This window comes from Podarcis cretensis, assembly GCF_951804945.1.
Source record: "Podarcis cretensis genome assembly, chromosome: 5".
Lineage (NCBI taxonomy): Eukaryota > Metazoa > Chordata > Lepidosauria > Squamata > Lacertidae > Podarcis > Podarcis cretensis.
The window spans coordinates 83,566,897-83,638,985 of NC_137174.1; positions in this window are offsets into that span (position 1 = coordinate 83,566,897).

Sequence of the window (72,089 nt, forward strand, 5' to 3'; positions counted from 1 at the left end):
GGTCTCTAGATGTTGATGGGCTACAACTTGCATCGGCCTTGAGCACTGCCCGTGGTGGGTGGGGCTGGTGGGAAATAGAGTCCAATGGCAATTGGTGGACCACAAGTTCTCCATTCCCAGTTTAAGAAGATCCCTGCCTCTTAAGTGATAGTGGAAAACCAGAGGGCATGAAATAAAGTACCAGAATTCACTGACTGAAATTGTGAACAGGAGCACAACATGCCACAATATTTCACTGCAAATCCCACTTGTGTTCGTTTAAAAGCTAGTTTGCAAGATTCCATCATGTTCTAGAATAACCAAGAAACACAATTTGATACAGAGCTCAGAATAGACTAAATTGTTTCCTACCCTGGCATCACAAGAATTGGGGGAACTTCACTCCCACCCTTCGCAGATAATGAATCTGCACCAACTGAATATCCTTATGTGTGAGGCAGAAGACCTGAGATTGTGGAAGAAGACTCCATACCCAACCCATGCACATTTGATAGATCCATAGGCTTGTCTTGTTGATTGCTAGTTACTGATGGCTTCATTCACATCTCATGATCCAAAGTTTGGCTATAAAGCTAAGCAAAACCATGGCTTAGCTCTCTGAGCAGGAGAGGAATGAAGCACCTATGATTGTAGCAGAGTGCACTAGCATGCTGCCATGTTTGCCTGGTGGAACTATAGAGGAAGCTGTGGTATGGGATTGCCTGTCCTATATCACTTAATCCATTTGAAGATGCTGGAAGATGCTGTTCTAACTGAAACTGCTAGTGTTCTCTCCTCCATTCAATGTCCTGACACAAGCCAATGCAGTAATGGAATGCTTCACTGATTTCAGGTTACTCCCAACAAAGTGTTCTTAAGATTTCAGCCTAACATTAAATTAACTGGTTTTCAGGTCCAGTTTGATACAAAAAATAAAAAAAACCCCTCTACCAATGCCATTCTGAACTAGTGCTCTCTCTCTCTCTCTCTCTCTCTCTCTCTCTCTCTCTCTCTTAAAAGAATCCATTTCTCTACTAGAACTTGGCAAGTCCTTGTTTTGTAGGGGAGATTTGTAAATGACAAATCTCTTTAAATTTTGGCTTGATCACATTAGTCAGCCTTGTGGAAATCCTAAAGTATCGCAAAAGAGTTGTACAGCAAGGCATATGTTTTGACAGTATAACAAATGGGGAAACCATGAGATAATCTCATGTGACAAAAACATCCCTTTATGCCTTACAGGCACTGATTTACAATGGGTATTTATGGTTCTTTGGGTACAGTATGCACTGCACAAAACTATTTACAAGAATAGAAAATAGCTGCTAAGCTCAAGTACTTTAAGGTTTTATTTTCAGAAACTGACTTTGGGTTATAAAACCAGCCCAGGAGAAAGCTGTTTAAGGCTTCTGAGTTGTTTCATTAAGCTGCAAATCACAAACTATTTACTAGGGCCAGGTCAGCTGGAGAGAAATGAGAAAGTGTCATGGTAGTGGTGGCAAACCTCTGGATGTAGCTGGAATACAACTTCCATCATCCCCAACCACTGGCCATAATGGCTAGGATGTTGGGAATTAGTCTATCAGTATATTGAAGGCCACTGGTTCTCCACCACTGCGTTAGAGTCTCCATGGAAAAATGCTAGAATGTTAAACAAAAACCTGCTCTGCGTGTTCCCCCAGTTTTGAACCATCACTAGACATTTCACAAAGTGAACCATACATCCTCCTTTCTGCAGTGGGCAAACTCTTAGCAGCTTGCATTAATGTGAAGAAGACAAGACACCCCCTTTTGCCTAAGTTAAGCACCCACTTATAAAGCATGAATTATTTGCCTGTTGTCTTATATGCAGAAGAATTAGAATCCCGCTTCCACGACTTTATAGATTGATTTGATTACACCTTTACAAGGGAAAGCCACTCATCCATAATGAGCATCTGCTATATTTGGAAGTCCTGTGAAAAAGTTTGCTTAGGAAACAATATGCTTATGAAAGAAAATATCACCCTTCTCTCTTTCTTCCTATCTCTCCTTTGAAATTGCTTGCAGGTAAACAAGATTCTGCTTTCTCTGTGGCTCTATTTAGTTATCAAGTCAAACCAAGGTCTGAAAACCATTATTTATGCTAATGATGTTTTGGCATGCTAAGTGCTGGCACACTACCTGAACTGACAAACCGTAGTGATTGCCATCACTTCTCCAGAGACTGCTGCTCTGTGCCGGTGGGCAGGAGTTTATGAAACCAAGCAATGCATACTAACAGGTCCCAGGTTCAGTTCCTGGGATCTTCGCTTAAACAGGATCTCAGGCAATAAGTCTGATAAATACTCTGCCCCACTTCTTTAAAAGTCACAGCCAGCTTCCATAAAAAGTTCTGGGCCAGAATTGGATCAAGGGCCTGGCTCACTATAGCACAGCTTCATAGGCTCCTACATGTGTAATAGGATGAGTCCCACACCATACATTTTAAGCAACTTCAATGCACATTTAAAATACACAAGTTTCCCCAAAGAATATTGGGAACTGTAGTTTCCCCCAAAGAACTATAATTCGCAGGATCCATCACCAATTAGTTCCCACAATTCTTTCAGAGGGACTCATCAGCTTTAAATGTACATTAGATGTACTTTAAATGTATGCTGTGGCTCTATCCTCTATTTCTTTAGGACAAGGGTAGCCAATGAGGTACCATCCAGATGTTTTTGTTGAGCTCCAACTCCCTTCAACATGAGCAATCAAGGGATGATGAGAAGTTTTAGTCCAATAACAAGTCCAATAACATCTGAAGGGAACCACATTGGCTGCCCTTGTTTTAATGTTTTCCCCTAAGTCTCTAAATGTCAAATCTTTGAACAGGTAGGTGCCTCTTGATTTTATCAAACATGCACACACAGTAAATGTATACACATGATTCCAACATATTAGTGTTTGATTCATTTTTAGCCGCTCTGACCTTGCGAAGCTGAAAGTGCTATTCTATAGGGATGCTTAATTGCGGTGCATATAAATTATGGAAATAATGAGGGGGGGAAGCATTTTCCTTGTGTACACTGTGTGGCGAACTGCGTCAAAAAATTTGGAGAAGTGCAAGTTTTGAATGATAGCTGTGTTTCTAAGAAACCCTTTCCTTTTTTTGTATGAGCTGATTTAATTTCTCCCCTGCAGTTCTGGCTTTGCAGAAGATGATGGGGTGGGAACAGCTGGGCACAGGTTATACAGACGACAGACTATACTAGTATCATCCTCCCTTCTCTGCGCTGTCTTACAAGGGATAGAGGGTGAAGTCTACCCCATCCTATGCACATGGATTTTCAGAGAATCAGGGAGATTTACAACATTCCAGTCCTAAAGGCATTTTGTAATGGGACTTAGAGGCCAATGTGTTCAGGGCTGCAGCTTATGTGTGCCACACTCTTTGCATTATTCCTGAGCTTAGAAGAATATTGCCCTTGGGGACAATGTACGCCAAGGAAAGTATTCTCCTCAGAATTGTTGTACTGCATTTGCCAGCGTGGATGGGGCATCCATTAGCACTAATGGGAGGGAGGTGTGTCGCTTCACCCCAACACATGCAGAGAAAGTATTTTCCCCCAAAGGCAAGGAACTTAATTCCTTTCCTGAATGAAGTCCTCATGTATATAAGGAAAGGCTGACCGTGCACCACAGGGAGGGATCGTGGGGATTAACGGCAGGCATTTAAGAGTCTAACACCTAGAAGAGAACGGCAAATGTTATTCAAAACCATTGCAATATTAACAATGCTTGCAGTCAGGTTCCGACGGTGTCTATTACGTGCCAGAACAAGAGAATGGAAAGACCACATATTGCAGCACTATTATAGCAGCATGCTAACAGATTTGCAGCACAATCCAAACCCAAGATTGGCTAATGTGAGAGCATTTGGATTTTGTGGCTCTTGGGCTTCTATGGCTGAGCTGCAGCTCAAGAACCAGTTTCCCGCAGTGCTACTCTCAAGAGGGCTAAGGATAGACTTACAAATAATGGCATGTCTGGAGAGTGCAGGGTCAAAGCAAAGCTCACAGACAGCCTGCATGCAACATCATTTCAGCATATGTGTTGCGTATTGGGTATAGAAGTGTTGAGAAATTTTAATGGAAACGGGAATAGAAATGGCCAGTTTCCCCTTATTTGCCCCAATTCTTGAACATAAATCCTTCCAGCAAACAAGATTGGTATTGAATGTTGTGGCTTTTATTCTGCAAGCACCAAGTAATCCATGACCTACATCCTTAACAGGCCATCATATAATTGTTAGAGAATGTTGAAGTTGGAAGGGGGATCACACCATCCAATCCTTTGCTCAGTGCAGGGATCGTGCAACTTGCAACATCCTTGAGAGATGGTTGTTCATACTATGCTTAATTGCTTCACCAGAGGAGAACCAACCACATCCTTAGGCAGTGTGTTCCATTGCTGAATAGCTCTTACCATTAGGACTTTTCTCCTAAAGTTTCGCTGAAATGTGATTGTTTAAAGTTTCCACACATTGAGTCTAATTCTGTCCTCTGTAGCAACAGGAGAACAGTCTGCTCCATCTTCTGTGTGATAGCCCTTTAGACTGTGATGTTTGAGATCAGAACTCTACTAAGATGATGGCGCTAGCACAATTGAAAATGACTAAGAATTACACACCAGTAATTTGTGAAGAATTTCTCACAAATTTACTGCTGCTTTTGCATCAACCAGGCTTCATAAACATCTCTGTTCAGCAGGCCTTTCACTGCTTCACTGCTTATTATGAAAGGCATGGCTCATTCTCCATTCCTCTAGCTGCAAATAATGATCTTGCATTCTGGGCTGTAGGAAACTACCAAGCAGAGGGGGGAGGGATGGCATCAAATTTCAAATTACTCATCCTTTCCCAATTGATACCTGGATGGATAGATGAGAGTTCCCTTTCAAGCAAACCAAGTTCTCGGGCTAAATTTGGCTGGCATGCTCATCACAGCTCCATTAGGAGAAGGCTATCCAAATATGCCTCTGGGTAAACTGCCAGTATAAGATATTCATTATATGTCTAGAACTCTCTCTGCTGTTGAAATAATATGAGAGCTGCCATGACAGTAATGACATTCCATGCCTGTCTATCGCTACCCAGATTGAAGCAAGATCAGGAAAAGTTTTCAATTCTGCAGTCCAAGAATAGCACAGGTCCAGAAACCAGAACTAGTCTATTTCTCCTCATCCGTACTGCCAAAAATAGCAGTGTGCATGCTCCAGTCATACTTTTGAAAATATGTCAATTAAATATAATTAGTTATCTCATTCAAAACCCACCACCGGTACTAAATCTAGCCTGGGAATTCTAGGTGGGTCACACATCCATGAACACCAGCTTCTTTGTCAATGCTGGGAGACTGTGCCTTGTAGCTCACTAAATGTCAGACTACAGTTCCCTTCATCCCTGACCATTGATCATGCTGGATGATGATGGTGATGATTTTATTATTTATATTCTGCCCATCTGGCTGGGTTTCCCCAGCCACTCCGGGCAGCTTCCAACATATATAAAAACATAATAAAATACCAAACATTTAAAACTTCCCAGTGCAGAGCTGCCTTCAGATGTCTTCTAAAAGTTGTGTACAGTGGTACCTCGGGTGACATACACTTCAGGTTACACACGCTTCAGGTTACACTCCGCTAACCCAAAAATAGTACCTCGGGTTAAGAACTTCAGGATTAGAACAGAAATTATGTTCTGGCGGCGTGGCAGCAGCAGGAGGCCCCATTAGCTAAAGTTGTGCTTCAGGTTAAGCACAGTTTCAGGTTAAGAACAGACCTCTGGAACAAATTAAGTACTTAACCCGAGGTACCACTGTAGTTCTTTATGTCCTTGACATCTGATGGGAGGGTGTTCCACAGGTCGGACACCACTGCTGAGAAGGCCCTCTGCTTGGTTCCCTGTAACCTTCTCTTCTCGCAGTGAGGGAACTGCCAGAAGACCCTTGGAGCTGGACCTTGGTGTCTGGGCAGAACGATGAGGGTGGAGATGCTCCTTCAGGTATACAGGGCCGAAGCCGTTTAGGGCTTTAAAGTTCAGCACTGTTAGGATATAGTTCCATTCCACCTTTAGAACAGATGTGTGGATTGCTGTATGTCACATGTCTGTTTACTTCCAGCACCAACACTTTGAATTGTGTTCAAACCAAACTTCAGCCCTAGGTATGCATTTGCTTGCTTGCTTGCTTGCGTGCGCACATGGGAGACAGAAAATGATAACAGTTGCCGGGATAATTTACCCTTCTAACTTTGGATCCATTTCTATCAGCTGAAAAGTGCTAAGGGAAGACCACCCAAAAACAGTGACATCTTTCATTCCAGATTATTGGCTGCCACCAGCTATATTCCATCATAAAAAAGAGCAGAAATCCAGGTACTATCTTTGAGAAGCTTTTAAAGCTGCCAGTATGTTAATTCTCTCACAAGGAAAGAGGCTCTGAAAATCTCACTCTGGGTGGATGCATGTGTGAGAGGCTGGGTCCGGTGGGACCTCTGAGTCTATTAGAATTTTAAAGTGACGGCATTGTTATTGCCTCAGTAAAGCTTCTGGCTGTGTCCCCAATGAACTTAGTAGATATAAAAAAGAAAATAATAGACTCCTGCTGTCTTGTGGCAGTACGTTGCCTTAAGGACCTTGAAGATCGATTCAAACAAACCTAAAGGGTTATATCACAGTGAAACTTTAATTACGTATTCACAGGTTTATACAGCAGGGACTGCATCAGTACATGGTTAATGGAGGCAAAATCTGACCCATTTTAAAGTAATCAATGAGGGAAAACTTTTAAAAGACTTAAGATAGCAGGAATTAGCCTGTTTGTGGAAACTTTTGGGTTTGCCTGGCTAAACACAATGCTGGATTTGGAGTGAGATGTGAGATTAGAGACGGAGGAATCTGTCAGTTTCAGTTTCTCTCAGTTTCTCATTTTCCCAATGTTAGTTCAGTTTTCCAGATCTCTGTATCACTTTGTAATTTTTGTTTCAATCATTGCAAAAAGTTGTCTGAATTTTAGTGCTCCTAATATACACATTTTTTAATGCTACGTTCACTAATGGATACATTTCACGTACACTTTCCCCAATATTTAGATTTTTGTGCAAATCTTTCAGGGTAGAGAATTGTATCACAAAATTCTGAGAAATGCCAATTTCCAAGGACAGCTGTGTTTTCATTTGCGAATTGCTTTTGTAAGCGCTGGAAAGGTAAGTTTACGTTGACATGCATTCTTTCCAGGGACACCCCTGATTTAAAGAAGCTGTCCCGTTTCTGATTTGATTCTGGAATGTCCCACTTTTCCTTAGGACGTCCCTATTTTCATTAGAGAAATGTTGGAGGGCATGGAGTTATTCGACCCCTGAGCCGTCTGAAGACAATCCTGTATAGGATTATTTTTTTAAAAAAAAATGTTTAATGTTTTATTAGGTTTTTATAAATGTCAGAAGCTGCCCAGAGTGGCTGGGGCAACCTAGTAAGGTGTCTGGGGTATAAATAGTAAAATGATCATTATGGAATGAGACATCCCTATTTTCATCGGGGAAATACTTGCCTTGAAACAGCATATGGGCATTTTATAAAACTTCTGATCTACTTCTGTGTCACTCTGTGCTCTCTCTGCTTTGACCTATCATCTGGGGCTCACGTTCACCTAATATGGAATGTTGGCCAGTCAGTTTCATCATCACTATCATATAATAATTTTATTATTTATAAACCACCCATCTGCTATGAACTGAAAGTGCAACCAACACTCCCCTACTCTATCTGCAATGGAGTAGTTTGGGTGCTATTTTTCTAGGGGGGAAAGTTGCAAGACCAACCTTGTTCTCTAAGAATGGCACCCACCTGAGAGGTGCCAGAACTGAGTTTAAGTAAATTCCAGCTGAAAAAAGCATTTTTTCACTTGCCTGGTGCTCTCTATCTCGTTCTACAGACTTAGAACCTTGCCTTGAACTAGGGCAACACATGCACACAAACCCATCCGGGACTTTGAAATGGCCCCAACTGGGACTGATCTGGGACCACCCTGAACTAGATCTGAGCCCCAAATGATGTGGTCTTTGCAATACGTCACCTAAAAACCCACAAAAGCTTCCACTCTAGCCTCCGTTCCTCAGCAAAGAAATGCAAGAGTATAAGATAACTTAGTAAAATAAGAACTTGGCACACCACGTGGTATTTCATGGATGCTTTAATGTGCTTTCTGGTTTTGTTCTCTGTCGGCTGTCCTGCTTTGATGCATACCTAGGAAAAACTTGAAGAAATTCTTCGCCTCAGATCCCCACAGGTATTACAAGTGCAGAAACTCTTATCCTACTCCTTGTAATTAGTATAATTAATTGTGCGGTCATTACTCACCTGAAAAGAATAATGCAAATTGGAGTGGGGGGGGAGCAAAATTTTTATTACTAACCCCCCCACACACATACTTTTTGGGGGTAATGTTATCTTGGGTAGCAATCTGTTATCTTAATTATTTCTTTGTTGCCAGCATGGATGAGAAGATTGTTAATACCTAATTGTTAATCTGTTCTCTCTCTCTTTTAAAAAAATCCACCATTGTAACTTTTTTAAAAATATGGTTTATCTTACTTACCATATGCTTTATCCAGAGATTCAAATATAAAGACAATGGATTTTGGTTCAGCTGCCCATTAGGCACTAGAGAGCTTTAGATGCATTTAGAATAAAAGGATTATACATTAAAATGAGTTCATTATTATGGGGGGGGGGGAATGGCAGAATCATCTTTTTAATGTATTAAGTCTCAGATGGTGGTTGGGAGTGTGTGTGAGAGGGAGGGAGGGAGGGAGGGAAAGAGAAAGAAATCTGTTCCATTGGATACTTTGTCTTCTAGCTTCAGATAAATGGTAACATTGTGAGAGCATGATTTATTCCAACTAAAACTATGACAATATTTGCCAACTCTAGCCATTAGAGTTCTTGAACTCAAAAGATGCCTCTTGACAGTCTGGAGGATGGAGGTGTGTGTGAAATAAATAAATAAATAAATAAATAAATAAATAAATAAATAAATAAATTTTATTATTTATACCCAGCCCATCTGGCTGGGTCTCCCCACAGGCGGCTTCCAACAAAAGATTTAAAATACATTTAAACACCAGTCATTAAAAACTACCCTAAACAGGGCTGCCTTCAGATGTCTTCTAAACATCAGATGGTTGTTTATTACTTTGACATTTGATGTGAGGGCGTTCCACAGGGCAGGCGCCACTACCAAGAAGGCCTTCTGCCTGGTTCCCTGTAACCTCACTTCTCGCAATGAGGGAACCGCCAGAAGGCCCTCGGTGCTGGACTTCAGGGTCAGGGCTGAATGGTGGGGGTGGAGACACATCGCCTACTGTACAATGCAGCCTACTCCACAAAGATAAGTGTCACATCCATTGTGCTGATCATTTTTTCCTTCTGTTCCCACCCACCTATGTTTCTGCCCTTCTTCTACCAGGGGCACAAAGCCCTTCTCCCAAATATTTCCCCCCAGAGAACACAGGTATTGGGCTGAAAAAATGTTTCCCACCGCTGGCTTAAGTCATGCCAGGATTTGTCAGTCAGCTATACACCAAGTTGTGCCATAGACGCTCTGGGAATACAAGTGACATAAATCACCTTCCATGTCCCCCCCCCCCCAAGAAGCACACATTATGCATGTGATTATTATGTCTTGCCTTAGCTGATAGCAAGAGATAATTTATTTGACTTTCCCAAGTGGATTAAGCCCACAGTGTTCAAAAGTAAATATCATAATGCCCTATTTACCATGGATCTTAACAGTTCGTGCATAAGTCTTTGTTTATTCCAGAAAAGAGTTGACATGTCTGAAGTTTGTTCTTTGGATAAGAATATTATAATTCTACTTGAAGCTCAAATACAATCATAGCTACATTTTGTATTGTTTTCACTGGTGGAAAAATAATTAACTAGATGATTATAGATTTTTCCTATTCACAGATGCTTAAAAATATTTTTAAGAATAAAAAAGTAAAGTATTTTTCTCTCTCTCCCTTTCTAACTCCTGAGTGAAATCCATCAAAGTAGGTCATTGCAGCAAATTGCACATGCAAATTCAGCCAAATGTCCAACAAGCCACAGTTTATCTGGGGCCTTGTCCTATTAGCCACAGATAGGGAAAATGGACCTTGACAATAAAGCCCATTTCACATGGGATGCTATAATGTTTCTGTAATTCTTCATTTATTTACTTTTCTTTATCATTTTTTTAAATAAACCTGCTTCTCCAAAAATATATTGAAGGTGTACAACAATATGTATATGATAAAATATTGAATGCATTTTTAAACAATCAGATCAAATGATTCTTTAAAATAACTGGCTAGTCAAAAGTTTCTAAACAGCTGCATAGGTCTGTTTGCACAAAGAAGGCTGCCTATACACTATAGATTTAAAGCACATTCAAAACACATACTTTCCCTAAAGAATTCTGGGCACTGTAGTCTACTCCTCACAAGGTTACCATTCCTGGCAGTCCTTAACAAATCTATTGTCCTTCAGATGTTGTTGGACTTCCATTTTCCATGACCAAAGACCACACTAGTTGGGGCTGATTGGAATAGGAGTCCAACAACATCTAGAGGAGAACAAGTTCTCTCCCCCTGTATACAACAAATAATTCAAGAAGAAACCATTATTAGCACCCATAAGATGCTATATTATTATGAATTTAATAGCTACTGAAGATTTAAAAATGTTCATACATCTACACACACACTTCAGATACACTCTTGCGTTTGTCAATTAAGACAAGAATTTTTATTTTAAAAATGTTAATTGCAAAGTCCTTCAGGGCTCCTGCTGGCTACATTTTAATATTGCATTATATAAATTGTGTATCATCATCTATACCCACACACTTCCTCTATTTTTTAATGAGTGATGGCTCAATATGTCTAGGTCAGTCTTGCAAGTAAATCCACAGGGACTAGCAGCCCACAGCACTTCTGACAGCATACCAAGTGTCAGTTGACAGCAACTCCAGTTTAAAAAGAATCTTAGGTAGGAAGGCTGGAAAACTCTTTTTCTGCCACAGACCTTGAGAGCACTGCCAGGCATGATCTGAACCAAAGATCTTGGTCAGTATATGGTAGCTTCATTATTGTTGGCATCCATCTGTCTCAGGCAATGTTGGAAGAATGCATCTTTGGCGGTGAAGTAAAACTTACAGCACTTGCTGTGGCTGTTCAGACCAATACGGGAGAGACATGTTTTGTTGCAGCTGGGTCAGATGAAGATATTCCGTTGTGCTCCTGCAGATGCACCATGACATTTCTTCTTTCTGCACTCCTCGCAGAAGTCATTCCTTCTCTGATCACTTCTGTGGACACATAACCTGACTGGCTGCCTCCAGGCACTGCGGTTGCCTGCAAGGGATTCCCATATGGCAGGGTTAACGTTACCAGTCTTCATGTCACATTCGCAAACATCTTTGTAATGCAGAGTTGGTCTGCCAATGGGCCTGTAGAGCATGTCCTTGATTATCCTTCCATCTTCTATTCTGTGGACATGGCCAGAATGTCACAGATGTCACTGAGACAGGAGCGTAAACATCTTTGTTTGAGACACTGTTCTGTCATGTGATGTCCAAAATCGTCCTGACACAGTGCATTTGGAAGGCATTGATCCTGGCAGCTGTAAGTTGTCCACAATGCACTTACATATAGCAGCCTGGTACACTTTCATCTTGGTACTGGACATTAGCATCACATTCTCTGATACCCTTTTGGAGAGGCAAGCCATTGCCTTAGCTGCCTTGCCAGTATGCTTCTCCAGCTCAGTGTCTCCATTGAGGTTGCTGGTTATGGTGGAAACCAGGTAGACAAAATTGTCTACCACCTCAAGCCTGTGGTCACCAATGCTGACGAGTGGAGTGCTGGTGATATCCTGACCCAGGATCTTGATCTTCATCAGGGTGTTGGTAAGGCCAATCCGGGCAAAATGGTTAATGAGTCTCTGCAGAGCAGGGGTGCCCAAACTTTTTTCAAAGAGGGCCAGATTTGATGAAGTGAACATGGGTGAGGGCCGATCAAAGTTGTTGGGCTTTGTTTAGGATTTTACCCCAGGACATATACTGCAACGGAGGCCAGATCAGGCCCCCAAAGCGTGCATCAACATATCTTGGATAAGGATCCACCACACTTTTGTCTTGGCATAGAGACATGCCAGGTTGAACAGACTCCCATCACTCCTTAAGTGAAAGTCCACATCACCTTCAGTTGAGCTGAAGGCATATGAGAACACCAGGGAGAAAAATATGTCAAAGATTGTTGGGACAAGAAGACAGCTGTGTTTCACACTACTCTTTATAGGGAAGGCACCCAAGGATGGACAGTCATACTGGACATGTTCTTGTGGAATTCAGTGGAATTCAAGGAGATCGTGTACATGTTCAGAGTAGACACGTACAGGATTCTGCTGTAAGCTTCTATCTCATGTGGACATAACTCAGTGGTAGAGCTACTGTTTTGCACCCAGAAATTCCCAGGTAAAATCCCTGGCATCTCCAAGTAGGGAAAGTCTCCTAGACAGTGTAAACAATATCAAGCCAGATGGACCACTCAGCTTAAGACAGCTTCCTATGTGCTAGTTTCCTTTATAAAACAGAGACTTTTAAAAATGAGAAGCATTCAAAAATGTGATTCCTCACTGTCAGAGCTGCCCAAGTTCCCAGCTCACAAAGGACCAACGCCAGTCCGTTGTTATATATAAAAGTGTTTATTGAAGTGCAGTTTCGATTTCAAAGCCGTGGTGCGCAGCTCTACGTCTTAAACTCTAGACTGCTGAAGCTCCATCTGAATCTCCTCCCCCCAGACACCAGTTTAAGACTCTAGCCTTGCTCCACCTCTTCCTTTGCTCTTTCCTCCTCTGGGTCCGCCTGTCCGCTGGAGTCTTGTCCTTTCTAGACTCTTCTGACGCTGAGTTCCCTGAGTCTTCCCCCTGCCTCCGGCGGGCTTTGGGACCTGCTTCCCAATCCGGGTTATCTGCTGTGCCGCGCGCCTGTACATTTGAACTTGGCGCGCGCGCCCAGCCGGCAACCTTCCTCCTGACCGTTACACTGCTCCTGTCACTACTTCCCCCTTCGGAGAGGCTAGCTGGACCCGACTCCCCCTCCATTCCCTCACTCTGCGATGGAGGCGTGGCCAGCCCTGATTCATCTTCTCTCCCTGCTGGAGGAGAAGCTGGCCCTGATACATGGGACTCTTCCCCCCCCCCCACTACGCTCTGGTGGAGGAGCTGGTCCTGATCTCCCGCTGCTGCTTTGGGAGTCCCCGCTGGCCCCTTGCTTCTGGTGTGTCTCCCCTGGGACCCCCCTTGCCCTGGCCATTGGCGCCCCCTTCTGGGAATCTTCTGATTCGCTGGAGAAGCTCATGGAATCTCTCGTGCCACTGTTTTGCACCCCTACACTCCACTCCCCTACACTGCCACTCCCCTACACTGCCCTCAGATTCTTCCTCTTCGCTCCCCATCTCCTCTCTCCCCTGTGCCTCTGCTCCTGAGCCCCTGACACTCACAATCCAAGATATGACCACGAAAGGCTACTACCTCATTCTACATAGAACAGCTTTTTAGTAGCACAACTAATTACGATTGCAATCACATTATAACATACAGCTTTGTTGTGAGGTTACAGCTTGTCACATCAGTCCCCCCTCCCTGTTAACACTTCCCCATCTAGTGAATGCAACAGCAACAGTGTGTGAACCATGAAAAAAAGGGCTAAAGGTGATCAGTAAAAAGCATGGATCTTGTCCGTGACAAACTGTGTGGTTTGGATGATTTTCACTCAGCCACCTCAAAACAAGCATGCACACAGGCACACACATCGTGCAAGTGAAAACACTGCAGCCACATGACAAGGTACTTTACACTTGCCCCTTTCAAGTAACCATCACTACATGGCTTTTCCTTGAATGTGTGAACCAGTTGCTTTTTCAACTGCATTTATTACATTCTACTTCACACTTTAGCCAGTTGACAGATATAGAGCACTTCGTAAAAGCAATAATTGGACTGGGAATAGAGCTGGCATGGTTCCTTGGGCAGAAACTAGAATTAGATTGGCTTGGATCTTTTGTTAACTGTTAGACTCAAGACACATTGTATTGTGACTGTCCTGTAATTTCATTTGGATCTCTGTGAATCTGATGTAGCTCTTATGAAGAACTTCTAGAAGCTGTAGTAGGGGAGATCTTAAGACCAGCCGAAAACCAGCCCACTCAACAACAACAAAATGTAAACACACATCCATAACTAGAAATTCTCTTACTGGTCATCTAAGAAAAAGCTTAGTACCTAGACCTATAGATTTCTTTTCTGGATTTTCTTTTGATCTCATGCTTCATATAACCTTCCAGGGTGAGGCCACTGTTCAACACAGCCTTAGTAAACATAAGTCACTTAATTTCAAAGGGCTTAAGCATGTTTAAAGCTCTGTTGGATTTTGTGGTGGCCAATGAGGTGCTTTCATAAAATCATAGCATTGATTTTAGAGATGGAAGAGACATTTGAGTCATCTTACCCTGTCTCTGGCAGAATGCAAGAAGCTACCTGAAAGTATACCTGACAGATGGTCATCCAGCCACTGCTTAAATATTTCCAACCCACCAACTCCTCCTACTGTTTCACTATTGAGCAGCTTTTGCTGTGTGGAAGCTTGCCCTCATGCATAGTCAAAATCTAATTCCTTGCACTTTCTACCCACTGATTCTAGTTCTGTCCTCTGCTCCATCTTCTGTGCGACAGCCTTTCTGATATTTGAAAACCACTGTAATCTCTCTCTTTAGCCTTGTCCTCTCCAGGCTCTGCATCTTCAACACTTAGAACCATTCCACCTTTGATCAAACTTGCCTTCAATATTCCCCATCATCCCGGCTGCTTTCTTTCTAGTAAGCAATGGGCTAGTGCGGTCAAGTGGCAGCAGAGGAGCATTTCAAGACTGCCCTGGAGGCAAGGAGACCATTCAACCTTTTGATACCCACTAGTAAGTTCTGATGGCTCCCACTCTGTCTCAGATGCTGGTTGAATTGTGCTGTTTGTTGGATTGTGGTAATCAAATTCTTTTTTTAAAACTGTTGTCATTTATTACAGTGGAATATGTTCTGTAACAGTGTTACGGTCAGACATGCATCCCACCACCAATTTCTGTGAGAGACTTGAAAATTAAAGTAGTAGAAATTTGCAAGGATCAACCTCTGAATATTCACTGATACCCCACCCACCAAGAAATATATGCCTAAAATACCTTCTTGGCTATTTTAAATGCCCAGGTTCTCTGATTCCCCTTTTCCACTTCTACCGTAACCCGTACTTCCATTTCCAATCTGGTCCTTTTCAAAGATTTATTCTTCTACCGTCAGAAGAACAAAATCTCTTTTGCTCAAAGATGTTTAAGGAATTTAATATACTGGGATAATAGAGAGGTCCATCCAAGCAGTTTAATGTATTAATGCCATCATTGCAGAAACATTAAAGGACAAATTGAGAAACTTTTCATTTCTCCCTGAATTCCTATCAACAATAGTTTTAAAAAGCATTCCTTGAGACAAGTACGGTGGGCGGGAGGGGGAAGGGGGAATACATATCAAAGAAGCATACCTGAAATATACTTCTGAAATATGGATGAGTTTGTAAGATGCATTGTTAATAATTATTGAAAGTGGCTCCTAAGGAGTGAAAGTATATTAACTTTGCCATTTTTTTCTAACGAAACTAAATTAAGACCCAAAATTCTACAAGGCATTGGAATGAAAAGGAATGCAGGTTCAGTAGGGAGAAATTACCAGCCATGCAATGTCTGTCTATCGCATTCTATATTTCACTGCAGTTAGATTATTCCCCTCCTCACACAGCTAGAATAACTTCTCTCTTCCTACATTGAAGATAATTTCAATCATGACTTGGTTTTGTGTGGGTTTTTTTTTAAAAAAAAGAACATGACTTGATAGAGAGATTCAAGAGGGAGAAGTTCATTTTGGTAATTTAACTAAGGAAGGGGAAAAGGGCCATCCCAAACTGCCAAGACACTTCACTGAAAAATTCATGGAGAGTTTAATTTTTAATCTTCTTAGAGAGACTTTCCGTTAGGAGAAAAATCCTGATTTACCACCAGGACCTACAGCATGATTCAGGAAAGCATGCCTTGTCATGAAAAAAAGAAAAGGAAAAAGCATTTATGAACTACAATGGTGAACCTGTGGCTCTCCAGGTATGTTTGGACTACAATTCCCAACATCCTAAGGGAAGAAAAATTCACTACAGCTGAACCAAATGATTCGTAATTTTTTTTTAAAAAAAGCATGAAAGTTCATCAGCTAAATGCAGCAAAGAAACTTTTATATGAGGCTATCCAATAAATCCGCTCTTATCTACAAGACATTAAAAAGCAAAGAACGAGAGTCAAGTGTGTAACATTAAGGATATTTATAAATAATGAGACTGGGGAGCCGAGAAAAGTAGGAGACATGTTTATGTGATTCATAAAATATGAGCTAATGGTCCGAGCAATTTCTAAGCATTTAATTTCTCAAAACAGATGTGCCAGGCTGCCTGGCATCCTATGACCTGGAAGTTGTTTCTCCACTCACAAATGAGTGAGGGGGCTGGTTTGCATGGATCCATGGAGGGGAAAAAATGACATTTTCATGTAGAATGCATGAAACATCCAGTGGGAAATAAGAATATAAGAATAACTCAATTGGATTTGGCCAGTGGCCTAGTGTCCTGTTCTCACAGTGCGTAACTAGATGCCTATGACAAGCCTGCACTAAGGACCTGGGTGCAACAACACATTTCCCTACTGCTGTTTCCAGCAATAGGGTTGTGCATGGACCCTTTGACCCTACCTGATCTCCATTCACTATCTACCATATCAACATTCACCAGTAACTGTATAATGAAGGTGCTTCAGGAAACTATGTCGTTGCAAAGTTGTGGGTATGTTAAGGATAGTAGGAGAGGATATATTGATTAAATATTATCCTTCCTTCACTCACGCTATTGAGTAATGTAGCAGAGCAGATTCCCTTCAATACAGCAGGAAGCTAGTTTGCAGATTCGTTTGAATCTCTTTAGTTAAGCAATCCAGTCTGGCTTGATCAGGCTGGATTATTCCTGGTGACCCCTTTTATCCCCTCTTAAAAGAATAAAGATACAAGAGTCTTTCCTTAAAAGTAATAAGAAGTTTACTCACATTCAGTTCACAGTATGATCCCTGAAGGCAGGCTTTAGCTAGTAGTTACAGAACATATTGTGAGTTGATCCCATATGGGGATGGAGCCCATGTGCTGCTGGCTGAGAGCCAGCAGACAGCAAAATCCATTAAGAGAACGGCATCAAGAGAACAAAATGGCTGCAGGAGAACAGCATGGAATCAAGAGAGAGAGATGGCTGCATGACTCGGCTCTTTTATGGAGTCAGCCAGGGTCATGCCCTTCTCCCTGGTCATATGAAGGGGGAAGACACTCCAGGCCAGTGGAACAGGAAGTTATACTGACTGGAATAACACCTCCCTGCCTGTGTCCACTCTAGGGAAACAAGGAATGTTGTATTTGACTGCTCCAATAGATTACATCCCACAAAAGTTTCCTTGGTCTGTTAGGGTGTGAGGGAGAGATCTGCAGTTTTGATAGCTTCATTTCTTGAATTTTATGTTTGGGGAAGCTGTTATTGTTATCATCCAATAATGCTCCTTCTTGAAGCCCTAGCTTGAGTGCTACTTGTTGATAGTTTTTAAAACCCTCTCTGTTTATGCTGCAATGTATCCCAAGGGTGGTATTTCATGAAAATTGATGGTAAGAGGTTTCCTCTCAACAGATCATCAAATTCTCATTGCATGATTAAAAATGCACTTTTAGGCATGCTCAGTGATAAATCAGGCCTCTCACCTTTATGAATGAAAACATTATGCAGCATGTAAATTTCTAGAAATATAACAGATTCATATTTCATCCAACATTTATTTACCTCCCACCTCCAATGCTAGGTTGGACATGAGAAACATTTCCTCCTCTCAGTACTTTGATTTTTTCTCTCCTAAAGGGTAGAGCCTTTTTATAGGTCACTATTCCAAATAACAGAGGGACGCGGGTGGCGCTGTGGGTTAAACCACAGAGCTTAGGACTTGCCGATCAGAAGGTTGGCAATTCGAATCCCCGTGACGGGGTGAGCTCCTGTTGCTCGATCCCTGCTCCTGCCAACCTAACAGTTCGAAAGCACATCAAAGTGCAAGTAGATAAATAGGTACCACTCCGGCAGGAAGGTAAACGGCATTTCCGTGCTCTGCTCTGGTTCGCCAGAAGCGGCTTAGTCATGCCGGCTCCCTCGGCCAATAAAGCGAGATGAGCGCCGCAACCCCAGAGTCGGCCACGACTGGACCTAATGGTCAGGGGTCCCTTTACCTTTACCTTTATTCCAAATAACATCATCCCATTTGCATCCCATCCTTCCTCTGAGGAGTTCAGAGGGGTTAGGCTACATTATCCTCAAAACTGTGCAGTAGGCTCCCCTAGTCATGTTACCTTCTCTAAATGCTGCCCTGGCAGCCATTCTCTTTCCCTAGTATTTTCTCTGTAACAGCCGGCTCCATACATCTCAGAGGAGACTAAAAATCCTGTTAGAAACAATAATTGGAATGGCTTGAGGGGGTAAAATTATTTACACTTTCTTTCCAGTCTCAGTTAGCTTATGGCCAGAAACATGAGGATTCGTGCCTTTGATAGGATTATTTTTCATTTGAGGTAATGAAGAAGTCTGCAACTTCTAAAAGTTAAAGAAGGACAGACACTCTTGAATTTGCTCCCCCAGTTAAAAGAGAGGGAGAGAGAGAGATGAAGATGCAACCTATTTTTCCCCCTCATTCAGGTCTTCTTCAAGAGCTTCGTATTACAAAGAGCTGGAGGAAGTGAGAGAGAGAGAGAAAGTGTGTGTGTGTGTGTGTGTGTGTGTGTGTGAGAGAGAGAGAGAGAGAGAGAGAGAGAGAGAGACTTGGGAAAGGTCATTTCACCCAATCTATTTGAACCCAGGTTAAAATGAATGACGACAGTCCCATTGTAATAGTGTGCAAGATGGTTTCAGGGTTTTCATTTGAACTCCTCTGGGGGACTTCCTGATGGGCACCCACTTTTAGAACTCTTTCTGTTTGCACCACATAAAGCAGCATTTTAGGATAACTCAGAAAATTCATTATTTCCTCCTATTAGTTCATTATGAAGTTGGGCAGTTGTCGCAACTTGGCTTGGTGGACAAAGTGCACATAGTTTTGAAGTTTCTAAGTTATTTTTTAAACAACAACACAAAGCTGGAGAATGCAGTCACTTAATTAAAATGGGACCTAAGCATCTTATGCTTATCCCCAGATAAACTTTATAAAGTTTATAAAGATGATGTTTATAAAGATGATCAGCAACCAAGCATGATAATCCTGATTTTCAGGCTCACTTTAAGAATTTGCAAACACTTTTGCAGATGAACACAGCTTTTGCCTGCCTCACCCACACTTTCCAGAGACCACTTTGAATCACTCTGCAACCAAATTTTGCAACTGAAGATGCTCTTGAAGTTCCCATGTGCTTCAGCCATACAGAAAAATGCATAAAGCTTCATTTGGAGCCAGTTTGTATGCAACCTTTAACCGAAAGTTCTGACTTCATAAGACTCAGTATGCACAAACTGCTTGTAGGACCCAACAGCCCCCCCCCTTTTAGGCCAATTCACACATCCCTGGCAAAACAAGTTTGAGAAGGAGGTTAGCTTAGTGATAGAACATCTGCTTTGCATGCAGAAGTCCTCAGGTTCAATCTCCAGCATCTCCAGGTCTGAAACCTTGGAAACCTAGACTGAAACCCTCAGTCTAGACTGAGCTAATTGTACTCAGGTAGCTCCCTATGTTCTTAAGTCTGGATTCAGCACTTAACCATAGTTTCCTGTTGCATGCAAACCTGGAAACAAGGGCCAATGGCTGCAAAACAAGCTGGGGTTTTAACTGTGTTTTAAAGAATCCTGGAAGACAGTATGGGTGTCTGGCTGAACAGGGACACCCGATGCAGCAACATTTCATTATTACCATCCAAATAACTGCACATTATGTACAATATATTGTTGTACATAGAATAATAGAACTGTGGAGTTGGAAGGGACCCTGAGGATCATCCAGTCCAACTCCTTGTAATGCAGGAATATGCAGTAATTCCACAGGAATAATTTAAAATTACAATAAGGTATAGTGTGTTTGTTCACATAAAACACACTGTGGACTGAAATAAAGAAGAGAATAACCAGGCAACCTGGTGTGACCTTTCTGATGGTTGTGGCTAGACTGGTAATAGCTGGAAATGGGAAAGCACTTGACTGCTTTTACCTTTGAGAGGGGGCTACAACAGGTGTAGTACATCACACTTGTTGTTGTTTAGTCGTTTAGTCGTGTCCGACTCTTCGTGACCCCATGGACCAGAGAACGCCAGGCACTCCTGTCCTCCACTGCCCCCCGCAGCTTGGTCAGACTCATGCTGGTAACCTCGAAAACACTATCCAACCATCTCGTCCTCTGTTGCCCCCTTCTCCTTGTGCCCTCCATCTTTCCCAACATCAGGGTCTTCTCCAGGGAGTCTTCTCTTCTCATGAGGTGGCCAAAGTACTGGAGCCTCAGCTTCACAATCTGTCCTTCCAGTGAGCTGGAAGGGAAAGGCTCACCATGCTGCTAGCTGAAAGCTTTAAAGGGACACTCAGAGGAACAGGCTTTTATTAACACAGGTGTTATGTGCTAAGCTTGGATCCTAGAACAATAGGCAAGTAGGATCCTAGAATGCAACAACTGATTGGCCTGCAGGAAAATACCAATCAGGCTCTAGGAGGAAGTTAATTAGCCTATTAGGCTGGTAGGATCGTAGAATGCAACAACTGATTGGCATGCAGGAAAAGACCAATCAGGCTCCAGGAGGGAAGCAGAATCAGCCAATCAGATGGGACTCATTGTGTAAATAATGTATATAAAAGCCTGAGGTTTGGGAGGCAATTCAACCACTGTTTTACCAGCTGCAATAAAGAGCATGAAATCACTGCAGGACTCTGAGTATATATTAAACAAAACAAATATGGAATAAACCTGCACATATCCCTCTGCTGGAATGTCTTGGGATAATGGTACTTTTTTCTTTTTCTTTTTTGTCCATCACAGACTCTCCAAGAATGTCATTTTTGTATTCATGATTGGCCATAACAGTAACTCAAGAAGTTGTTGCTATTTGTTGGCTGTAAATTTCTTGAGCTCTAAAAGAAAGAACGAACGAACGAATGAACGAACGAAAGAAAGAAAGAAACCTGATATTTAAAACAAACAACCATAGCACTCGAAAGTTAGCAAATGTCTACCCAAATGATTAGAAAGTTGAAGTAATTTTAATGCAAGTTTTATGAAATCAGTCAGTCAATCAATCAATCAATCAATAAATCAGGTTTGACCGTATAATTGTATTCAGTGACATGTATTGATAAGTGGACCCTGATTATCTAATATTTCAGGATTGCTTATATCAGCAGACTTTGAAAGACCAGAAAGATAGGCAGAGGATGTAATGTGACTGGATACTCCAGTGTCTTACAGTGGGTGCTTGGACATCTTAATCATTTTTTCATCCTTAAAACCTGAAGTCTGGTGATTGGATGGATTTTCTGATGCTATTTTCATTTTATACAAGCATGACCCCTGATACAAACAAGCCATCAGGTTGTTTTGCGACGATGCATTTTATTTTAATGTTCAAGGACCCTCTACATTTTATTGTAACCTTAAATGATTCAGTTACAGCGATATGTTGAATACAAATTGCAGCTCCTTTGATCATCCTGTGCTTCTGTCTCAGAAACTGTTCCCTGCCCCTGTTTCCTGCATTCTGCCCCACTCATTTTTACTGCAGGTGGAGGGGGAGAAACTATTAGTGCAACTTAACAGGCCTTATGTGAAACATGAGGCACACTTTGAAATAGGCATAAATACACATAATTATTATTAACAGTCCCTGTTTTCTGAACTTAGACAAAAGACATCGGGGAGACTTTGGTATTGTATTTAATACCAGATAATTGGCTTTCTATTTTTCAAGAGATTAATGAAATTGCAAATTGCAATGTAACACCCACCCCACAACTGGCTCTTCTAAAACATCTTTGAAGAGAATGATAAAGGATTAAGCTTCAAGGAGTCGATTATCTATATGCTAACTGCGGCCAAAGCCACAATAAGTCTGATTTTGGAGCGATCTAGCCAGAGCAGACATTTCTGACTGATACACCAAGTTATAGGAATCAGCCCGACCAGAAAAAAAAAAAAATTGGCATATCAATTTGACCTCTAGAAGTCAAAAAAGTAAGGACAACTTCCTTTCTGTTTGGTATGATTTTATTGTCTTAATAAAATAGAACATAGACAATGTCCCCAGCCTATAAATGGCTGTGGATAATGCAATAAAACAGGAACATGTGCAGAACTTCACAAACTAAGATTTGCTGGAAATGCAGCTCATCCCACTGGAAAATAATATTTGTTATAATGTATATTATACCGAAAATTTGGAATGTATTACTGATGGCTCCCTTTTTTGTTTTTGCTTCAGCATTTCACACCTGTCTTCTGTGGTTATTTTTTCTGTGCTTGATTTTGCATTGTAAAAAATTTAGAAAGGGGGAGGAAACCAAAAGCACAAACCCTGGGTGCTCTGGAGCTGTGAAATCAGTCACTTTCCAGCTTTGTGAAATGCTTGCAGTGCTATTCATCTGGAAACCTGAAGGGGGCACTCACCTTCTACCATGCTGTAACTTGGGACTGTTAACACACGATTCCCTGGCCCCTTTATTTGTGGAGCAAAAACCTCTGCTTTTGCTGGAATTAGAAATTTTGATTATTTCACAAGCCATGACTTCTGGGCCTGAAGCACATGGCCGTGTTACTAGGTCAATGCTGATGCCATCTATTCATGTTTATTTTGTAACAGAGCTAGTGAGGTCACTCCATCTGATGCAGTACTGGCTATTTATCTCTGCGGAGACACTGACAGACATAGACAAAAGGGTTGCTCTGCTATCTGCAGTTGTGTAGCAGATATTAAAACGCGGCAGGATTTTGTCATTATTTCATTGCTTCATTTATTGATGTGTGTGGTTGTTGTTGTTTTTATAAGGTATCTTGGGGAAATGTTACCTTGACCTGTCAAAAATGCTGTTCTTCAATGTATAATGTATAATAATGTATAATATCTACTATACATTTTGGAAAATTGCCTGTCTGTTTGCTAAGCATGCAGACACCTCTTAAGGTATCTCTACCAAATCTTCCTTGATGGTTTCTGAGATCAAATAGCAGGGAATTTTGGGGGGGTCTGTGTTTGGATACAACTGGGTACCATTTTGTCGATGGAGGTAGTGGCAAGACCACTCCTTAAGAAGCCCTCCCTGGATTTGGAAAATCACCTTCTTTCTTCTTCTTTGGCGATCACTTGTAGCCGAGTAAGATTGTCTTCCATAAACACGGTTTTAACAATGAGTCCGTAAGTGACTGTGGAGGCCAATTCTGGATCCATACATCCTACCACAGTGGGGACATTGGTTTCTGGGTGGGAGTTGATCACGGTGTGGATCTGCCAAGTGTGCTTTCAGCTTAGCATGTTTTTCCCTTGCATCCTGAGTTCAAGTGTCTTCAAAGTCCATGACACTTTTAGTAAAGGCTGTTCTCCAATTGGAGCACTCGCAGGCAAGTGTTTCCCAATTTTTGGTGTTTATACTACATTTTTTTAACATTTACCTTGAGACAGTCTTTAAACCTCTTTTGTTGACCACCAGCATTGTGCTTTCCATTTTTAAGTTCAGAATAGAGTAGTTGCTTTGGAAGGTGATAATCAGGCATATGCACAACATGACCAGTCCAACAAAGTTGATGTTGAAGGATCATTGCTTCAACACTGGTGATCTTTGCTTCTTCCAGTACACTAAGTAAGTATTGGCCAGTTGCCAATCTCCCCTTCTTGGGCAAAGTTCTTGAGTGGGTGATCACAGACTCTTGGAGGAAACCAATTTTCCAAATCCATTTCAATCGGGGTTTACAGCCGGTTTTGGCACACACAAAAACTGCTTTGGTAACCCTGCATGATGACCTCTGTTGGGAGAGAGAGGGGGGGAATGTGACCCTGTTAATTCTCCTCAACCTCAGCAGCTTTAAATACCACCAACTATTGCATCCTTCTGTAGCAGCTGTCTGAGTTGAGGATGGGCACCACTGCTTTGCTGTGGGCCTTCTCGGTAGTGGTGCCCGCCCTGTGGAATGCCCTCCCATCAGATATCAAGGAAATAAACAACTATCTGACTTTTAGAAGACATCTGAAGGCAGCCCTGTTTCGGGAAGTTTTTAATGTTTGATGTTTTATCATGTTTTTAATATTCTGTTGGGCGCCGCCCAGAGTGGCTGGGGAAACTCAACCAAGTAGGCGGGTGTCAGGGAACTGACATCGGATCAAGAGGAGGAGGCAAGGCTCCAAAGCGATGCAGGAGAGGGGACCAGCAGGGGGGAAGGAATTCAGCGTAACATTGGTAGAGAAGGGAGGGAGATGGAGGATTCGGAGAGAGGTCTCCAAGACCCTTCACCTGAGACCAGTGGGGAGAGCGCGGACACGCCTCTGCCTTCCCCTTACTTGCGCAGACGAGTTCCTCGCAGGGAAAGTAGGAGGAGACTTGGTGTCAAACAGCTCTTATGCTGGATGAGGTTCAAGAAACGCCCACTGACGGATTCTGCAAGTGACTGACCGGCCACGGAGTGTGGGCTGTCAGCCAAGGCACGGTTAGCCAGGCATCCTAACCAAAACTGAAGGGAACTTATGCACAAGTAACCTCTTACAACCATTACAGTGGGGTAATAATAATAATAATAATAATCATCATCATCATCATCCTTTTGGGGTGGTCATTTCCAGAGAGTGATGCTTGGGGAGTGCTTTTCAGCCCTGAGGAGACTTCAATGTGGAGTATCTGGAGTTTTCGAGTGTGTTGTTAGCAATATGCTGATGACACACATCTCTACTTCTTCTTTACATCTGAAGTTGTGGCAGTGGAGGTGCTGGACCCTGGTCTTGCCCTGGTAATGTACTGGATGAGAGCCAACAAACTGAAGCTCAATCCAGATAAGACTGTTAGTGGGTGGTTTCCTAGAGCAGATGGCTGAGAGGCTGCCTGCTCTTGATGGGGGTTACACTTCCTCTGAGGGAGTTGGTACGTAGCTTGGAGACACTCCTGGAGCCATTGATGTTGCTTGAGGCTCTGTTGGCTTAGACTCAAGTGCCCAGGTATTATTTTGATTCAGCTAGTTAATTTGATTTGTTGGTTGGCAGATCCTGTTTTTTGGGTTATATTTTAAATACATATAATCAGTTTTAACCACAGTTTGTCCCACAAGGGAAGAAGAAGAAGAAGAAGAAGAAGAAGAAGAAGAAGAAGAAGAGTAGTAGTAGTAGTTTGGATTTGATATCCAGCTTTATCACTACCCGAAGGAGTCTCAAAGCGGCTCACATTCTCCTTTCCCTTCCTCCCCCACAACAAACACTCTGTGAGGTGAGTGGGGCTGAGAGACTTCAAAGAAGTGTGACTGGCCCAAGGTCACCCAGCAGCTGCATGTGGAGGAGCGAAGACGCGAACCCGGTTCTCCAGATTACAAGACTACCACTCTTAACCACTACACCACACTGGCTCCCATTTTCTTTTCCCTATTCCTCACTCCACACATTCATTCTCTGTGAAATTGTTGAGTTAGAATCCAGCAGTGACTCCCATATCCCAAAGAGATTTCATGTGGGCTGATCACATGCAACAAAAGCAAAATCATATCTCATCAAATTGAAAATAGATAATAGATATGATGGGAATGAAGTCAAACTAATCTTTCAGAGGCAACCTTAACATCTAGACCGCCTTTAATATTCCTGTCCTTGACATTACCGCCCTAAATCATATCCCACCAGTGTGCTTGTGGGATGTTGGTTTTTTATTTGTTTGATGGGTACAACTGATATCGGCATGCAAAATGTCACACAATGTCACAAATGCAGACTTCTTTAAAGTCTGAGCATTACTGGCGTGCAGCTGTAGGAGGTTGTGTTGATGTTTCTTCTTAGAAAAGCTTCTTAAATGCCAGTGCCCACAGTCACAACAACAAATACGTTGTGTGTGTGTGTTTCTAAGAATATGTGCAATCAGAACGCATGAAATCATTACTAAAAAGCCATCTGGTGGGCGACAGAGCTCCTCTTTTCAGCTTTGTAAAGTTGGTAACCTTGGCGGAGTTGCCAAAATAAGAGATGCTGTTTAAAGAGATAGTAGTACTGAGCCCTGCTCCTGCCCGTTTAACAGCACCTGCCATTTTTTAAAAGGGAGAGGAGGGGCTCAGTTGAAATGGGTGTTTTGGTCATTTTGCATAGTGTAGTGGTTAAGAGTGGTAGATTCGTAATCTGGGGAACTGGGTTCACATCTCCGCTCCTCCACAAGCAGCTGCTGGGTGACCTTGGGCTAGTCACACTTCTCTGAAGTCTCTCAGCCCCACTCACCTCACAGAGTGTTTGTTGTGGGGGAGGAAGGGAAAGGAGAATGTTAGCCGCTTTGAGACTCCTTCGGGTCGTGATAAAGCGGGATATAAAATCCAAACTACTACTACTACTACTACTACTACTCTTCTTCTTCTTCTTCTTCTTCTTCTTCTTCTTCTTCTTCTTCTTCTTCTTCACCAATGGACAAGTTTTCTGACAGGAAGGGTGCTCCTAGCATCTTCCCTCAAGGAGCTCTTTGTGAGTACATCAGTACATGCATAATGCCTCTTATCCAGGTCGAGCCCACCCATGAGGCAAGGTGAGGTGACTGCCTCAGGCGGCAGAATTCACCAGGACAACAGATCCCAATATCAATCTTTCTCCCTTCCTCATCCATTCTTCCCTGGCAGGGAGTGAGGCTACTATTTGGGGATCTACCTCAGGTGCCAAAATGTCTTGAGATGGCCCTGTTCTTATCACAGGGCAAGCTGGAGAACATGGGCAACTGGCACAACAATGGTGAGAGGTGGGCTGACCTGCATGGACCCCACCCCTCATGTTTTTTAACCTCCCCATTTTTTATCCCTATTTGATGATGAACAGCTTCATTTATAATCAAATCTGTACATACGTAGCTGAGATAGGTAATGACTAAGGAAACAATATAAGCCTGTTTTTTGCAACCCAGTTGCCTGGTGCTGATTCTGACATCTATTGCTAAGCCAACTCCAGTGCTTCACTTTGCCTGCATCTTTTAATATAAATGTTTAGATCTCTGTTTATGATGGAGTATAATTTGTCTGTTTATTGAGATTGCCTGGTTGCCGCTGTTCTGAGTTATGTTGACATTATTTACGCTTAACAATGCTTTTAAAAGGTAACGCACGCACACCCCACTCAAAAAAAGCATTTGCAATGAAGAGCCAGAGTGAGTGGAAGAATATCTGTAATAAGTAAATAAATTATCGTAAGTTATCTTCAAGTGTGGTCTAATATGGGGCAGCACACACTTCCGCAGGCTGCTCTCTGAAAATGGTATCTATGTTTGTTCCTCATGATGGCTCTGCCTCAACAGCTTCTGAAGACCAGTGGATGGAAACCACAGGAGGACTAAGTGTTCTTGTGCTCGAATCCTGCTTGCTGCTTTCCCACAGGAATCTGATTTGCCTCTGTGAGAACAATATGCTGGACTACATGGTCCATTGGCCTGATCCAGCAGACCCATATTATGTTCTTATGCTATGCTTTTACCTGAAAGGACCTACTTTAGGTTTGAAGTGTTTTTTGTTTACTAATATATTTACTTATTAGCTGACTCTTTATAGGTAAAGGTAAAAAAGGTAAAGGACCCCTGGATGGTTAAGTCCAGTCAAAGGAGACTATGGCGTTGCGGCACTCATCTCACTTTCAGGCCGAGGGAGCTGCCGTTTGTCCACAGAAAGCTTTTCAGGTCATGTTGGCAGCATGACTAAATCGCTACTGGCGCATGGAGGACCGTGACGAGTGCCAGAGCGCACGGAAACACCATTTACCTTCCTGCTGCAGCAGTACCTATTTATCTACTTGCACTGGTGTGCTTTCGAACTGCTAGGTTTGAACTGCTGACCTTCCGATCAGCAAGCCCAAGAGGCTAAGTGGTTTAGACCACAGCGCCACCCACGTCCCTAGCTGACTCTTTATATTCTGCCTTTGGGGCAATAAAAAGATGATCAAAATTAAAACTATCAGATTACACACACACACACACACACACACACACACACAGCACCCAATCTACATAATGATTCAGCCAGAGCTAGGGATGGACAGCTTACTTCATTTCTGGTCCTTGGTAGTTTTGCAAGTATGGGACGCAGGTGGCGCTGTGGGTTAAAGCCTCAGCGCCTAGGACTTGCCGATTGAAAGGTCGGCGGTTCGAATCCCTGCGGCGGGGTGCGCTCCCGCTGCTCGGTCCCAGCGCCTGCCAACCTAGCAGTTCGAAAGCACCTCCGGGTGCAAGTAGATAAATAGGGACCGCTTACCAGCGGGAAGGTAAACGGCGTTTCCGTGTGCGGCTCTGGCTCTGGCTCTGGCCAGAGCAGCGATGTCACGCTGGCCACGTGACCCGGAAGTGTCTCCGGACAGCGCTGGCCCCTGGCCTCTTAAGTGAGATGGGCGCACAACCCCAGAGTCTGTCAAGACTGGCCCGTATGGGCAGGGGTACCTTTACCTTTACCTTTAGTTTTGCAAGTATCCATTCATACTTTTTCCAAGTATATTCTGCCTTACTCTACTAAAAACAAAAGAATCTGTTCAAAGATTAATTTTTAAACATGTATTTAAATATTTTAATACTATTTTACCACAAATTACACGTTTCAAAACATACATTATCCTAAGGCGGGCACTTCTATATGCATTTTGGTACGTTGTGGTGTTTGTTTGTTTGTTTGTTTTTGTGTGTTTTTGAGCAAAGAATTGCACTGCAAAATTTATAGTGCTGAAAAATCTGAATTACAACTTCATGCTGATCCACACATTAGTGAGGGAGGTATGGATCTGATCAGTTCATATCAGAATTTGCAATAAATAAATAAATATATAAATCCTCATTTATCAAGACATAGGGAAGAAATGAAAATAGTACAAAAAGTTGTTCCTTGTCTTGTTTAATTCTGTGCAACAGGAACTCCCATAATGCCCTATGCCTATACCATAAGTCTGTTTTATGGAAAGCACATGCAATGTTTTTCTCAGTGTTAGCCGGTAATATTTACAATTACTGACAGTATGCCTTTTAGAACTGGAAGTTTCCATGTGCCTCGGTGAAAGCATGTTGTAATTTGCCTGTCACTTCTCTCAAAAGTTCATTGGCATTGTCAAGTCATGTTTAACTCAGTGGGAAAATTGAGATTTCATACTTTAGTGATTTTGCAAGGCGCTCTTCCCACCTCGAGCTTTCCTGAGCAAATTGCAACCATTTCCCCTTTAGAAATTAGCATCGGCATTCATTAAAAATGTCCAAATGCTAATGACAGCGAAAATCGCTACCTGCTCTTCTGGAGCAATGGTTATTTTAAATATCACTCCCCAAGGTATAATTCTGCTGAAGGCTGGAGGTGCGGCTGTGGACTCATCTACAAGGCTGCCACAATGGTGGGACAAGGTACAGGCAAATGTCCCATACAATGTCCTCTGATAATGTACCCAGACAGAAAACAACCTGTGGCATTTTGTACTGGGGCTGAAGCAGGTGAAAGGAAGTGTGTGTGTCAAAAACGGAGGCAAAGTCTTCTGGCTGTTGTGTGACATTTCAACATCAACGTGTCAAAAGAAAAGAATCTGACACTGCTTCTATAATAGAGGTTACCTTATTGTCCCTATTTTAATCTTCATGCATCACAAAGCATTAGGTCTGCCTGGAGTCTTTGTTAGGGAACACCCCAGAGAAGGGCTGATCCCAGATAGGAAAATAGAAGAAAATAAACCTTGCCACTGGGTCAGATTAAGGTAGTCAACTGTGCAAGGAAGAAAAACTTGATGGAAATAAATGAATAAGGGAGAAGCATCATGGTACCGGATGTCTGTGTTGGACTATCTTGCCAGGATTCGGCAACTAGAACAGTGGTTTGTGGTCTAGTGGGAATAGTGGGACTAGGCTAGTCTCCTAAATGTTTCTGGTAAAGATAAAGGGACCCCTGACCATTAGGTCCAGTTGTGACCGACTCTGGGGTTGCAGTACTCATCTCGCTTTATTGGCCAAGGGAGCCGGCGTACAGCTTCCGGGTCATGTGGCCAGCATGACTAAGCCGCTTCTGGTGAACCAGAGCAGCGCACGGAAACACTGTTTACCTTCCCGCCAGAGCAGTACCTCTTTATCTACTTGCACTTTGATGTGCTTTCGAACTGCTAGGTTGGCAGGAGCAGGGACCGAACAATGAGAGCTCACCCTGTCACGGTGATTCGAACTGGTGGCCTTCTGATCAGCAAGTCCTAGGCTCTGTGGTTTAACCCACAGCGTCACCCGTGTCCCTATAATGTTTCTGGTAAATTGGTATATTTAAGTATTAAAGCCTGGTGCCTCCTTCCCAAAGACCAGGAAGCTTCTGTCCGGCTTAGGGACAGAGTTGTGATGCTCCAACAGGGCTAAGAGCCCTTCCGCCACCTTCCCAAAGCCCGCTTTACATGGAAAACAGGTCCTCAACTACGAAGCTTCTTAAAGGTAAAGGTAAAGGTACCCCTGCCCATATGGGCCAGTCTTGACAGACTCTGGGGTTGTGCGCCCATCTCACTTAAGAGGCCAGGGGCCAGCGCTGTCCGGAGACACTTCCAGGTCACGTGGCCAGCGTGACATCGCTGCTCTGGCGAGCCAGAGCCGCACACGGAAACGCCGTTTACCTTCCCGCTGGTAAGCGGTCCCTATTTATCTACTTGCACCCGGAGGTGCTTTCGAACTGCTAGGTTGGCAGGCGCTGGGACAGAGCAGCGGGAGCGCACCCCGCCGCAGGGATTCGAACCGCCGACCTTTCGATCGGCAAGTCCTAGGCGCTGAGGCTTTAACCCACAGCGCCACCTGCGTCCCTACGAAGCTTCTTACAATAAGATAAATGCACAAAACTTTCATGTGCCCATTTGGGCTGATAGTTGCAGACAACGAGTGCTGCTTTCTTTAGTGTAATTCTTTTCTTTTCTTTTTTTAAAAATCGCCATTGAACTTTGAAATTTCTACAGCAAGGAGAAAAGCTTCCTCTGCCAGGATTCTGAACATAATGCCAATTACATGTTGCTGTTAAATATGCAAGCCCTCCAGCTCTCGAATGAGCCTGAGTCCTGAATGCGTCACTCAGCTCCATCCTCGATGCCTGACAATTGCCCAAGTATGTACCAGTTCCAGTTGGGAGTGCATTTTTATCTCTTTTCCTGATGCCTATTGGCTATTTAGGGAACTTAAATGACTTCCCGTTTATGCTTGGATGTATCATAAGGCTGCTATACTGGGATTCCAAAGGCGGAATTGACATCTGGGGGGAAAATTGGCAACCCTAATATCAAACAGCTGAAGAAATGTCCTCTGCCTATTCCTGCTCATCCCCCAAGGACCTCTGAGTTAAGCTGCCTGTCAAGGTTTAATTAATTTATACTTTGTATCCTACAGAGCAAAAGCAGCAGGTCTCCCCTGTTCCTTCCTTTAATATTTCCATACAGTAGGTAGGATCTTATTTGTAATTGTTGAGATATGTATAATAAACAAATGCATATACTCTGACCTTCAGCTTCCTACTTGAGTGTAATAAATCAAACAAACACTGGGAAGTAATCATATTATGTTTACCCATTATTATGGTAATGCATGCTAATAAAGGGTCTGATCTCTCTTCAGTTGAAGTCAATGGAAAAGAAAATGCTCACGCGTGGTCTTGAATGTAAGCTGGGTCTTGTTTTTTTGTTATTGTTGTTTTTTGTTTGTTTTTGAGAATAGGAACCACAAATAGATATTATTATTATTATTATTATTATTATTATTATTATTATCCAAAAACCAGATGATGAACTAATTAAGCAAAGTATAAAAATTTTACAGATGCAATTCTCCATGATAATAAATGAAGAGATAGAATGGACGATAAAATGGTTGAGACATAGAAATTTTGAGTTTGCAAATAAACCTGGTAAACTTCTGGCCTGGCAATTAAAGAAGAAAAAGGAAGATAGAATTATCAATAAAATTAAAATTGAAGACAAATGGATTCAAGAACTGAAGGAAATTAGTAAAAACTTTGCTAGTTTTTTTTGAAAACTATATAAAGAAGGTCCAGAGACTCTAGAAAAAATAATTGATTATTTGGGCAAAAATAAACTACCAATAATACCTAAGGAAAAAACTGAAATCTTGAACTCACCAATAGCAGCTATGGAGGTGCAACAAGCAGAGATCAAAATTAGGAAAGACACCGGGCCCAGATGGTCTTCCAGCTAATTACTATAAAAAGTTAGAACAAGCATTATTTCTTCCCATGAAAGACCTAATGAATAATATTCTGGCAAATGGAAAACGTCCGAAAACCTGGAAGGACAGCTTTATTACTCTTATCCATAAACAGGGAACAGATGCCTCAAACATGGCCAATTACAGACCCATTGCACTGCTAAATAACAATTACAAGATATTCGCAGACATTCTTGCAAATAGATTAAAAATGGTGCTGAAAGAGATAATTCATAAAGATCAAACCGGATTTCTTCCCGGACGATTTATGCAATCCAATATTAGATGTGTGATTAATGTATTAGAATATTTGGATATTAAAATTGATAAACCAGCAGCTATTATGTTGGTAGACGCTGAAAAAGCTTTTGATAACGTGTCCTGGAAGTTTATGAAAAAATTTATGGAAGAAATCGGACTGGGGGAAAATATTTGTAAAGGAATAAATGCCATCTATTTGGAACAATATGCAAAATTGATCATCAACGGAAGAATTACTGAGGAGTACAAAATAAACAAGGGAACCAGACAGCGCTGCCCACTGTCTCCGCTGATATTTATCTTGGTGATGGAAGTCTTGAACAATCAGATAAGAAGGGATCAGCTTGTTAAAGGCATCACTCTGGGAAACAAAACATATAAAATTAAAGCTTTCGCGGATGATCTACTTGTTATGACTGAAAACCCTAAAGAAAGCCTGAAAAGAGTGCTGGAACTGATAAAAGAATTTGGAGAAGTGGCAGGCTTTAAGCTGAATATAACAAAAACAAAAATGCTTGTTAAAAATGTAACCACAGAAGAAAAGGACGACTTAGAAAAAATATTGGGCCTGAAAATCTCTTCAAAAGCGAAATACTTGGGTATTTGGATCACCCCCAAGAACATGAACTTATTTCAGGATAATTACACCAAAACTTGGTTAGAGATTAGAAAAAACTTGGTAACCTGGAGTAAACTAAAATTAACATTTCTGGGTAGGATTTCCATTATAAAGATGAATGTGCTTCCAAAATTAATCTTTTTATTTCAAATGATTCCGATACTGAGTGAAGCAGGTTATCTCAAGATATGGCAAAGAGAAATTTCCAAATTTCTGTGGGAAGGGAAGAAACCTAGGATTAAACACCTGATCTTAATAGACATAAAAGAGAGAGGAGGCTTTTCCCTACCCGACCTAAAACTCTATTACGAGGCAGCCTGTTTCACCTGGCTAAAAGATTAGTGCACATTGCAGGATCCGGACCTCCTGGACCTGGAAAGTTTTGACAACCGTTGGGGATGGCACGCCTACCTAATATATGGAAAAGCGAAAATTCATAAAAAATTTACCAACCATATAATAAGAAAGTCACTCTTTGCTGTATGGGAAAAATATAAAGACCTGATGGAGCCTAAAGTCCCGCGGTGGAATTCTCCAGTATAAGCCATAGCAGTAAAATGGAAAAATACTCAGGAAAACTGGCCAACATATAAAATACTTCTAAAGAATGAAGATAACCAAATAAATTTTTTTAAAAAATGAGGAAATAAGAGAACACATTTCAGACTGGTTCCAATACCATCAGTTATTTGAAAAATTTAAATCTGACAAACAAAAGGGGTTCTCAGTAGAAATTTCCCGATTTGAATCTGATCTTGTAAATTCTAAAAGAAAAACTCTTTCCAAAACTTACCGACTCCTCCTTGACTGGACAGTCAAGGAGGAGGAGGTAACAGTGGCAATGGTGAGGTGGTCCCAGGATTTTGGCTATTCAATAACCATGGCCCAATGGGAAAATTTATGGAAGATCAATTGGAAATTCACAAACTGTTACACGATTAGAGAGAACTTTCAAAAAATGCAACATCGATGGTATCTAACACCATGGAAACTTTCAAAAATGTATAAAAATGTGTCAAGTAATTGTTGGAGATGCGGAGACCCAGGAACATTCTACCATATGTGGTGGACATGTAGGAAAATACAGGTATTCTGGGAGAGTATACATGCAGAACTGCAAAAAATGCTAAAGATCTCTTTCAATAAAAAACCAGAGGCCTACCTCCTGGGAATAATAGATTTGGATATTCCACAAAAGAGGAAGGGTATCTTTTTATATGTGACAGCAGCAGCAAGAGTTTTGATCGCAGCAAAATGGAAGAGTAATGAAATCCCCTCTATACAAGATTGGATCCAAAAGATGACAGAATATGCCAAATTAGATGGTTTATCAGAAAAAATAAAGAATAAATCAAAACAGGAATTTGTTTCTAAATGGGAGGTTTTCAAAGAATATCTGAAAAATAAATATAGTAGTTTAAATTCTGTTGCAGCATTCGAGGAACTTCAGTAATAGTTGCTAGGTAGATAGAAGAAATTAGATTTATTGAGAATAAGTTTAATTATGAAAAAAATGTGTATTGGCAATAAGTAATATGAATTTGAAATATGGAATAGACGGGAAGTTGGGTCTTTAGTGTTAAGACCAATAGATGTTTTATTGTTTGCCAAGAAAATTATGTGTCTATGGTTATTTTTGTAATTTGTGTGTAATTTGGTATTTGTGTTTTTTTGTGTGATTTTTTTTCTTGTTGTATAAATAAAAATAAATAAATTTAAAAAAGGGTCTGATCTCTCTTTAGTTGAAGTCAATGGAAAAGAAAATGCTCATGCGTGGTCTTGAATGTAAGCTGGGTCTTGGTTTTTTGCTGTTGTTGTTTTTTGTTTGTTTTTGAGAATAGGAACCACAAATAGATAATATAATAATAATAATAATTTTTATTTATACCCCGCCCTCCCCAGCCAAGGCTGGGCTCAGGGCGGCTAACAAGCAATAATAAAAACAAGTTGAATGAATACAACTTAAAAACAAGATTAAAAGACAACATTAAAATATTGAAACATTAAAATATTAAAATGCAGCCTCATCACAGGAGGAGAAAGGAAAAAGGAAGAGGGGGAGGGAATCAAATGAGCGTTCAGGAAGGAGCAGAACACACAGTACACTGTGTTTCAAATATCTTACATTTTCTATCAGTTTGCATTAACTTTCACATCTCAATTAATGTTACTATATTTGTTTGAGGCCCAGCTGGCCCTGCCATTAGGTAGGGTGAAGACACTGCTCCAGGCGGCAGAATCCCCTGAGGTGGAATGCTCCCAGATGCCCAGCCTGTCCCACCGTCTTTGCCAGTGGCAAGATTGTGTCCCTTTTGGGTGCAATCTTATTTGAAATCAGGGATAGCGCGTCCAAAGTTGGCGCTGATGGCGGTGCAATGGGGCATGTGGTGCTGGTGGCAAGAGCAGGGAGGTGGTGGTAGGAGTGGCAGCAGCGGCAGGGCCAAGCGGCACTTCCTGTTTCTCCTCAGGTGGCAAAATGGGATGCGCCACCCCAGTTTAAGGGCTCCATTTTAGATATTGAAGCTGTACAGTTGCTTATACTTCTTATCACAGAAGGCAGACTATCTGTTGCACAAAAATGGAAATCCTCAGGAGAACGAAACAAAGCTCTGTGGTACAGAAATGTCTGGGAAAGTGCAGCAGCTGGAAAACAACAACAATGTGAGTTCAGATTAATGAGAGGCATAGGCAGGCCATGTGATTTTTATGTAGTGCAGCATTCCTTTATTTCATACACAAATCAGAAAGATATGAAATAGCCACCATGCTCAGCAGCCTTGAAAATGTGGAGGCCATAAATTTAAAGTAGCAACAAAGCAATGTTTTGAAAGGGTGGAAAAAACAACTATTTTCTATTATTCATCCCTGTAATTTAATTGGGTTTTTACACAATTTTTACAGAAGAGGAAGAAAATGGAGAAACATAATTATTTACTTTGTAAATAAGATTAATTACTTTAGAGATTATATATTATTGTACCAAATCCATGAACTGTGAAAAGGTGGTTGGTTATTATATGTTTAGTAGTCTTTCCTAATACATTTTGTTTGTCTGTTTTTCTTGAGCACATTAATAAAATTTGTGTGTGTGTGTGTGTGTGTGTGTGTATGGCAGTGGAAGGAAAGCGGGCATGATATTTCAGCTCTGTTGCATTTTCTTAATAATGTTCTGAATGCACTTGCTCTACATGGAAGCCTAGGGGCTCACATGCCCTCCAATATTTCTCCGATGAAAATAGGGAGGTCCCATTCCATAGTGATAATTTTACTATTTATACCCTACACATCTTACTGGGGAGCCCCAGCCACTCTGGGCAGCTTCCAACATATATAAAAACATAATTAAACATTAAACATTAAAACAACCTTTCCTATAAAGGATTGTCTTCAGACAGCTTTGGGGCTGGACAACTCCATACCCTCCAACATTTCTCCAATGGAAATAGGGACATCTGAAGGAAAAGCAGAACATTCCAGGATAAAATCAGAAATCAGGACAGCTTCTCTAATTCAGGGATATCCCTGGAAAATAGGGACACTTGGAGGGTCTGGGCTTATGCACACTTCTGCTTGTTCCATGCCTAGGAAGTACAGCCTCTGAGAGGTTTTCCATTTCATAGAATCATAGAATCCTAGCTAAAGCACCCATTATAGGTGGCCATCCAACCTCTGCTTAAAAACCTCCAAGGAAGGAGCGTCCACAACGTCCCAAGGGAGACCGTTCCACTGTCAAACAGCTCTTGCTGTCAGAAAGCTTTTTCTGATGTTTAGTCAGAATCTCCTTCCTTGAAACTTGATGCCATTGGTCCAAGTCCTATCCTCCAGAGCAGGAGAATGCAAGCTCGTTCCCTCTTCCATGTGACAGCCCCTGAAATATTTTAAGATGGCTCTCAGTCTCCTCTTTTCTGGGCTTAAGATACCGAGCAACTTCAAGTGTTCCTCATAAGGCTTGGTTTTCAGACCCTTGATCATCTTAGTTGCCCTCCTCTGCACACGTTCCAGCTTGTCAACATCCTCCTTGAATTGCGGTGTCCAGAATTGGACGCAGTATTACAGGTGTGGTCTGACCAAGGCAAAAGAGAATGGGGCTATTACTTCCCTTCATTTGGACCATATCCATCAACTTTGTCCAGTGTCCATCAACATTTTTGGGGGGGCAGCCTCCTCAATATATATATATATATATATATATATATATATATATATATATATGGCAAAGGGACCTTGGGTCCTAGGGGTTGGCTTCTATGGTGCAGATGTGGCATCAAGATTGTTACAAAGGTTGGCAACTTGTCAGCAATTCACAGCAGACTTCTGAGGGGTCTAAAATTCCATTCCCTGGAGTAGATGGTAACAAACCTGGACAACATGAAAATGTTTCACTGGATGGCTACTTGAGGAAGTGATGGAGGCAGAGTAGTGGGCCTCCTTTGCTGCTCTTGCTGTCACTCATGCTTGGTTGGCTTCACAGGATGTCTTTGGCCACTTGCCCTCTAGCTGTCCTTTACAAACCTGTATACTTCTTTGTAAATTGAGAATCTCCCGAGTATGTACTAGAAGCCACTACATTATTTTTGGGTGGTTCCAAACCAATAGGTCTTCGGCAATCTCAGTTTTGCTATTTGGAATTGGTGCGTCTGTGTCTCTGCATGTGCATGCAGTCCTATGTCAGGATTCTTTCCCTTTCCCTCCTCCCAAGTAGCATCAGTCAAAAAGAAACACTTCCAAAATTCCCATCTGCTCTGCATGTAAATCCAGCTAATTATACATTGATTGACAAGTCTATAAAAGGACATACTTGGGAGATGATGGCTTTCGAGGCCTGCTGTACTAAAAATTAATGTGCGTAGGCATCCAGCAATTCTCCCATGGAAATGCTATGTAGGAGTTAAACAGACAGAAATACAGAATAGTGTGGAGGGGGTGGGGATATCTACTCTTCCCGCCACCCATATAGGATCATTACGTTACATAGCACTTTTCCTGTTGGCAAGTGCACACACACACACATACGCACAGAGCAGAGCAAATGTGGATGTTGAGCAAGATCAATAATACAACAATAATGACACAGCTTCTTCTGGGAAGAAGAAGAAAATCAATCGTGCCAGACCGTTACCTGAATCAGCAGGTTTTAATTCTTTAGAGCTCAATTGTTGGATTGAATAAATCAGAGAGCTCTGGGTGAATACCCAGCCATGAATACCCAGCCATGTACAGTATGGGCAAAAATGGACAAATCACAGCCGACATTTAGCAGAGCTTTTTATAAGCACTTGAGAATATTGAAACAGCAGGCAACTTTTTTTTCCCCTTTTGAGAGGAGTTGTTTTTGATCTGAGCCAAGCCCTGCCAGAATTCAGCCACAGAAAACGAGGATTTGGGTGTACAATAGCCTGTTCCCAGCATTTTTTTCTCTTTAGCCCAGTGGAAATTGTTACTGTATACAAATGAATGTTGGCATGTGGGGTGGGGGGTGGGATCACATCCACTGGCCCTCTCCTCACTCCTTCCCTTCAGAGTAAACTCAAGCAGAAGAGAGAAGTCGTGATGGCACTCACAGGATCAAGGTAAACAGGACCTGCTATGCCCTGTTTGCAGAAAGTTGCAAGTAGCATCCTTCAGTCATGCTCATTTCAACCCTACCCATGAGTATTTGAATGGGGGTGCTTGCTTTCGCGAGAACCCCATTCAAACGCTTGTGACATCCTTATCCACGAAAGGGCAACAGAATACCCCTATGGATTCCTGCAATTGTGGGGCACCTCAGGCCCTGGAGCCTAATGTGGCCCTTCACACCTCTCTGTTGGCCTTTGAAACTCTCAACAGACCACGCCCCCTCACTCCAGGCCACACCCCTCATTGGTCCTGCTTCACAACCTGAACATTTCTGGATAATGAGTGCCTCTTGCTGGCCTGAATGGAGGATAAGGAGATTGTATGACTGTGTAGAAACTTGTCTACTCTGCAAAGGAAAAAGAAACATTTGTTGGTCTGCCCACTTTTTCCTCTGACCCTGTCAGCCCCTGGCTACCTAGAAGGGAAGTACTGCTTTAAAAAGCCCCCCACCTCCTGCTCCACCATACACAAGCTCCCGTCATATTCTCTGCTTTTGATTTGTAGTATTTAAATCAAATACTATTTTATTGCACTGTTTTAACATTGTTTCTCACTCTGATGTTGTGTGACCAACAAAGCATGGGTTTTAATGTCAGTAAATAAATAAATCACAATGGCAGGCATAAAGAAGGCTGATCACCGAAGAATTGATGCTTTTGAATTATGGTGCTGGAGGAGACTCTTGAGAGTCCCATGGACTGCAAGAAGATCAAACCTATCCATTCTAAAGGAAATCAGCCCTGAGTGCTCACTGGAAGGACAGATCGTGAAGCTGAGGCGCCAATACTTTGGCCACCTCATGAGAAGAGAAGACTCCCTGGAAAAGACCCTGATGTTGGGAAAGATTGAGGGCACAAGGAGAAGGGGACAACAGAGGATGAGATGGTTGGACAGTGTTCTTGAAGCTACGAACAAGAGTTTGACCAAACTGCGGGAGGCAGTGGAAGACAGGAGTGCCTGGCGTGCTCTGGTACATGGGGTCACGATGAGTCGGACACGACTAAATGACTAAACAACAACAACAATAAAGAGGATGCTACCGAGCATGTCCAAAAGAATCACTAAGTAGCCAGTCTACCTCTTCACATTTGGGATTAGTTTTCCTCGAGATCTATTGTTTGTGTTTGTTTGCTTGTTTACTTGGCTTGGCTTCAGTGGCATAGGGTGAAATTTTTCATAAGGGAACAGTTAGGGCCAGAGACGCCAGCTTGTGATGCCGATGGGGGGACGTTGTGACGTTGTGCGGGTGAGCATCAAGCCTCTCTCCCTAAGTTCAGCCAAAGTTTCCTAAGTTTTGAGAAGGAAGCACCAGGGCTCTGAAAGCATGCCGAAGTCCTCCTGCCTCCTTCCTAAAGCCAGGTGAACTTCGGGAAGGTGGTGGGAGGGCTCTTGGATGAGTCAGAGTATCACACCTCCCTCCCTAAGCTGGGCACAAAATTCCCGGGCTTTGAGAACGAGACAGCAGGGGAACATTTAGGGGACTAGCCTGGTCCCCCAGTCCACTGACCACACACCAGTGCTTGGCTTATGGAATCATAAATATTGTGACTTATTTGGAACTCTTGTGATAGAGATAGGAGGGTGTAATTCATGTACTAGGAGTTTTACCTGTTGTTTAAGTTTTATTTTTTTAGAAGGTATTGAAATGTGAATGTCTATTTTTAAGATGTTTAATACCACCCACCCACCCACCCACCCTCTTTCTTTTTGTCATTACTGTGGTTTATTTGTTCAGGTCAGATGCTTTGGGAAGCTGGAAAGTGAAAAGGGAAACACAGGCGCAAGCATTTGACAACTCACAAATAAGAAGTAATTACAGTGAGAAGCACAATCTGTGGGAGAACTGGGGGAATGTTTGCCAGGAATCTTGAGGGAACCACCTTGGCAAATCTGACTGGGATGAAAGGAAGATGGAGTCAGCAAAGTTCAACTAAGAAGCAGGGCCTGCATTTTTAACAGGGTTTGTAATTAAGCAATGAAATGGATTGGGGAGGGGGATAGTTCATAGGTGATAGTTCCTCCCTCCCCCAGGAACTTGATGACTGACTTGGTGTTCAAGCTCAAAAATTAATGCTAAACAGGCTTTGCAGTCATTGTCCTAAGTTTCCTCACAGTCTCTTCTTGTCTCCTGAGTTGTCTCATGACAACTAGATTTCTCCCCCCCCACCACCATAATATTCTTTATTGATTTTCATTTACATACTCCACATACACATATTGTATTACATTTTACATTTATATTTGCTCCTAAGAGCCGACTTCCTTCCTTCCTTCTTCTGGCTTTTTATATCACATCTAAATTTTTCGCATTGTCTTTATCCATTTTGTATATTATTGTTCTTGTTTCGTATTTGTCCATTGAGTGTCTATAGCCAAATAAATCCTCCTGTATATGCAATTCTTATTGTGTGTCTGTATTCATTTACAACTAGCATTGGTTAGATTAATCACATTGCAGTGGTACCTCAGGTTAAGTACTTAATTCGTTCTGGAGGTCCATTCTTAACCTGAAACTGTTCTTAACCTGAAGCACCACTTTAGCTAATGGGGACTCCTGCTGCTGCCACGACGCCGCAGCACAATTTCTTTTCTCATCCTGAAGCAAAGTTCTTAACCTGAAGCAATATTTCTGGGTTAACGGAGTCTGTAACCTGAAGCGTATGTAACCTGAAGCGTATGTAACCCGTGGTACCACAGTATACATTTTACTTTTTATTATTTTCTTTATCCAGAAATTTTCTTTGTATTTCACATGATGAGGTTTATTTCAGTTCTACTGGTTTCACTATTTCACCTTAGCCTTCCTATGTATGACATACATTTTTCCCATTTTTTTTGAAATGTTTCATCGCCCTGTTGTCAAAATTTCCCCGTTAATGCATATTCCATTACATCTAGATTTCTAATGGGAATGTCACTCAATGATGGATGAAGTGGTATGGTCACTCTAGGTGCTGGGTTTCAGACTCAGAGAGAGTATAGCTGTCTTATGTACATGGAACTGAGAGATGGTGCCATTATGCCAGGCAGCAAAATGCCTTGAGCCAGTCTTTGGTGGGGTAAATTGCATCCCCCTCCACCCTTTTGTATTTATTTTGCCCTGCATGGCTATAATGCCTAAAGAATGCTACCATTGCCACCAATATAACACCCATCTTACTAACTATTCTGAGAGTTTCCAACCTCATAAAAAACAAATATAAGACATTTGTTTTGTTTTTGTATTCAATTTTAGTGAGGTTTGCTGAAAACAGAGGATGGGGGGGGGGGAGTTTGGTTTTCCCTTGTTGCTTTTAATTTACATCAAGATCTTTAATAAACACAGTTTAGCCACTGGGAGGCTAAATTTATTTAAATCAATATCTAATTAGGTTCCTTAATGCATTACCTTTCACTTTGGAAATTTAAGAAATCTAAGCAATTAAGCTTGTGTAGTGGTATCCTACTGTTCTCTGTTTGTTTCCATGCAACGATTTTTGCACGTAATTGATCTCTGCTGAACCTTAGCAGGGTATCGATTTATTTCAATACCAGGTACTTGTTCATCATGGGGGGCAGGGATGAGATAATTATATTTCAGGTGGTACGGCCAAAGGCAGTTGCTCCCATTTACTTTCTTTGGAGGGGGCAGGGATGAGAAATCAGCATGAAAATGATTTTTTCAAATATAAAAAGCATGTATGTGTATATATATATATATATATATATATATATGAGAAAAACTATAATTATCCACCCTGTTGAGTGCATCAGAATTAATTAATCTGCTAATTAATAATTCTATGTACTTTCTACTCCAATTTTCTATCCAAAATATACTCAACAAGGCATACAAATATATTGCACATAATCATATGTGCAAGGAAAACTATTAAAACTGAAGCAACATTTCTCTGAAGGTATTTTTTCTGAGAAAATTTATTATATTTTTATTTTTCCTACCCTTTAGAAAAAGGAGGACATGTTGCAGAATTTTCTCCAAATATTCTATAATGTCCGTGTGTGTGTGTGTGTGTGTGTGTGTAAGCAATCATTTGCCTGAAACAATGCCCCAGAATGATGCTAGGACCAAAATACTGTGGAAGATGCATATGGTTATGATATCTTAAGATGTATCCAAATGTATTGTAAATAAACAACTTTCCAAAATATAGTAGTAGATTTTCCTATCCTATTTTTGTTAATATATGTAAACTTTACTCTAGCGGATGCAATTTTATACACATCACTTGGCTACAGAATAGCAGTGCTAAATTCAGAGAAGTGCGAATTTTCAAGGGTTGCTGTGTTCTGGTTTGCATACTGTTTCAGAAATTTAGTAGGTTTTCCTTTAAATGTCAAGTGGATCTCTCTCCTCCCCCCAAGCCCTGACTGAGGTGCCATATTCTGCTTGTTAAAGCACTTTCCTGTCATTTGCGCAGACATCTTTCATTTAACTTAACTACCGGCTACCAGAATTCTTTACTTTTTTTATAAGAGCCTAATGTTCTCTTTCTTCCTGATAAGCAATAATAATCTGGAGTTAAAAGCTGTTTCAAAATCAGTTGCCAGTCAAGGAATGAAATCAGAACTGTTCAAGAAGTGACTAGATTTTTTTCTTTGCAAATCATTTACTCAAGGGCATCTTCATCTTTTCAATCTCCCTTTAAAAATAGTTATTTGGTAGTGGCCAAGTAATTCAAGTAATATGGGACGCGGGTGGTGCTGTGGGTTAAAACCACAGAGCCTAGGACTTGCCAATCAGAAGGTCGGCGGTTCGAATCCCCATGACGGGGTGAGCTCCTGTTGCTCTGTCCCTGCTCCTGCCAACCTAGTAGTTCGAAAGCACATCAAAGTACAAGTAGATAAATAGGGACCGCTCCGGCAGGAAGGTAAACGGCGTTTCCGTGTGCTGTTCTGGTTCGCCAGAAGCAGCTTAGTCATGCTGACCACATGACCCGGAAGCTGTACGCCGGCTCCCTCGGCTAGTAAAGCGAGATGAGTGCCACCACCCCAGAGTCTGTCACGACTGGACCTAATGGTCAGGGGTCCCTTTACCTAAGTAATTCAAGAAAGGTCCTTTCATCTTTCCGCAGTTGAGTTATTCCTCAAGGAACTCCTCATTGGGGACAAAGGTTCTGACTCAGTATAAGGCAAGTTCATGTGTTCAGATGCACACTTACATTTCACATACATCTAAGAGCCAGGAAAGGCTTTTTTTTGGGGGGGGTCTGTGTATGCACCCTTTTTAATTCATTGAAAATTAGCAGGGGTTGTATCCAAAGTACAGCTAAATCATGGTCCCATCAGTGCAAACATTTCTGCTTGCGCCACAGGGCTTTTGCCCTCTATACCTCCTGTACATCTTCTCAATTTGTTTTATGGGTTCCCCTACCCCTCCACAGCACATTTAGGGAGAATGAGGGGCACACACAGGGAGGTGGGATGTCACATTGCACAAGTGTGTTTACTGGGGCTTATTCTTTCAAGTAACGATGGTATTCTAAACCAGTGAGCCTCTTGGGCTTGCCACTCGGAAGGTCGGCAGTTCCAATCCCTGCGATGGGATGAGTTCCCATTGCTCTGTCCCAGCTCCTGCCAACCTAGCAGTTTGAAAGCATGCGAGTGCAAATAGATAAATAGGTACTGCTGTGGTGGGAAGGTAAACAGCATTTCCATGCGCTCTGGTTTCCGTCACAGTGTCCCATTGCACCAGAAGCGGTTTAGTCATGCTGGCCACATGACCCGGAAAGCTGTCTGTGGACAAATGCCGGCTCCCTCAGCCTGAAAGTGAGATGAGCGCCATAACCCCATAGTCGCCTTTGACTGGACTTAACCATCCAGGGGTCCTTTACCTTTTACCTTTTTTTTACTGTCAGGTAAGTGGATACAGGATTGCAGCTTGGCTTTCTTATGATGAAGGGGCAGACAAAACTCAAATATAGGTAGTCCATTATATTCAAACTTAATTTATAAAAAGGGTATAAAATCAAATAATTTAAACACATTATTAATAAATAAAAAATATTCTATAACACTTTAAAATCCTGTTAATTATCTCATTGATATTGCTGTTGGGGCTGAACATTGGAAAGTGAGAGTAGGTTTTATTTTTTTACAGAGCACTTAGGAAAAATCCTATCTGTTTTTCCTTACCACTTTGCCTGTAAAATGATGATAAAAAAATCAACCAATCAATCATATTTTTTAAAAAAGAATGAAAGAATCACTTTGCTTTTCACAGCCCCCACCCCCAGTGGCTACAGGCCTTAGGAATCTGGCCTCTGCATACATTCACCTCAAAGTTAGCTCAATTGATCACAAGTGGGATTTACTAATATAAAACATTCAATAATCAGACCAGATTAAGATTGGTTGAAGGATTAAAAAGGTAAAGGTAAAGGACCCCTGACAGTTAAGTCCAGTTGCAAATGACTCTGGGGTTGCGACGCTCATCTCACTTTACTGGCCGAGGGAGCTGACTTTTGTCCTCAGACTGTTTTTCTGGGTCATGTGGCCAGCATGACTAAGCTACTTCTGGCGAAACCAGAGCAGCGCACGGAAACACCATTTATCTTCCCGCTGGAGTGGTACCTGTTTATCTACTTGCACTTTGACGTGGTTTCAAACTACTAGGTTGGCAGGAGCTGGGACCGAGCAACGGGAGCTCACCCCGTTGCGGGGATTCAAATCGCCAGCCTTCCAATTGGCAAGCCCTAGGCTCAGTGGTTTAGAGCTATACTAATTTGAGTGGGAGGAGGAAGAAAAACATGGCCTTTTTAATACAAAGATGCATCACTCTGATTAAAGAAACCAAAATTTGATGCCATGAATATTAAGTCCCCCTTTGCAGTCATTTTATACTTCCTTATATATATTCACAGCAGCTGTGTGTTGTAGACTATGCTGAACGCTGGTAAATGGCCCAGGGCAGGAAATGAGCAAAAACAATGATGAGTTAAGTGAAAGTAAAATATGAAAATGTACATCCTTGGAGTATTTTTTGTAGCCTCAAAAAGCTTATAGTATAATAAATTTGTTAGCCTTGTGTCTTGGACTTATGCTGTGTTATCTTATTTCACGTGTTCCTTTGTGGGAGAAAATGGGCTCTATTTTGAAAATGTTGCATCAGAGCCCACAACCACCTTAATCTAGCCTTGTGTTGGACCACAACTCTCACATTCCCTGACCAAAGGCCATGCTGATGGGTGTTGGAGTCCAGCAACATCTGGAGGACCACATGCCCCCCCATGGGTTACAACAGTGTTTCCCAAGGTTCTCAGTGTTTCCAAGGTTTCCTAAGGTTGGGAAACACCAGGTTAGATGGATGCTAGGTGGTCAAAACATTTCTATTTGATGTTGAACATAAGTACTGCCACACATTCAAACTTTTGTGGCTGGGTGTCCCACCACTTCATCCGCCATCACCACTTTGTAGAACTGTTGTGCTTGTTCCACTTCTGTCATATATATTCTAGCTCTCTAGTCTTTTATAGCTGTAGAGAGTATTGAATTTATATTTATGGGCAACCCACTTGATAAAAATATGGATGTATGTGGGGAAGAGATGTTACTCCATATGGACAAGCTATAATGAGTTCCTCCTCACTTGTCACTTCCGTTGACATAAAGCACTAACAAGTTAAAATATTTCCACATTTATTCCACTGAAATAGCCCCTAACTTTCCAGGCAACTGTTTGCATAATAGTAACCTACACACAAAAAGGAGAAGCAAAACTGAGAGCTATCCATTTGACTCTATTAGGGGCCACCAAAACCTTTCTAGTGTCTCCACAAGTAATAGTTGCATGATGTAATCAGTCAACTTCATTAAATGCATTAATTGATAGACCCCCAGAGCTATAGAGTAATATGCTACATTGAAGTGAGTTGATAACCCAGGGCTTTAGAAATTAAAAATGACAATGGAATCTGCAGACTTGGGGCAATACAATTTCCTATCCTGGTTAAGCTCTCAATAGGAAGGGATTATGGGAGATGAATTTGTGCTGCATGGGACATGTTTAGTAATTTATAATGACATCTGAGTTGACAAATTGGGCCTTTATAACATATTGGTTCCTGGTGCTTAGAAAACATCATGCTGTAAATCAATGATAGAGGCTATCTCTCCAACGTGACAACTTTCGACAATCTGTCCAAGTCATGTGTTGGTGACAAAATGTGATTTTTAATAAGTGGGGTATTTCGGTAGTGGGGGAAGAGACAGAGTGCCAAAGCCACTTGAAAAATAGAGTCAAACAGGAAGAGATTTTTGGTGAGGATGAACACAAATAATCATGCAACTGTTGTGCATCTAGTAAAGTCAGTTAATAGGATAATAAGTAACACAAGTGAAAAAGCCACATTTCATTTTATACAATTGTACAAGAATCTCCTATATATTTCTCCACATTCACCTTTTGGGCTGTTTCATACATTACACAGCAGTAACACCAACAATGCATTCAACTCAAAGCCTTGGCCAGTCCTGGTTGCCAAGCTACATGTAAACCCCCCCCCCCCTTAAAGCATACTTTAAAAATGGCTGCTTTTATTTCAGAGAAATAAAGCAGCAGCAGTGCCCCATTCTGGAATGTGCCCTTGATCTGGATTAGGGGCTCCTACCATTTTCCCACTGAAAATTAATACCCACACACTCCAACCACAATTTTCTACCAAAGATGCTGCTTACTGCAAACAAATAGCAGCAGCAAATGTGATGATATTTGGTGGGAAACGTAGATGGGGCCTGTTGCAGATCAGGGTCCTGAATAGGACTGTCACATGTATGGGTAAAAATGTCAATTTTTATTTGCCTCAGTTTATCCTTTTCCCAGTCATAAAAGTTAATATCTCTACATTTCCACAGCTATCTGTGCTACCGTTGTTTCTTTTCTTTTCTTTTCTTTTCTTTTCTTTTCTTTTCTTTTCTTTTCTTTAAAAAGGGGTCTCATGTAAATTCATCAGCATTTCAGTTTGAATTTTGTGGGATAACCAGTCTCATATGACCAACGTGCTTAAGTCTAGTTAATGCATGAAGGGTTAAGACCATAGAGTAAGCTGTCCTGCCAGGCTTACTTTACCTTTAGAGGAAACAGGTAATCAAGCCTATTTTTCTCTCTAGTCTACCTGAGAAGTTCAGTGTGTAAAGATGTTTGAGCTGGTTGCTCCAAGCTCTGACCACATGGCTCTTACAAGCCACTCTTGAGCTCCTATACCAATAATTTATGAACTTTCACCGCTGTAACTAAGCAAAGTTTTACTGCCTGTGTAACTTTTTCCAAATGTTGTATAGAAAAGCAGATAAATCTGACATTTGGAGAGTTTGTAAGTAAACAATTTTTAACTTACCAAACGTGTGGTCTTTTTCTATGCTAGGGGAAGAGGGGGACTTTGGATGGAAGAGCATATTTTAAAGGTCTAACAGCCTATATTTCCACATTTTCCTTTGGTGCATATGTTGTGATTTTGAATCTTTCCTGGAGTTCTCTTACCCAAAAAGTACTTGCCTCAAATCTGGATCTTGCCATCCATGAATTCTCTTTTTAGACCTATATTTTTTCCTTTCAGCAACAACTTTCTCACCATGTACATGTTCGTATCTAATATTATCTAATCTGTTACGTTCTTATGATAGAATGGAGGATTCTCCCCTACACAAAGAAAACTAGAATCATGTTAGAAGCAGAGATTTGCAAACAGCTGCTGTAGCCTTTTCTCCTGTTCATTTTCATGTCAGTGTTCACACAGTATTTTCACTTGCTGCAGTCTCCAAGCATCCATCCATCCACCTGTTAAAATAAGCTTCTTGGTCCAACAGTCAAATACTCAAGGTGCTGCTTCCTTCCCTCTCTGCATCTAGTCCTACCAACAGCCCCCTCTTGTGGGAATGTTCAGGGAGGTAGGAGAGGATATATTGTTTGATTATATCCTTTCCAACTTGTGTTAACAAGTTCTACAATTTAGCAGAGTAACATTTCCCTTTTTTAAACTTGCACAGCGGATGCGTTTGCTCAGGCTCACTAAAGCCTCTAAAATAAGTTACCTGGTAATTTCCCCTTTAGTCCCTCATAAAAGAAATAGACACGACACAGTCTTCTATAAACGTATAAAAAGAGTTTACTCACTCACATTCTGTTCACAGATGGATCCCAGAAGGCAGACTTTAGTTATAAAAGTAATATACCTGGAAACTATCCCATAAGGAGACAGCTCCTTTGTCTGGAAGCCAAGAGAGAATCTTAGGCTAAGCAGATGTTGCTTCTTCAATGAATGTAGTCAGAGAGAGAGAGATGGCGTCCAGTCCTATGCTTTTGTAACCTGCACAGGTGAGGCCACACACCCACCTCTGGTTACATGTAAATACATATGTAAGATATGTAAATCTGTCCCAGCCTAGGAGGAAACAGGAAGTTCCGATTGGCTGGTCCAGACATCCCTTTTTTATGTCCACTCTATGGATGTTGTACTTGACTGCTCTGTGTTTCACATTCCACACCTCTGTCCCAAGCCCTTGGGTACTGGCAGTTTAAAACAAGCAAATTCACAAGTAGCTTAAAATTGTCACAAATGTTCCATCACACCATAGCAGCTGAGCCAATAGATGGGGAGGGCTCATTTCAACTATCTGAAACCAGAGCACTTGTTGCCAACAGCTACAGCAGTTTCAGCAGCCTGCAGTTACCTGCTTTTTATTTTATCTGATCTTTTCAGGAGGCATATTGTACATTTCGGGCAAATCTCTGTGTCCAGTGCTTAAATCTGATAGTTTCTCTATATGACCATTGCCTTGCCCTCGGCAATTATCCAGACCGACTTTCACTCTGAAAATAGATAGTCATAGATAATAAATATACATAGATAATCTAGGTCCTAATCTAGATTCTAGAATCACAAACACTAGCAATTATTTTAGTTCTTCTTTAAAACTTTAGGCAAGGGCTATAGCCTCTTCTAGTTCTGTCATTTAGCATTTGGTTTGCAAGCAAGCGCGGGGTACTATACAAATGAACCCACTTAAATTATCTGTCTTTTTTAAAAAAAAAAGTGAAATGATGTAAAATTAGCAGAATATCCACAAGACAAATAATAGCATTCTTGCCAGACTCAAATATACATCTCTGTTATAGATCTAAACTGCCGTAGCCTTTGGCAAACTCCTACCATGAAGACATGGAAAATAATTCTATCTGCTACAGTTAATATCCAGCCAAGAGCTATCTACTCATCTTAGAATCAGCGTACTCTAGCACTATGTTATGATGTTACTGGATCGTTTCTAATGCCATAAATGCATTGGAGAGTTACTGAGGGGTAACGATATGTGAAAAGCAACAGAAGCTGGTAGTTACACTGCTTGGCACAGAGCTTCAATAGCCATATTACAGGGTGTACAAAGGCTGCCTTTAATAAGAGATGCTTTTCAGTGCTTACATTTTCAGTGAAATTGGTGTATTCTGGAGGTTTTCAAAGGCCACATCCACACAATACATGTGAAACACTATTATACAACTTTAAACAGTCATGGCTTCACCCAAAGAATTCTGGGAGTTACAGTTGCTAAGCGTGCTGAGAGTTGCTAGGTGACCCCCTATTCCCCTCCCAGAGCTACAATTTCCAAAGTTTCCTGTAAAGACAAATAGATTATTCCAGGCCATTTTAGAGGTTGCCTCCCTTGTGAGGAAGGAGTACAGTACTGCAGAAGACAGTGTCCTCCTCACTTCTGGACCCTGCAATCCTATGTTCTTTGGGACCACAAAAGGGGTGTGTGTGTGTGTGTGTGTGTGTGTGTGAATTTACAGCGTTTCCTGAGAATAGGGATTGATTGTTAAACCACTCAGGGAATTGTCATTCTGTGAGTAGATAGTGGTCTCATAAAAACTATCATCACCCTTAAAAGGTAAAGGTAAAGGTACCCCTGCCCGTACGGGCCAGTCTTGACAGACTCTGGGGTTGTGCGCCCATCTCACTTAAGAGGCCAGGGGCCAGCGCTGTCCGGAGACACTTCCAGGTCACGTGGCCAGCGTGACATCGCTGCTCTGGCCAGAGCCAGAGCCAGAGCCGCACACGGAAACGCCGTTTACCTTCCCGCTGGTAAGCGGTCCCTATTTATCTACTTGCACCCGGAGGTGCTTTCGAACTGCTAGGTTGGCAGGCGCTGGGACCGAGCAGCGGGAGCGCACCCCGCCGCAGGGATTCGAACTGCCGACCTTTCGATCAGCAAGCCCTAGGCGCTGAGGCTTAGCAAACTACTATTCCCAGGATTCTTTGGAGGAAAATCATGTCTATTTAAAATGATATAATACTGCTTTAAATTGTATATAGTTCAGATGAGGCCTTAAAGGAGAGGGAAGAGAAACCTTCTGTGACCTTGTTTGGAATGCTTAGCCCATCTCTCCCCTGAGTACTCTTAAGAATTTGTCTCCACTCCTTAAGGGGGGGGGCATTTTCCAACCCTCTGACATTGCTTAAAAACGAGCAAAGTCTGAACCAAATACTTCAATCCAACAGGTTGTTCCTGGTTTCTTTGTCACTCTGGTGGTGCATTTAATAATAAGCAAAGACTCTGATGGTACTTTTACTCTCTGTGCATGCATTAGATTTTTTTTGTCCTTTCTACAGTTAAGAATTGCAAACTTGAAGTGCAATTTTGAAATTAAAAATAAATGAAATGGTTTCTTGATGCCATTAAAATCCTAGTTTACGGATTAGTAATTCTCACTATACACTGCATGGTTTAATTACAGGGGAAAGAATAATCTTGGCTGAGGGCACAAAGAGCAATATATATTCAGAGAAATCCTAACTGTCTACTATAATTGTAGCTCTCCAGGTCGTATTTTGATTGCCGAACAAAATATATACTTCTATTTTAGATTGGTGTTTTGGATCCATGCCATGCAAGTGGGGAAGAAGCTAATAATTTCTTGCTACTAGAAAGCCATAATTATCCATATTTATATTTAACCTTTTGAAACACCATTCATTAATGTCTAGTTAACAATGGCTCGGTTTACATTTTATATATCATACATTTTATGTGCAGCTTTCATGAGAAGGTGTAATGACTAGTCTGCAACCTACAACTGTTTTTTCTCCTTGAAATCCAGAGGCTGTGTCAAGATCTGAAGGCACAGGGGACAAAGGTTGTGATATTTGTTGCAGTTATTCCAGTTCTTTTAAAATATCCACACACTAATTTGGGTTGAAAACATATCGCAAAAGTAAATGTGGTGAAAGGCCTATTGAAAACAAAAAAAACAAAAACATTTAGGCAATTCATATTGAGTTCTATCTGGATGTAATCAGAGTAGATCCATTGAAATCAATGGGTTGCATCTATCTAGGGCCACATTTACACCGTACATTTAAAGCACTATTACACCATTGTAAACAGGCATGGCTTCCCCAAACAATTTTGGGAATTGTAGTAAGGGTGCTGAGAGTTGTTAGAAGACCCTCCCATTTCCCCTCCCAGAGCTACAATTCTCAGAGTGGTTTAACAGTCAATCCCTTTTCATGGGGAGCTTTGGGAATTGTAGTTCTGAGAGGGGAACAGGTGTCTCCTACGAAGCATGGTTAACCGATTACCCCTCCCAAATTATTTGGGGGAACCATGGCTGTTTAAAGTGGTGCTGTAGCACTTTAAATGGATGGTGTGAATGTGTACTAAGTTATACTCAGAGTATACCCAATGAAATCGAGAGATTTAAGTCAGTCACACATCCATTGATTTCAGTAGGTCTACTCAGAGTATGACTCAGTTGCATTTAGTCCTATGGAAGTTAAGTCCTATTTCAATAGATTTACTCTACTACCTAAATCTGGTTCCATTTTTTTTAATGCAGCTGTTGATGCTATTTAGGCCTTATTCTGGGTTACAATATATCAATGAAAGTTGGAGTGCAATATTTATTTATTTATTTATTTATTTATTTATTTATTTATTTATTTCAGAACTGCCATGAAGAACTTTGCAAATGCAACCCTAACTAGTTCTCACATTTTGGCCACTGGAACTGAGACTGAACCCACCATGAGCCAAAATAAAGAAACTATCTGGGCATAGTTTAATGGCAGCACATTTTAGACGGCTCTTCAAAATCTTCAGCTCCTTTGATCATCATCAAAAAAGCATGGCATGATCAAACATGCTCCTTTGGCAGAAGGACCATGTATCAGGGATTTCTCAACAATGAGCATGGACGAGAATCTATGAAACACACTCTTTCTTCCACTACAGGCTTACTATAAAACACTGGACCATGGGAAAGTGCTTGACTCATTCAGGATACATTGTCTATGATCCCAGGACAATAGTGAGGACCAGTCTGCATGGTCAGGAGCCAATGTGAATTGAGATTGTGCCCTGCATAGTGTCAGAAAACCTTGTGTGTCATACTGGGTTCCTGAGACGGCAAACAGAGATTCCTCAGCCGCCAAATCAATGCGGGTATTATTCAGAGTGTAAGAAATTTGAGGGAAACTGCTTCAATGGACACAAAGTCTATCGAAAGCAGGAGGAGATGTTTCACCCAAGGATGACTATGCACTACCTCATCTAGTTATTTTTCCCAAATTTCAAACACTGACTAAGTAATAGCTGCAAGACAGTGTTCGGAATGAGCTGTGCTTGCACATAAGTATTCATGAGCCTTGATGTGGCCATAGTGTGAATTAAAACTGGCATAAGTGGTCTTTGTTGCAGAATTAATTTGGAGCGATAGTCATGCATTCCATTTTGTTACAGGAATCAAGACTTCCGTAAGAGCTGTCTTCTTCAAGTGCCACTTTCCATTACTTTGTGTTTGAACAATTATGGAACTTTGGTATATTGGCAATTATTTCTGAGTGCTTTGATCCGTGATAGCTCATCAGACTTCCCTGAATTTTACATATTCTTCTGTATGAATTCTATCTGGTGTGCATATGAGAGAGAAAGAACACAACTATCTATGTTGATCATAAAAAAGATAATTGTATTTAAAGCATATAAAATACATTCAAGAGCTCTGGGTTACAGAAACTGTTTTGTAGGAGAAGACATTGGAAACAGATATACCTGCTCTTGCAGCTGTTTATTGGCTTTACTTGGATATCCATCGCTTCCAACTTCATAAATTCAAGAGCAACCTATTATAAATTTGCTCAGGACACTTGCAACATGGTCAACTCGTTTACAGAAGAGCGGAGTGGAGCAATTAATGTAAATTTCCCCTTTGTACAGCAGGCTAGTATTGTCGCACATTCACACATCCCTATGCTTCCACCATCCAGGCAAGCAAGAAACATTACCAGCTTGAGACACCCATGTTTAACCCCTGGCTTGAGTTTCCTTGCACCTGATCTATCTCATACCAGGGATACAAAATTCTCAGAACTCTACGCAGAGGGAAACATCAAACTTAGCCTCCTCCCGTATCTCTCCAGATTCTCTCACAGTAACACCATAAACCACTTCCCCTCAGGAAAATGCCTTGAAGGTGCACCAGGGTCATGTTCCTCCATGATTTTCTAATGACAACACTGACACCAAGATAATTGACTTCATTCCTTTCCGTGGCAGCAGCTCTTTTAATTGCCTCCACCTATGAGGTGGGACTCGGGTGGCGCTGTGGGTTAAACTTCAGTGCCTAGGACTTGCCGATCGTATGGTCGGCGGTTCAAATCCTTGCGGCGGGGTGAGCTTCCATCGTTCGGTCCCAGCTCCTGCCCACCTAGCAGTTCGAAAGCACCCCTAAGTGCAAGTAGATAAATAGGTACCGCTTTATAGCGGGAAGGTAAATAGCGTTTCCGTGTGCTGCGCTGGTGCAGGCTCGCCAGAGCAGCTTCGTCATGCTGGCCACGTGACCCGGAAGTGTCTTCGGATGGCACCGGCTTCCGGCCTCTAGAGTGAGATGAGCGCACAACCCTAGAGTCAGTCACGACTGGCCCGTACGGGCAGGGGTACCTTTACCTTTTTATGAGGGCCCTAATACAGTTCCCCTCCTCTCCACAGGCCCTATTTATTTATTACATTTATCTCTTAAACTGATATGCCGTCTTTCCTCCAAGGTGATCAAGGTGGCTTACATGGTCCCCCACTTTTTATCCACTTTCCCCCCCCTCAGTTAGGCTGAGAGGCAATGACTGGCCCAAAATCACCCTGTTTGCCTTCAGGGCCATGTGGGGATTTTAACCCTGGTCTCCCAGGTCCTAGGTGGGACGCGGATGGCACTGTGGTCTAAACCACTGAGCCTAGGGCTTGCCGATCAGAAGGTTGGCGGTTCGAATCCCTGTGACAGGGTGAGCTCCCGTTGCTCGGTACCAGCTCCTGCCAACCTAGTAGTTTGAAAGCACATCAAAGTGCAAGTAGATAAATAGGTACCACTTCGGTGGGAAGTAAACGGCGTTTCCATGCACTGCTCTGGTTTCGCCAGAAGTGGCTTAGTCATGCTGGCCACATGACCCGGAAAAACTGTGGACGAACGCCGACTCCCTCAGCCATTAAGCGAGATGAGTGCTGCAACCCCAGAGTCGTTCGTTATTGGACTTAACTGTCAGGGGCCCTTTACCTTTACCTTTAGCTCCCAGGTCTAACCACTACACCACATTGGCTCTCCTCTGACATTTTTAATTTAACCCATCATGGTTGCTAAGGGGAGCACACTCCCAGCTTTGAAGCAGCAAGGCCTTTCAGTTTCCCTCTCCATATAAAACATTGAACCCGATTCCTCTTGGCTTCCTCTCTTCCTCTCTCCTCTGTTGCTTCCAAAATCAACTCTTTCCTCACATCTACCCCATCTCTCCAACAGACCTTCCTTTCAACCACCCACAGGCTTGCCCACTCCTTGCCACCCAGTCCTGCCCTCACCCGCCATTTTCTAGCCATCTATCAGACAAGACAAGACTGTGGACAGCATTTAGTAAGCATAGATCATCCTGGGTCATTCTGGGCCAGGGAGAGACAGAGGGAGAGAATGCCTGTGAGGATCCATCATTTTGAGAAGTCAACGTTTCTTCTCTCTTCTGGGAGTTTTAATCCTCTGCATTTTATGCACTCCCATCTTTCAAGGGGCTGACGGGCTAGGTGCAACTAGTTAGATGTCATGATGCATTAAACATATTTATCCAAGGGTGCTTCTTAACAAGCATCAACAATGCAAAATTAGAATTCTCTGTGAGTGCGGCACCTCAGAACAAATCTATTCGAACAATGAAGAGCTATATGCAAGGTACTCTAGTTAATGAAGTGTTCTGTGGTAATTAATTTGTCAGGTTCATTTCAGTATTCCAAACACATATACAGAGAGAAAGAGAAAGAGAAAGAAAGAAACTGGGCAAAAGTAGGAGTTCATAGTACAGCTAACAGGCCAAACCATTGAAAAAATGCAGAGTTATGCCTACAATAGGATTTTTATTCTTAGGACTGGTTCATATGTCCTTTGGTGACCACTCGTAGCTGAGTAAGATTGTCTTCCATAGACATGGTTTTAATAATGAGTCCATAAGTGACTGTGGAGGCCAATTCTGGATCCACATGTCCTTCTGCAGTGAGGACATTGGTTTCTGGGTGGGAGTTGATCACGGTGTGGATTTGCCAAACGTGCCTTCCTCTTAGCGCATTTCTTCCTTGCGTCCTGAGCTCGAGTGTCTTCAAAGCCCATGACGCCTTTGGTAAAGCCTGTTCTCCAATTGGAGGGCTCCCAGGCAAGTGTTTCCCAATTGTTGGTGTTTATCCTACATTTTTAAAAATTTGCCTTGAGACAGCCTTTAAACCTCTTTTGTTGACCACCAGCATTAGGCTTTCCATTTTTAAGTTCGGAATAGAGTAACACGAGAATCACTTTCATATGGTTTGATCCCATTTATCTGGTAACATTTTAAGGCAGGAATCACATGTGAAGTGCTGATAGAATTAGTGCCACAATTACCATGGTCAGCAACCTTGATGCTCATTATAAGCCTGTCTGCAGTGAGGAAATACCTCTTTTTGGTAGTACCTGTGATATTGGATGTGCCAAGGGTCCTCTTCCTCATACATAGAGGTGACATGGTGCACCACTTTGGTGTTACCAAGCAGAGTGAGTGGTTTGAGTGTTGGACTAGGACCTAGGAGACCAGGGTTCAAATCTCCACTCTGGCATCACTGGGGTCACCTTGGACCAGTCGCTGCCTCTCAACTGAATCTGCCTCATGGGGGTGGTGGGTGAGGTCTCCCACACAACTCAATCATGACTGAGCATGCTCGGTGTGTACAACCTGCTGACTGTATAATGTTGAGAAAACCATTGTGGTGAGGGGAATGGAGAGGGGGGAATACTACTGACGGTGAGGGGTAGAATGGAACAGGGAGCACTGCAATCTTTTGTTGCAGTTCCCACTTGTCACCTTATATTTTTAATTTATTTTTTCCTAATTTTCATCTGCTTCTTTGAAACGAGCATATGTGTGTGCTGTTGAGAATTTAAGTTGTGGTTGCCATGTGAAAAGTAGTGAGTACATAAACAGCCAAAATCCTAGCAAAATACATTCTGATGCAGTGCAATTTCTGAATTTGCTGGTTTGTCAGTAGATGGCACACTGACTGTACAAATTCCAGAAATTCTGTTGTTTAAGCCTTTCCTGAACTGTACACCTTAGGAAAACATCAATTCTAAGGACCAAGTTATTTGGCAAAGCTGTATCAGTAAAAGGGGTGGGGACCTGGATCATAAACTGAGAGAGAATTTGGGGTGGAATTTTCAAATATATTTTAAATAAATGGTGAGCCCCCACCCCATCCAGTGTTTTAAACTGGAAGTACTTATATGTATTAACTGCATACCTATGTGCACTATTTTTTCCAACCAATATTAAATTGGGTTTAGAATGACCCTAGAGATGATCATAAATTGATTTATTTTCCACTTGCAGGTAAGAATGAAATTAGGAAAGTAAACAATAACTCGCTCACTTCTGCCCTCCGAAGCACCAAGTATCTCCAAATTGTGTACATAATAATATTAGAACACAGATAACATAGAGGGAAAACAACCTTTTAAAATAGTTTTCTATGCTGGGTTACCAGGTCACATGACTGAGCTGAATAGGCTTAGGATCCAGCCTAAATTACTCTTCTCAAGCGATAAGGGGGCAAGTAAGGGTAGATTTAAATTAAGAAGTAAGAAATAAGTTTTGAAATCTTAGCCATAATCATGTTGACTCATAAACCCTGGGATGCTTTGGTTAGAAATGAAGACAGAAAGTCTCTCCATCTAAATAATCAACATTCATTCATTTTATTAGTATGTTCCAGAGGACTATTGAATAACATGAATTTTGGGGGAAATTACGAATTAAAATCTGCTATTAAATCCCTCACCTTGAATTATACCTAAAAGCGAACTGGAAATAAATAGTGAGCAGAGTGCATAGAGGTCAACTGTTCTTTTCTTCAATAGCTGAACTGTCAATAAAGTTGCTAAAATTGTGATAGCTCTGCTGCTGAAAAACATTGGTTTTAGACACATCTAAATGGTCTTTAAGTGGAGCCCTAAGAAAAAGACACTATTGATCCAAATTCAAGGTCACAGAGATGCTTCTTGCTGGATTTATAGTAGGGATGTACAAGGGCCCCCCAAATCCACCTTGTATCTATATCTCTTCATTATGCTGTCACCACTTACATCCGTGCTCTGCATTTCAAGCTGCTCTGTATAAAACAAAGCTCTGTTTTCTCCATTCACTATACCAGGGAATCTAAAAGTGGTTTCAGTGTAGTCCCTTTTTGGCCAAAGTGGGTGAAATTTATAGGCGCAGGAGCCCTTCAGAGTGGATTAAGCCTCTCAGATTGTCAGCAGATACACACAGACTTTTAAGTTGGTTTTTTAAAAGGAGGAGGAGGAGGAGATCTATAACTTCTTTATTTTCTGCCAGAACTGTATATTGGTGGTGTTGTAAGGATGAGCTTGAATCCTCAAGAATGATTGGGGTGGGGAAAATGACACCAGCAGCAAGACTCTTCTTATCTCAAGGAACATTGCTGAGTGGTAGGCTTCTGCAGCCCTTCTCCAAGATTTGGGGATGCAAACTCTTCTCTCTAGGGGAGAGATCTTTCTCAGTATATCTGCAAAGGTGTACATACAGATCCACCTAAAAACAAACATAATTTTTAAATATTTAATCCAATATTCCCCTCCCCCCAAAATCACTGTGATTAAAATGTCTTTGGAAAATAATTTGCTGTGATTAAAGTCCATTGAAACGAAAGATACCCCACTTCTGTTCAGCTCAGCCTAATCAGGTTGGTTTCACTTAAAAATAAATAAATGCAGTGGTCACTGTAAAAATCCAAGACCACACAGCAGAGATTCCCTGATCCAATTCATAATGCTTCCTTAATAGTTCTAATAGCGATAAACAACTACCTGACATTCAGAAGACATCTTAAGGCAGCCCTGTTCAGGGAAGTTTTTAACGTGTGATTTTACTGTATTTTTGGTTTTTATGGAAGCCACCCAGAGTGGCTGGGAAGGCCCAGCCAGATGGGCGGGATATAAATAATAAATTATTATTATTATTATTATTATTATTATTATTATTATTATCATTAACTGATTCAGGCATGTGAAAACCTCACCCAAGTCACCCCCATTTACTTTGCAATTTGCAAAGAGCCAATGTGCTCCCCTGGTGGAGAGAAGCAGTTATTCTTTCAGACTTCAGTTATGAAAACTCTCGAGGCTGTAGTGGTTTCCAGGCAATAGCAGAAATTTCATATTGCACATTTGAAAAGCATAATGCTGTAAGAACAGAGAGAAGTGGTGTTGACTTAAGAACCTTTCTTCGCAAAGCTCAGAGGGGAAAGTAATGTTACAGAAATGGAGGAAAAGATGGTGGATTTATCAGGGATTACTTGTAAAATATATCTGAAGTGGGTATAAATCTTCCATATTAAATATTCTAAAATGCTTTTGCTGAGCTCGTCTTACACATAGACAATTGGGAAATCTCAAAATACATGGTTAAATCTGTGTGATACAGAAAGAGAAGCTGAAACAAAGAAAGGAAAGGAACCACAGTAAGGATCATTTCAGATACAGTCAACAATTGCACTTCTAAACCATTTCACTTTTAAGACCCTTCACAGCTGTACTTAGCATGCCATGAACCAAGGGGCATAGATGTAATATTTGTTTGAAGAAGAGAGAAAGAGGTATTGGTTGAAATGTGTTTGACTTCATTCATAGCAATTTAATGTAGTGACTAACAAGCTGTGGCTCAAGAGCCTTGAGTAGAGGCTCTTTCCTGCAGTGGAGTCTGGTGCACTGGAGCCTCAGTCTGGAGGCCTATGCGATCCATCTGTCTTCAGCAGTGCTGTACCAGGAGGGGAAAAGAGAGGCAAAGGGGGAGGTTAGCATGGTACAAAATCACCAGCAGCACTCTTCATGACAATTCAGCACTCTTCCTGCTGTATTTGCTCGGCACTAACCTCTTCACCACATTGCCCCAACTTTCCAGAGAGCCAGTGTGGTGCAGTGGTTAAGAGCGGTAGTCTCGTAATCTGGGGAACCGGGTTCGTGTCTCCGCTCCTCCACATGCAGCTGCTGGGTGACCTTGGGCCAGTCACACTTCTCTAAAGTCTCTCAGCCCCACTCACCTCACAGAGTGTTTGTTGTGGGGGAGGAAGGGAAAGGAGAATGTTAGCCGCTTTGAGACTCCTTCGGGTAGTGATAAAGTGGGATATCAAATCCAAACTCCTCCTCCTCCTCTTCTTCTTCTTCTTCTTCTTCTTCTTCTTCTTCTTCTTCTTCTTCTTCCAGTAAGGAGCAGTGACACAGGAGGTCAAGTAAACACCTCTGTCCCTCTATGCCAACCAATACTGACTCATTGAAGCTTATCAAAGGGTCCTCAATGGCAAGCTCAGAAATGGTAGGAATACTTACCTGGAAAACAGTTTTGCACAGCTTTGTCTCTTTAGTGCTGGAATGCTCCAAGGGACGTATTTTGTTTTTAAATAAAATTTCATATCACCTCATCTGGAATACACAAAACCTTGAGGCTGTTTGGTTTGGATCACACATTGCTGCATTCACTCCATTTCCCTGACGTTTCTATGCAATCGTTTCTGCATTTTTTGAGATTGCTTGCACAATGTAAAAGCAAGTTATTGAAATTTGGTGGAAGTTTAGAGCTCATTTTTGTGTTAACTGCTTCCGGGGGGGGGGTGTCGGGGGGTCTGCCTGTGACCCTGTTAACACTGAAAATCACTGGAGTTTTGTACTGTAATTTCCTCGTTTTCATGGCTCATGTCACGTGACAAAATTTGGAGTGGTAGTTTGGCAGACAGTTCTTTCCTTCCTTCTTCATGGAGGATCAGAATCACCCATGTGCATAAAGGAACATGACATGGCCAGTAACATCTGCCACTGTGTCACACCACACCCACTGCTGTGTTCCAGTGTGTTCAAATCATTTTTTAAAAAAAGAATTTGGACTAAACATTTCCAGTGAAGTTCTGTAAAAAAAGGTAAAGGTAAATGACCCCTGGACAGTTAAGTCCAGTCAAAGGCAACTATGGGGTTGTGGCACTCATCTGGCTTTCAGGCTGAGGGAGATAGTGTTTGTCCACAGACAGCTTTCTGGGTCATGTGGCCACGTGACTAAACTGCTTCTGGCACAATGGAACACCATGACAGAAGCCAAACCACATGGAAACGCTGTTAACCTTCCCACCACAGCTGTACCTATTTATCTATTTGCACTGGTGTGCTTTCAAACTGCTAGGTTGGCAGAAGCTGGAACAGAGAAATGGGAGCTCACCCCATCACGGGGATTCGAACCACCGATCATCTGATTGGCAAACCCAAGTGGCTCAGTGATTTAGACCACAGCACCACCTGCTCCCAAAAAGGAAGCGCTGAAGAAGCTGCTTGACTGTGGTGCGACCTTGGAAGGTGATGAAGGTGAGGTCATGAGAGATTATTTAGCAGAGGCTAGAAGGCCAACCTATCAGGGATGCTGGAGTCATGAATTCTCTGCATCACTGTGGGATTGGGGTAGATGACCTTTGAGGTCAAACTCTATGGTTCTTTTTCATATTTTTCCACATCTCATTAGATAAACTGTGGAATACTAGCACAGGACAGAGTGTGACTTTTAGATCAAGCTATCATATAAATAACAGTAAGCAATGCACAATACAGTTTGTTAGGTCACAGAAAGTGTACACAACAGAAATTGTAAACTGAGCCCCTGCTATGAGTCTCTAAATAATGTGCTGATCTCAGAGTTATAGATCCAGTGTCCCAAAATGGATTACAGGAAATGAAATTTATGTGTTCAGCTTCACTGCCCTGCCTGAAATAGAATGGGATGGCATTGCTATATATATATATTTCTGATCATTCTTCAGCTTATTTGTTATTGGCTAGTGTTCAAGATTTACTTGGCAAATGCAGATCTAACCATCCCTGAAGACAGGAGATATGTATTTTGTCTCATATTGAGGCAAGAGTTAATCGGACTATAAATGTACTGGGCAAATTATCATCTTCCAGATGTAAACCATTTCCAACAAAGAGCCACAATAGAAATGACATTCATTAGGCTGTCACAGGAATAATCAAAGTGTTTCAGAAATTAGGGGAGGACAACAGGTTTGTGCTTGTTATTAAATATTGGACACATTTATCAGCCTTGAAGAGCTGTGTTTGTTACTGCAGCCAAGAATAATATTTTTATTTACCTTCTTTCTAGTGGGGCGACGTCTTACTAAAAGTGAATGCCCATCTGGCCAGATATTTTCTCCAAAACTGATCAGTCCCAGATGCTACAGAAGAAGTGGATGAGAAAAAACAACCCACCACATGCTTAGAGAATGACATTTTACCCTTCTCAGTCTTTTCTGTGGATTTCTTGTCTTCTTTCCCTATCACCACAGCTTACCATATGCAAATCAATAGATGTTTCTCTATCCTTCAAGAAGAAGTATCTCCCCAAATCCATAACATCCCCCAACAAAATCCTTGAGGGAACACTCACCCACCATTGCTGAAGGGTGCTGATGTCCATCAGTCTGTCATGGGCACCCCTGCTCTTTCCCCGTAGGACCCCGCCCCCCATGATTTCTATGATTTCTGCCTTGTAGAATAGCCACAGAGAATAACAACCATGATCCTGAAATTGGGTGGGCTTCATCTCCTCAGAAGGGGTGACCATGCTGGCAAATTGCAATCAAGTCTGGCAGAAATATAAAAGCAGCACATAACATCAAACAATTTTATAGGTACTTTTCCACCAGAAAGATGGCAATCGCAACTCTGCAAAATCTGCTAAACATCTTTAGAACCCCAGCAAAAATGAAGCTCCTAGGATTCAATGATGAAAGCTGTGACAACCCATTTTAAAAATAAATAAAGCCACCTCACAGAGCTATGATTTCCATCTTTCTTATTGGGGGCGAATGAAAACCTTAGAGTTTAAATCCATAATGTAGTAGTAGCTCCTTCTTGAAATATACAGTGCATACCGCAGAAAGGACAGGAATTCTCCAATAATGTATTAGTTATTACAACTGGGTTTGCTGTTTTTTTAAAAAAAGTCCCACCCTAGTATTTCATCATTGGAGGAAACAACATAATTCAGAATTTACAAAAAGCAGGGGAATAACCAGAGAGTCCTGTTTGTCTTCTACAAGGGACCAATTGGTCTGCTTTGGCTTGCTAAGTATGTTTTAAAACAGGTTCTTGGGAAAAGAAAATGCCACAATGTTAATCGATTCTCAGGGCAAGAACGAAAAATGACACATCAATTATTTGTCCTGACGAGCTAACGAGAATGGGGAAAGGTACAATCTCATTACCAACTTAATCTTCTGGCAGTTGCTGGATGCGATACAAGTGATTCTATCAAACGGGAAACAAAGGGATTATTTCAGGGGCCAATTATGCAAGCCCAAATACTCTCGACATATGAAGTGGGTTGATCTGAAAGCCCATGGCACTGGCGAAGTTGACGGCAGACAGAATTCTGTTGGCAGCATGTAATTTGTTTCCTTAATGAGATTATTTTTCATGCAAGTATTGCATAGCCTTCCATTGTTTCACATTTGTGGGCTTCTGCAGCTGCCAGGCCAGGTTTCTTTCCTTGTGACTGCTGATATTTTGGGTGAACAAATGGCTAGCCTTTGGCTGGCAATCCCTGAGTCCACTTTGATAATTATATCCTACAAATGCTACTTCAACCAGGGATGGATAACCAGGCATTGTTGGACTACAGCTCCAGTCTCTCCTGACCACAGGGCATGCTGGCTTAGGCTGCTGCAGTTGGAGTGTCAACAACAAAAGCAAGCCTACAGGTTAGTCCCTCCTGACCTAAACAGTCAATAGCAGGGTTCAGCAAGGCTTACTGGGCATGGGCCGGATCACTCCCGTGGAGATCCTCCATGGGCCAGGGCAGCGCAGCGCAACACCAAAAATCGCATCTGCGCATGTCCGCAGCACCGGAAATAGCCCAGATGCAGAAGCGATTTCTGGCATCTGGGCATGCACAGAAGCGATTTCCTGAACCGCGGACATGCGCAGACGAGATTTCCGGCATCTGGGCATGCACAGAAGTGTTTTCCGGAACTGTGGAAGAGAGTCCCCGTGCTGCGCCGGTTTAGCGCAGCGCGCGGGGACTTGCCGAGCGGGCTGCTTGGTTCGGGGGCGGCTCATGGGCCGGTTAAGCGACTGCTTCCAGCCCATGGGCCTTAGGTTGCCGACCTCTGATCAATAGCATGATGTGCCTCATACTGTCCTCCTTAGTGACTTGGGTCATGAAGAATAGATGCTGAAGAATGGGTATTCAAGAAGATGACCACCCCAAATGTCAAAGTGTAGTGTGGGTCATGAGGCCATGTGGGCTAGCCTTGCCTCCTACCATTGAAGCATATGCCTCCCATTGCCTCGCTGTTTGGCTGCACATCTGAATAAGTTCTACCACAGATGTCCATATGCAGAGGTTTGTAATGTTTTATAATGTTTTCTCCAATATATTTTTGTGTGCCATTTTCCAGGTATATGCATTCTGGTACATTATTTTCCCTAACAGACACATTATATTCTAACATATACTAATACAGTGGTACCTCGGGTTACAAACACCTCAGGTTCCAAACACTTTGGGTTACAGACTCCGCTAACCCGGAAGTAGTATCTCAGGTTAAGAACTTTACCTTAGAATGAGAACAGAAATTGTGCGCCAGCAGCAGCGGGAGGCCCCATTAGCTAAAATGGTACCCCAGGTTAAGAACAGTTTCAGGTTAAGAACGGACCTCTGGAACGAATTAAGTTCGTAACCAGAGGTACCACTGTATGACATGCACTTTTTATGAACATGCATATTCGTGTACACATTCTTTCATTGGAGAACTGAATCACAAAATATGGTGGCAAGCACATTTCAAAGGAGAGCAGTGTTTTGGTTTGCAGGTTGGTTCAGGACATGCAAATTTGGCAGGGATGCATTAGAATCCCTAATATCCCATCTGTATGTGCAGATAGAGAAGCACCTGTTTGTGACAGCATGTAATGCCATCCTGCAATGATGCCACAGCCTCATACCATGGTCGAGTGGCAGAGCCTATCCAGAGGCCAGATTAATTTCCCATACAATGGATGTGCAACAATATCAATCACTTTTGCTAATCAGATACAATTTCTGGAACAGATAATTTGAGGCGAGGGTGGCCCATCACTAGTTTCCATGGGGATTCCCAGTGAAGAATGACAGCAAAGCATATGTTTTTCAGGGAGGGCATAATGTGGTCCGTAAAATAATGGGAAGAAAATGGTTGTATATGAACCTAACCTTTTTACAGCTGCTGAACGAGAAACTTTCGGGTCATTTGTCAGTTTGGTGTTGTGGGTTTAATTCTAAATTAGTCAATCTTTTTGAAATCATAAGGCTGAGAGAGAGAAACATGCATATTTATTCCTTTCTACCTTTCCTCATTCTTGTCAGCTATCTGATAGATGCACCAAAAAATAAAATAAAAAATAGCAACCTGGAACAAAGGCAGAAGCATTAATCAAAGACGAGATCTCCTGCTTCTCTGTCAATAAAAAAACTTCACTGTGCTGTGTTTCACTATTCATGACATCTGCCATAATACTCATATACATATTTTATCTACTATTTGAATGAACCATTATTAAAATATTATTCACTAGTTGAAATGTTGGAGCAATCCTTTTGTACATCTCACGTCCAAGAAAGTGGGATGCCTGGGACCTTTCTACAAATTACTCTTCCAGGACTTTTCTGTTCATTTTGCAGAAACCTCTTTTAGCCAGTCCTCACATTAGAATTCCCCCTTCTAGTAACTTCCACCTCTCCATAGGTTTAAAAACAAACAAACAAACAAACAAACAAACAAACAAACAAACAAACAAACAAACACAGTTTATAAAATTGAATCTGGAATCCCACAGGAAGAGAGTGGTGGGACAATGTCAGGGACAATCTGAAGTGGATAAATGGATGTGAGCGAAAAGTTTGTATTCCTCTCCTTGCTGCTTTGAGTAATCCTTTGAGGATGAGTTTGAGTACTTTGAGTATGAAGTTGCTTTTGATTTTTTTTGAAAAAATGGAAATGGGGCTTAGGGAGCAATCCTATACACAAGAAGCTGGTGTAAACCAGCATAAAGTTACAGCAGATCCAAATCTGCTACTGCTCCACCTAATTTCAGCAGAGGGTTGTCATGTGTCCTCTTTTTCCAGGACATGTCCTTTTTCTTTCAGGGGTAAAATTTCTGTCTGGGTCAATTTTTAAAATGTGCTAATATGTCTCTGGCTATAAGGGGAGGGGACATGGGTGGCGCTGTGGTCTAAACCACTGGGCCTTGGGATTGCTGATCAAAAGGTCGGCGGTTTGAATCCCCACAATGGGGTGAGGTCCCGTTGCTCGGTCCCTGCTCCTGCCAACCTAGCAGTTTGAAAGCATGCCCAAAGTGCAAGTAGATTAATAGGTACAGCTCTGGCGGGAAGGTAAATGGCATTTCCATGTGCTGCTCTGGTGTCGGTGTTCCATTGTGCCAGAAGCGGCTTAGTCATGCTAGCCACATGACCTGGAAAAACAGTCTGCGGAGCGGACAAACGCCAGCTCCCTCAGCCTGTAAAGTGAGATGAGTGCCGCAACCCCAGAGTCGCGACTGGACTTAACTGTCAGGGGTCCCTTTACCTTTACCTTTACCTTTACCTTTACTGTGGCTATACTTTCTGGATGAGACATAGGCATAACTGGTTGTTGAAGACTCTTCTCTTCTACTGCCCCCCTCAGCAATATATCACAGATTTACCAGGCACAGGAGTCCTGGACCTAAGCTTGCCAAGGCCAACAGCACAGAAGGCAGGCATCTTAGAAGAGGAGCCCTATAGAAGAACTGTACTTATTGTTGAGAGTAACCTGGGTCATGGTGGAAGTAGGTCTGTGAAGCAACACACCTGAATTAAAGTCATGCTTGCAGCTGACCAGACATTAGCCAGTGCCTTCTTTGACACCTTGGTCAGGTGTGTGGGCCCATGGAACATGCATACCCTCCAACATGTATCCGATGAAAATAGAGTTGTTATTTTATTTTATTATTTTTACCCTACCGATCAGACTGAGTTGCCCCAGCCACTCTAGGCAGCTTCCAACATATTTAAAAACACAAGAAAACATTAAACATTAATGGCTGCCTTCTGAATGTCTTCTAAAGGTTGCAGAGCTACGTATCTCCTTGGCTAGGGGGGCATTCTGGGATCAAATCAGAAACTGGAACAGCTTCTGCAAATCCATGACTGTCCCTGGAAAATAAGGACACTTGGGGGGCCTGAGCATATGGAACAGCCCTCTTTTGACGTGCTTCTTCCTCCCATGGTACAGGGTAATGGCATACCAGATAATATATAAATCTGGGATAAGACATTATTCATCGGAGGGGGTGGGGCATACAACAAAAATAGGCAGCCGTCTATGAGATACCATGGCAGATGCTCCCATGTAGGCCCATTGAGTCCAAATCCCTAGCTGTGGGGCATAAATGGCCCATAAGGCAGCTAAACCCTTGCTGAATTGATCCTACTTCGTTGCTTCCAAGCAAAGCCCTCAGAGCATCTTGTCAACTGAAAGCCTCAAGTTCCAACCAGTTTGACTGCTGCCATACAATGGTAGGTAGCAAATTAGAGTGTTTTGTGGATTTTATAAGACTAAATCCCGTTGTTTGATAAATAGGATTTGGACTACTATTTTCATTACAGGATTTGGGGGACGTACACCTGGGTGTTGCATTCTTGAGATTAGCCTTTAAAGACCTTACACCTTCCTGTGTGCATCCTTTGTTTGCTGTAATTACTGTACATAAGCATACCGACACAATTAGCTCAATTCCCTGGGACTTCAGAGGCAACAGCTTTCGAAGCAAACACAGCCTTTTATTTCTAAACAAAAAAAGGGACAAATGACTAATTTTAGTAACAGTTGTAGGCTTTGCTTTTGCCAGTGTTTCTCCGACAGCTCGAGGAAAGTCAGAAGTGTGTCCAAGGCTTCGAGAAAAGCCACAGAAGCTGACAATGTGACAAATGCAAACAGCGCCCTTTGTCATTATGGAAATCGCTTGAACCCTCCTGTACGAGGAAAATCACAATGTAAAAAGAAGTAATTAAAGAAGCAAAATGCTCATTGGCTAGCGAGGCCTGGCTGACAATTTCAGAATTTACATGGACTGGATTGTATGAGCGTATCCAATGGGGGAGAGGATGCTATACAGAGGCCGGCCGGTGCTGTTAATAATATAACGTGGTATGGGCATATTTATTTATCCGGACAATTTTTATGCCACTATTCAGCTGTAAAAGGCTTGTGATCTAAAAGGCATGACACAAAGGAAGAAGGGATTGAGAAGGGAAATACAATCATACCTCGGGTTAAATGTGCCTCAGGTTGAGAATTTTCAGGTTACACTCCGCAGTGACACAGAAGTAACGGAGTGTGTTACGTCTGGGTTTCGCCGCTCGTGCATGCGCAGATGCTCAAAATGATGTCACGCGCAGGTGCGGAAGCAGTGAATCACGACCCGCGCAGGTGCAGACACTGGTTGCGTTCACTTCAGGATGCGAACGGGGCTCTGGAACGGATCTCATTCGCATCCAGAGGTACCACTGTAGTCACTCTGGACATGAGCATAATTGTCAAGTGCCCTGTTTTAAGCAGGGCAGTCCTGCTGGTACTGCCCTGAGCTCTGCCTTCATCCCAAAGCACCCTGGTTTCACAAGACGGGTGGGCAAGAGCAGCAGCCAAGCATATACCCATGGTGCCCAGGGCGGGCGCGTTCCCAAGGGGTTCTGTGGTGCAGAGGGTGCGCTCCCAGGCACGGGATAGCCACTTGGGTGCCTGGAGTGGCTTGTCTGCCTGCAGCTGGGGGTGAAGCAAGCCACCCACAGGGGTGGAGCGAGCCTCCCATGGCAGACATTCAGTGCGCCGCCCACCTGCATCTCCCGCGTCTCCCCCAAGCTGTCAAAATGAAGGGGGAAGGGGGGAATGCCGCCGGCAAAGCAGTGCAGCTCCTCCCTTACTGCGACGGCTCGGGGTAGGCTTGGGAGTCATGGGCGGGCGGTGCGCTGAATGTCACCACCCCACCTGGGGCGGATCGCCCCCACCCACTTCCCCACAACCCTGGGTGAGAGTGAGAAGAGATCAGGCAGGTGGAGGGGGGGGGACAAGAGCACAGATCCTGCGGGTGGGAGAAAGAGAGTGGAAATTGGGCAGGCCGGTTGGTTGTACTGTGTGTCCTGCTTTCCCCTCTCAAAATGTTAGAGGGTATGCACTAGTTCTTAGTTACAAAGGGAGCAGTCCTAATCATGGGCTTAAGTTATGCTGGTGTGAAGTATGTCAGATCCCAACTCCATTCGAGAGTTGAGCTTCTGATGGCTGAGGGAAAATAAGCATTCAAAGCGAAGTTTAGATTACATACCCATTCTGCCAGACATAATGGAAACCGTGGCTCAAAATATGTAGAGGGCACCATGTTTATGAAGGCTGTTCTAGAGACTGCAGTGTCCATTGCACAGACTGTAGAATTCCATGGTCCACGGAATTATATACATATCTACTCAGAAGCAAGTCCTCCTCAATTCAACGAGGTTTGCCTCAGCAGGAAATTTAGTTTGCATTTTCATGAGAAACTTCCTAATTCACACTTCTTGAACCATTATGCAAGTCAAAACACAATTATCTTTTGAGATCTGCACTTCTCCAGATTTTGTGATGACTCTCCACAACCAAACTGTGTTTCTATGTGTGTGTGTGTGTGTGTGTGTGTGTGTGTGGACAATGTGCATCAAATGCATAATTTAGTGAACATAACATATAAAAATGCATTTCATTAGGGGGAATTGCTTGCAATAAGAAGTATATTAGGAGAAGTCACCCTAAAATACTGCAAATTTTTCGTGGCAATTGTTTTTAAAGGAAATCTCTGCAGAACTGTGGATAACTGAATCAAAGGCAGAGAAATAGCGAGAAAGCAAATTTGACAGATTTGTCTTCAGTTCACAAGTCAGTGAATATAAGATTGAACTCATTTGCGTTAAATGGCAGCAAAATTTCCCTATTTGGGAGGGGCGGTAGGTTTTTTTAAACCAGAAGAATTTGGTTGGCACTGTTTAATTTAAGGGAGAATTTGGTTGTTGACATCAAGGCAATAATCTCCTTTTCTTTTTCTTCTGTGGGAAGATCAGTGTTAACAAAACCTGGGGGGTTTTTTAGCAGAAGCTGTGCCTGATTCAATTCCCCTGTTCCTTGCTGTGCTTGAGTCACTGGAGAAGCAGAGGCAAGGTCCAGGCCAGAGCAGCTGGAGTATGCCTGATATGATAGTAATGTGGTACAGCTGCCAACTGACCCACATTTCACAGGTCAACTGTCCACTCAGACCTATGTGCAGAGCTCCACATGGCTTTAACTGCTGTCCAGCTGTTCCTTTCTTGGCATGCAGCCTGCCAAAATTACCCGCCTCCTCCATGTCAAATATGGATTCTATGTTCAGTGCGGGGGGCGGGGGGATGTAGAGGAAAGCCATCAACTTCACCTTGGCAGGACAAGTTGTTTCAAGCGATGCCATAGCAAACAAATGCTGTGTAATGGTATTGGTCCAGTTTCCAAAGAGATTATCAGAGTATCAAAATGGGGGCAATGGCGGTTTGCTAATGCTATTTTCTATCTTGAGGAAACTATTGATTTTAGAAAATGCCACTTTTTTTTCTTGCCTCTTCAGATCAGCATTGATAAGGTAGCCCTGTTTAGGGAAGCTTTTAATGTTTGAGGCAGTACTGTATTTTAATATTGTGTTGGAAGCCGCCCAGAGCACCAGGGGAAACCCAGCCAGATGGGCGGGGTATAAATAATAAATTGTTGTTGTTTATTGTTGTTGTTTATTACCTGTTATCCTTCTAGTATGAACAATGCAGTGAAATTCCCTTGTTAAGGCTTAGGGTGGGTTCTTAATTTGGAGTCCCCCAAAATAGGGGGCGTCTTATACACGGGGGCGTGTTATACAGAAAAATATGGTATACAATGAGAGGGTGAGAAGGATAAGGTTTGCAGGTGTGCAGATTGAAGAAGAAGAAGAAGAGTTTGGATTTGATATTCTGCTTTATCACTACCCGAAGGAGTCTCAAAGCGGCTAACATTCTCCTTTCCCTTCCTCCCCCACAACAAACACTCTGTGAGGTGAGTGGGGCTGAGAGACCTCAAAGAAGTGTGGCTAGCCCAAGGTCACCCAGCAGCTGCATGTGGAGAAGCGGAGACGCGAACCCGGTTCACCAGATTGCGAGACTACTGCTCTTAACCACTAGATTTAACTTCTTCCCTAGCTTAGTTGTGTGTGTGTGTGTGTGTGTGTGTGTGTTTCGCAAGCTGGAGAAGAACTATCAAGGCTTGTTTTTTTGAAGGAGGCATTACAAAGTGCTGAAGTTTCCATACTGTGGAGTCAGAAAATACAAAATTCAGCAATATCACTACACATAATATTTAGCATTATTTATATAGCACTTTGGAGTGTTCAAATAGCGCCAC